This window comes from Paramormyrops kingsleyae, chromosome 14, assembly GCF_048594095.1.
Source record: "Paramormyrops kingsleyae isolate MSU_618 chromosome 14, PKINGS_0.4, whole genome shotgun sequence".
NCBI classification, from domain to species: Eukaryota; Metazoa; Chordata; class Actinopteri; order Osteoglossiformes; family Mormyridae; genus Paramormyrops; species Paramormyrops kingsleyae.
Window position 1 is genome coordinate 23929959 of NC_132810.1, and position 72089 is coordinate 24002047.

A 72089-nucleotide genomic window follows, 5' to 3' on the forward strand; every position below is an offset into this window, starting at 1 on the left:
GTAAGAGTTCGACCTACCATTATAGGAAAACGTGTTTTCGTGAAGAAATCATGACAAACTAACACAAAATGAAGATTTCATTATATCTTGACATTCTGAGTTCATTTCATGAAACCGGCGCTTCCCCTGTAAGAGTTCGACCTACCATTATTGGAAAACGTGTTTACGTGAAGAAATCATGACAAACTATCACAAAATGAAGATTTCATTATAACTTGACATTCTGAGTTCATTTCATGAAACCTGCGCTTCCCCTATAAGAGTTCGACCTACCATTATAGGAAAACGTGTTTTCGTGAAGAAATCATGACAAACTAACACAAAATGAAGATTTCATTATAACTTGACACTCTGAGTTCATTTCATAAAACCTGCGCTTCCCCTATAAGAGTTCAACCTACCATTATAGGAAAATGTGTTTTCGTGAAGAAATCATGACAAACTAACACAAAATGAAGATTTCATTATAACTTGACATTCTGAGTTCATTTCATGAAACCTGCGCTTCCCCTATAAGAGTTCGACGTAACATTGTAGGAAAACGTGTTTTCGTGAAGAAATCATGACAAACTAACACAAAATGAAGATTTCATTATAACTTGACATTCTGAGTTCATTTCATGAAACCTGCGCTTCCCGTATAAGAGTTCGACCTACCATTACAGGAAAACGAGTTTTCGTGAAGAAATCATGACAAACTAACACAAAATGAAGATTTCATTATAACTTGACATTCTGAGTTCATTTCATGAAACCTGCGCTTCCCCTATAAGAGTTCGACCTACCATTATAGGAAAACGTGTTTTCGTGAAGAAATCATGACAAACTAACACAAAATGAAGATTTCATTATAACTTGACATTCTGAGTTCATTTCATGAAACCTGCGCTTCCCCTATAAGACTTCGACCTACCATTATAGGAAAACGTGTTTTCGTGAAGAAATCATGACAAACTAACACAAAATGAAGATTTCATTATAACTTGACATTCTGAGTTCATTTCATGAAACCTGCGCTTCCCCTATAAGAGTTCGACCTACCATTATAGGAAAACGTGTTTTCGTGAAGAAATCATGACAAACTAACACAAAATGAAGATTTCATTATATCTTGACATTCTGAGTTCATTTCATGAAACCGGCGCTTCCCCTGTAAGAGTTCGACCTACCATTATTGGAAAACGTGTTTACGTGAAGAAATCATGACAAACTATCACAAAATGAAGATTTCATTATAACTTGACATTCTGAGTTCATTTCATGAAACCGGCGCTTCCCCTATAAGAGTTCGACCTACCATTATAGGAAAACGTGTTTTCGTGAAGAAATCATGACAAACTAACACAAAATGAAGATTTCATTATAACTTGACATTCTGAGTTCATTTCATGAAACCTGCGCTTCCCCTGTAAGAGTTCGACGTAACATTATAGGAAAACGTGTTTTCGTGAAGAAATCATGACAAACTAACACAAAATGAAGATTTCATTATAACTTGACATTCTGAGTTCATTTCATGAAACCTGCGCTTCCCCTATAAGAGTTCGACGTAACATTATAGGAAAATGTGTTTTCGTGAAGAAATCATGACAAACTAACACAAAATGAAGATTTCATTATAACTTGACATTCTGAGTTCATTTCATGAAACGGGCGCTTCCCCTGTAAGAGTTCGACCTACTATTATAGGAAAACGTGTTTTCGTGAAGAAATCATGACAAACTAACACAAAATGAAGATTTCATTATATCTTGACATTCTGAGTTCATTTCATGAAACCGGCACTTCCCCTGTAAGAGTTCGACCTACCATTATTGGAAAACGTGTTTACGTGAAGAAATCATGACAATCTATCACAAAATGAAGATTTCATTATAACTTGACATTCTGACTTCATTTCATGAAACCTGCGCTTCCCCTATAAGAGTTCGACCTACCATTATAGGAAAACGTGTTTTCTTGAAGAAATCATGACAAACTAACAAGAAATGAAGATTTCATTGTAACTTGACAATTCTGAGTTCATTTCATGAAACCTGCGCTTCCCCTATAAGAGTTCGACCTACCATTATAGGAAAACGTGTTGTCGTGAAGAAATCATGACAAAGTAACACAAAATGAAGATTTCATTATAACTTGACATTCTGAGTTCATTTCATGAAACCTGCGCTTCCCCTATAAGAGTTCGACCTACCATTATAGGAAAACGTGTTTTCGTGAAGAAATCATGACAAACTAACACAAAATGAAGATTTCATTTTAATGACATTCTGAGTTCATTTCATGAAACCTACGCTTCCCCTATAAGAGTTCAACCTACCATTATAGGAAAACGTGTTGTCGTGAAGAAATCATGACAAACTAACACAAAATGAAGATTTCATTATAACTTGACATTCTGAGTTCATTTCATGAAACCTGCGCTTCCCCTGTAAGAGTTCGACCTACCATTATAGGAAAACGTGTTTTCGTGAAGAAATCATGACAAACTAACACAAAATGAAGATTTCATTATATCTTGACATTCTGAGTTCATTTCATGAAACCGGCGCTTCCCCTGTAAGAGTTCGACCTACCATTATAGGAAAACGTGTTTTCGTGAAGAAATCATGACAAACTAACAAGAAATGAAGATTTCATTGTAACTTGACATTCTGAGTTCATTTCATGAAACCGGCGCTTCCCCTGTAAGAGTTCGACCTACCATTATAGGAAAACGTGTTTTCGTGAAGAAATCATGACAAACTAACACAAAATGAAGATTTCATTATAACTTGACATTCTGAGTTCATTTCATGAAACCTGCGCTTCCCCTATAAGAGTTCGACGTAACATTATAGGAAAACGTGTTTTCGTGAAGAAATCATGACAAACTAACACAAAATGAAGATTTCATTATAACTTGACATTCTGAGTTCATGTCATGAAACGGGCGCTTCCCCTGTAAGAGTTCGACCTACCATTATAGGAAAACGTGTTTTCGTGAAGAAATCATGACAAACTAACACAAAATGAAGATTTCATTATATCTTGACATTCTGAGTTCATTTCATGAAACCGGCGCTTCCCCTGTAAGAGTTCGACCTACCATTATTGGAAAACGTGTTTACGTGAAGAAATCATGACAAACTATCACAAAATGAAGATTTCATTATAACTTGACATTCTGAGTTCATTTCATGAAACCTGCGCTTCCCCTATAAGAGTTCGACCTACCATTATAGGAAAACGTGTTTTCGTGAAGAAATCATGACAAACTAACAAGAAATGAAGATTTCATTATAACTTGACATTCTGAGTTCACTTCATGAAACCTGCGCTTCCCCTATAAGAGTTCGACCTACCATTATAGGAAAACGTGATTTCGTGAAGAAATCATGACAAACTAACACAAAATGAAGATTTCATTATAACGACATTCTGAGTTCATTTCATGAAACCTACGCTTCCCCTATAAGAGTTCAACCTACCATTATAGGAAAACGTGTTGTCGTGAAGAAATCATGACAAACTAACACAAAATGAAGATTTCATTATAACTTGACATTCTGAGTTCATTTCATGAAACCTGCGCTTCCCCTATAAGAGTTCGACCTACCATTATAGGAAAACGTGTTTTCCTGAAGAAATCATGACAAACTAACACAAAATGAAGATTTCATTATAACTTGACATTCTGACTTCATTTCATGAAACCTGTGCTTCCCCTATAAGAGTTCGACCTACCATTATAGGAAAACGTGTTTTCGTGAAGAAATCATGACAAACTAACAAGAAATGAAGATTTCATTGTAACTTGACAATTCTGAGTTCATTTCATGAAACCTGCGCTTCCCCTATAAGAGTTCGACCTACCATTACAGGAAAACGTGTTGTCGTGAAGAAATCATGACAAAGTAACACAAAATGAAGATTTCATTATAACTTGACATTCTGAGTTCATTTCATGAAACCTGCGCTTCCCCTATAAGAGTTCGACCTACCATTATAGGAAAACGTGTTTTCGTGAAGAAATCATGACAAACTAACACAAAATGAAGATTTCATTATAACGACATTCTGAGTTCATTTCATGAAACCTACGCTTCCCCTATAAGAGTTCAACCTACCATTATAGGAAAACGTGTTGTCGTGAAGAAATCATGACAAACTAACACAAAATGAAGATTTCATTATAACTTGACATTCTGAGTTCATTTCATGAAACCTGCGCTTCCCCTGTAAGAGTTCGACCTACCATTATAGGAAAACGTGTTTTCGTGAAGAAATCATGACAAACTAACACAAAATGAAGATTTCATTATATCTTGACATTCTGAGTTCATTTCATGAAACCGGCGCTTCCCCTGTAAGAGTTCGACCTACCATTATTGGAAAACGTGTTTACGTGAAGAAATCATGACAAACTATCACAAAATGAAGATTTCATTATAACTTGACATTCTGAGTTCATTTCATGAAACCTGCGCTTCCCCTATAAGAGTTCGACCTACCATTATAGGAAAACGTGTTTTCGTGAAGAAATCATGACAAACTAACAAGAAATGAAGATTTCATTGTAACTTGACATTCTGAGTTCATTTCATGAAACCGGCGCTTCCCCTGTAAGAGTTCGACCTACCATTATAGGAAAACGTGTTTTCGTGAAGAAATCATGACAAACTAACACAAAATGAAGATTTCATTATAACTTGACATTCTGAGTTCATTTCATGAAACCTGCGCTTCCCCTATAAGAGTTCGACGTAACATTATAGGAAAATGTGTTTTCGTGAAGAAATCATGACAAACTAACACAAAATGAAGATTTCATTATAACTTGACATTCTGAGTTCATTTCATGAAACGGGCGCTTCCCCTGTAAGAGTTCGACCTACCATTATAGGAAAACGTGTTTTCGTGAAGAAATCATGACAAACTAACACAAAATGAAGATTTCATTATATCTTGACATTCTGAGTTCATTTCATGAAACCGGCGCTTCCCCTGTAAGAGTTCGACCTACCATTATTGGAAAACGTGTTTACGTGAAGAAATCATGACAAACTATCACAAAATGAAGATTTCATTATAACTTGACATTCTGAGTTCATTTCATGAAACCTGCGCTTCCCCTATAAGAGTTCGACCTACCATTATAGGAAAACGTGTTTTCGTGAAGAAATCATGACAAACTAACAAGAAATGAAGATTTCATTGTAACTTGACAATTCTGAGTTCATATCATGAAACCTGCGCTTCCCCTATAAGAGTTCGACCTACCATTATAGGAAAACGTGTTTTCGTGAAGAAATCATGACAAACTAACACAAAATGAAGATTTCATTATTACTTGACATTCTGAGTTCATTTCATGAAACCTACGCTTCCCCTATAAGAGTTCGACCTACCATTATAGGAAAACGTGTTTTCGTGAAGAAATCATGTCAAACTAACACAAAATGAAGATTTCATTATAACTTGACATTCTGAGTTCATTTCATGAAACCTGCGCTTCCCCTATAAGAGTTCGACGTAACATTATAGGAAAACGTGTTTTCGTGAAGAAATCATGACAGACTAACACAAAATGAAGATTTCATTATAACTTGACATTCTGAGTTCATTTCATGAAACCTGCGCTTCCCCTATAAGAGTTCAACCTACCATTATAGGAAAACGTGTTTTCGTGAAGAAATCATGACAAACTAACACAAAATGAAGATTTCATTATAACTTGACATTCTGATTTCATTTCATGAAACCTGCGCTTCCCCTATAAGAGTTCGACGTAACATTATAGGAAAACGTGTTTTCGTGAAGAAATCATGACAAACTAACACAAAATGAAGATTTCATTATAACTTGACATTCTGAGTTCATTTCATGAAACCTGCGCTTCCCCTATAAGAGTTCGACCTACCATTATAGGAAAATGTGTTTTTCGTGAAGAAATCATGACAAACTAACACAAAATGAAGATTTCATTATAACTTGACATTCTGAGTTCATTTCATGAAACCTGCGCTTCCCCTATAAGAGTTCGACCTACCATTATAGGAAAACGTGTTTTCGTGAAGAAATCATGACAAACTAACACAAAATGAAGATTTCATTATAACTTGACACTCTGAGTTCATTTCATAAAACCTGCGCTTCCCCTATAAGAGTTCAACCTACCATTATAGGAAAACGTGTTTTCGTGAAGAAATCATGACAAACTAACACAAAATGAAGATTTCATTATAACTTCACATTCTGAGTTCATTTCATGAAACCTGCGCTTCCCCTATAAGAGTTCGACGTAACATTATAGGAAAACGTGTTTTCGTGAAGCAATCATGACAAACTAACACAAAATGAAGATTTCATTATAACTTGACATTCTGAGTTCATTTCATAAAACTGGCGCTTCCCCTGTAAGAGTTCGACCTACCATTATAGGAAAACGTGTTTTCGTGAAGAAATCATGACAAACTAACACAAAATGAAGATTTCATTATATCTTGACATTCTGAGTTCATTTCATGAAACCGGCGCTTCCCCTGTAAGAGTTCGACCTACCATTATTGGAAAACGTGTTTACGTGAAGAAATCATGACAAACTATCACAAAATGAAGATTTCATTATAACTTGACATTCTGAGTTCATTTCATGAAACCTGCGCTTCCCCTATAAGAGTTCGACCTACCATTATAGGAAAACGTGTTTTCGTGAAGAAATCATGACAAACTAACAAGAAATGAAGATTTCATTGTAACTTGACAATTCTGAGTTCATTTCATGAAACCTGCGCTTCCCCTATAAGAGTTCGACCTACCATTATAGGAAAACGTGTTTTCGTGAAGAAATCATGACAAACTAACACAAAATGAAGATTTCATTATAACTTGACATTCTGAGTTCATTTCATGAAACCTACGCTTCCCCTATAAGAGTTCGACCTACCATTATAGGAAAACGTGTTTTCGTGAAGAAATCATGACAAACTAACACAAAATGAAGATTGCATTATAACTTGACATTCTGAGTTCATTTCATGAAACCTACGCTTCCCCTATAAGTGTTCGACCGAACATTATAGGAAAACGTGTTTTCGTGAAGAAATCATGACAAACTAACACAAAATGAAGATTTCATTATAACTTGACATTCTGAGTTCATTTCATGAAACCTGTGCTTCCCCTATAAGAGTTCGACCTACCATTATAGGAAAACGTGTTTTCGTGAAGAAATCATGACAAACTAACAAGAAATGAAGATTTCACTGTAACTTGACAATTCTGAGTTCATTTCATGAAACCTGCGCTTCCCCTATAAGAGTTCGACCTACCATTATAGGAAAACGTGTTGTCGTGAAGAAATCATGACAAACTAACACAAAATGAAGATTTCATTATAACGACATTCTGAGTTCATTTCATGAAACCTACGCTTCCCCTATAAGAGTTCGACCTACCATTATAGGAAAACGTGTTGTCGTGAAGAAATCATGACAAACTAACACAAAATGATGATTTCATTATAACTTGACACTCTGAGTTCATTTCATGAAACCTGCGCTTCCCCTATAAGAGTTCGACGTAACATTATAGGAAAATGTGTTTTCGTGAAGAAATCATGACAAACTAACACAAAATGAAGATTTCATTATAACTTGACATTCTGAGTTCATTTCATGAAACGGGCGCTTCCCCTGTAAGAGTTCGACCTACCATTATAGGAAAACGTGTTTTCGTGAAGAAATCATGACAAACTAACACAAAATGAAGATTTCATTATATCTTGACATTCTGAGTTCATTTCATGAAACCGGCACTTCCCCTGTAAGAGTTCGACCTACCATTATTGGAAAACGTGTTTACGTGAAGAAATCATGACAATCTATCACAAAATGAAGATTTCATTATAACTTGACATTCTGACTTCATTTCATGAAACCTGCGCTTCCCCTATAAGAGTTCGACCTACCATTATAGGAAAATGTGTTTTTCGTGAAGAAATCATGACAAACTAACACAAAATGAAGATTTCATTATAACTTGACATTCTGAGTTCATTTCATAAAACCTGCGCTTCCCCTATAAGAGTTCGACGTAACATTGTAGGAAAACGTGTTTTCGTGAAGAAATCATGACAAACTAACACAAAATGAAGATTTCATTATAACTTGACATTCTGAGTTCATTTCATGAAACCTGCGCTTCCCCTATAAGAGTTCGACCTACCATTATAGGAAAACGTGTTTTCGTGAAGAAATCATGACAAACTAACAAGAAATGAAGATTTCATTATAACTTGACATTCTGAGTTCACTTCATGAAACCTGCGCTTCCCCTATAAGAGTTCGACCTACCATTATAGGAAAACGTGATTTCGTGAAGAAATCGTGACAAACTAACAGAAAATGAAGATTTCATTATAACGACATTCTGAGTTCATTTCATGAAACCTACGCTTCCCCTATAAGAGTTCAACCTACCATTATAGGAAAACGTGTTGTCGTGAAGAAATCATGACAAACTAACACAAAATGAAGATTTCATTATAACTTGACATTCTGAGTTCATTTCATGAAACCTGCGCTTCCCCTATAAGAGTTCGACCTACCATTATAGGAAAACGTGTTGTCGTGAAGAAATCATGACAAACTAACACAAAATGAAGATTTCATTATAACGACATTCTGAGTTCATTTCATGAAACCTACGCTTCCCCTATAAGAGTTCGACCTACCATTATAGGAAAACGTGTTGTCGTGAAGAAATCATGACAAACTAACACAAAATGATGATTTCATTATAACTTGACACTCTGAGTTCATTTCATGAAACCTGCGCTTCCCCTATAAGAGTTCGACGTAACATTATAGGAAAATGTGTTTTCGTGAAGAAATCATGACAAACTAACACAAAATGAAGATTTCATTATAACTTGACATTCTGAGTTCATTTCATGAAACGGGCGCTTCCCCTGTAAGAGTTCGACCTACCATTATAGGAAAACGTGTTTTCGTGAAGAAATCATGACAAACTAACACAAAATGAAGATTTCATTATATCTTGACATTCTGAGTTCATTTCATGAAACCGGCACTTCCCCTGTAAGAGTTCGACCTACCATTATTGGAAAACGTGTTTACGTGAAGAAATCATGACAATCTATCACAAAATGAAGATTTCATTATAACTTGACATTCTGACTTCATTTCATGAAACCTGCGCTTCCCCTATAAGAGTTCGACCTACCATTATAGGAAAATGTGTTTTTCGTGAAGAAATCATGACAAACTAACACAAAATGAAGATTTCATTATAACTTGACATTCTGAGTTCATTGAGGAATCCTGACCCCCTGGTGACTGCTACGTCATTTCCGCTGTTTCCTGCGTGAGCGAAACTGGTTGCTACCGCGCGAACTTTAAAACTATAGATATCACCTAAATAATAATTAGAATTAAGTCATCGGAAAAAATAAAAATCCTTACAAGCTTAATAGTCTTCTGATAATTCTCCAAACCCCTACGGATTAATCACCTTCGCAAGCACCGACCCACGATCTCCATTCAATCAAAAAGGTGCTTCCAGCTTTAGAACTTACCGTTTCACGTAAGTACAACATCATGTCTCCTGTTCCGTGTTCTGAGTGCAATATGTTTAGTTATTCTTCTCCGGTTATTAGCGGTACGTTTACCTGTGAGAAGTGTCAGTTAGTAGCTAGGCTGACGGAGAAGATTGTAGTTTTAGAGGGACGTATCCGGACGTTACGGGACATTCAGGAAACGGAGAGTTTTATTGATTCAGTGTTAGCGGCTCCGGATACGTCCGCCATAGGTATTCAGTCTCCCCCCGCTCCGGCAGCAGAGCCTACGCAGCAAGGCGAGTGGGTGACGACCCGGCGGCATAGTCGTAAATCCAACCAAAATTCACACCGGCACCATTCGCCCATTCGCGTTTCCAACAGGTTCTCCCCACTCAGTGAAACTCCCGCTGAGACACCTGTTGAAAGTGCTCTAGTAATAGGCGACTCTATTCTAAGAAACGTGAGAGTAGCGACTCCAGCGACCATAGTTAATTGTCTCCCTGGTGCCAGAGCGACCGACATCTCGGCAAACTTAAAAGTGCTGGCTAAAAGTAAACGTAAATACTCTAACATTATTATCCACGTCGGCACTAATGATGTCCGATTGAGGCAATCGGAGATCACGAAATCAAATTTTATAGAGGTGTGCAACCTTGCGAAGAAGATGTGTGTGTCAGTAACGTGCTCTGGCCCTATCCCTGCTAGACGTGGCGATGAAATGTACAGCAGATTATCGTCGCTACATCGCTGGCTGTCGGAATGGTGCCCGATAAATGGTGTGGGTTATATTGACAACTGGCGGATGTTTTGGGGTAGGCCTGGGCTTTTGAAGAGGGACGGTATTCACCCCTCGCGGGCTGGTGCTGACCTCTTGTCTAAAAGCATAGCTCATAGTCTCCAGACAAATCGCTGACTAACTAGAGCCAAGCCCAGGCGGCAGGCAAACCGGCATAACCGACCGCCTGCTAGTCGCCTAGAGTCGTCACCTAGGGTTCATTTTATTGAGACTGTGTCTGTTCCCCGCGTTTTTAATCATGGAAGCCGATTCCACCGTAGTGTGTGCCATAATAACTTAATAAAAATTACAATGAATCCGTTACTAGAAAACAGCTGTGATGCAGGGCTTAAACTTAAACTTGGACTTATGAATGTAAGATCACTGGCTCCTAAGGCACTATTAATAAATGAAATAATTACTGATTTTAGTCTTGGTGCCATATGCCTCACGGAGACCTGGCTTAAACCAAATGAATTCATGGCACTGAATGAATCTACTCCAGCTGAATACAGTTACAAGCATAACCCTCGACCAAATCGCAAAGGTGGTGGTGTTGCTGCAATTTTTCAATCCAGCCTAGGAGTGACTGAGAAATGTGGTCTTAGTTTCAGCACATTTGAAACTCTTGTTCTTAGTCTTGCTGGCTCATCTCTTTCTTGCTCTTCACCCCAAATCACCATTGTTATTGTTTATAGACCACCTGGGCCGTACAGTAATTTTCTTAAGGAGTTCGCTGATTTTTTAACTAACCTGGTGGTCAGTACTGACAAAGCTGTTATTGTGGGTGATTTTAACATTCATATGGAGAAAGATAGTGATCCTTTAAAAATAGCGTTTACAGCTATTCTTGACTCTCTAGGTGTATGTCAGAATGTAGTTGGGCCTACTCATGCCTGTAACCATACCCTTGATTTGATTATTAGTCATGGCATCTTGGTGGAACATGTATCTATTATGCCTCAGAGTCCCCTTCTCTCTGATCATTACTTGTTAACGTTTGAAATCCAGTATAGCCTCCCGTTGACCGCAGCTCCAAAGTACAGAATCAGACGTTCCATTGCCTCACTAACTACAACAACATTTATGAAACAACTTCCACAGTCCTTCAGCCTTACATCTGAAGTATCGTGTATAAATGAACTTGAACAGGCGACTGCAAACATGGATAAATCCCTTCGTAGCACACTAGATCTTGTAGCTCCACTTAAGAAAATAAACCATAGAGATAAGAAACCTGCCCCCTGGTACTCTGATCATACACGTGAACTCAAACAGGCATCACGCAAGCTAGAGCGCAAATGGCGCTCAACTAAACTAGAAGTTTTCAAATCTGCATGGAAAGAGAGCCTGTCTAAATACAGACAAGCACTAGTGACTGCTAGGTCTGTGTATCTCTCCAGATTAATAGACGGGAACAAAAACAATTCAAAATTCCTATTTGAATCCGTGGCTAGGTTAACACAAAATTCTCCATTAAACTCGCAAGTCCCACAATCTCTTAAGAGTAATGACTTTATTACATTCTTTAATGGTAAAATAACTAAGATTAGACAGACCATCCAGTGCACATCCTTAGCTACCTATGACTGCCAGACTCCTGCTAGTCTTATGCCTATCAATAATGAGACTTTTGAATCTTTCATTCCTATAAAACACCCAGAACTCCTGAGCTTAATTTCCTCCTGTAAATCCTCTACAAGCCTCATAGACCCAATTCCTACAAAATTTTTCAAGGAAATCGCACCACAGATTAGCAATACCCTGTTAAATGTGTTAAACTCTTCTCTTAAGCTTGGATATGTTCCTAAACCTTTTAAATTGGCTGTTATTAGACCCGTTCTAAAGAAACCAAATCTTGACCCTAGTGTTTTAGGAAACTATAGACCAATCTCAAATCTTCCTTTCATTTCAAAGATCATGGAAAAGGTTGTAGTTCGTCAGTTGTATACTTTCCTACAAAAAAATAATACTAATGAATTATATCAGTCTGGCTTTAGACCAAACCATAGCACAGAAACTGCTCTAGTCAAAGTAATGAATGATTTACTTATGGCTTCTGACCGTGGCTTGATATCGCTGTTGGTATTACTAGATTTAACTGCAGCATTTGATACTGTGGACCATAATATCCTCTTGGACCGGTTAGAAGGTGTAGTTGGCATTACAGGGACAGCACTCTCTTGGTTCCGCTCATATTTAACTGATCGCTATCAGTATGCACATGTGAACAACGAATCATCCAAGGCCACCAAAGTCACATACGGTGTCCCACAGGGATCAGTACTGGGCCCACTACTGTTTACACTATACATGCTACCGCTTGGTAACATTATTAGAAAACATGGTGTTGGGTTTCATTGTTATGCAGATGATACACAGTTATATATATCTGTTAACCCTGATGATACATCACTCCTATCTCGGTTAGAAGATTGTCTGTTAGATATTCGGTGCTGGATGGCAAAAAATTTTCTAATGTTAAACACAGAAAAAACAGAAGTACTGGTGATTGGTCCCAAGGCTGCAAGAAATAAGTTTCACCACCTCAGCATTAGTGGCCTTCCTACACAACCTAACACAGTGGTTAGAAATCTTGGTCTTCTAGTAGATTCAGATCTATGTTTTGATGCTCACATAAGAAGTATAACTAGAACTGCGTTTTATCATCTACGAAACATAGCCAAGCTTCGTAAGATGCTCTCACTTCGTGATGCAGAAAAATTAATACATGCCTTCGTAACTACCAGACTAGACTACTGTAATGCCCTCCTTTCTGGTTGCCCGTCTGGTTCCTTAAATAAACTTCAGCTGGTACAAAATGCAGCAGCCAGGGTTCTCACAAACACTAAAAAATTTGATCACATCACACCAGTCTTATCCTCCCTTCATTGGTTACCAGTTAAGTCTCGGATTGACTATAAAATACTGCTGTTAACCTATAAAGCACTGAATGGCCTTGCACCAGACTACCTTAATAATCTGCTGACCACATACAATCCCCCACGCTTGCTTCGATCTCAAGGTGCGGGATATCTGTTAGTACCTAGGGTAGAAAGATCTACGGCAGGCTGCAGAGCTTTCTCCTATAGAGCTCCTCAGCTGTGGAACGGTCTTCCACCGGATGTGCGGGTTTCAGGCTCACTTTCAATGTTCAAGTCTAGACTAAAAACACACCTTTTTAGTTTAGCTTATAGGGACACTAGTTCTAGCTAGCTTCTCACTCCCAGTTAAACCTATAGTGTGAGGTGTAGAGCTGGGTGGGGATCGGTGCCATTGGCTTTGGATAAACTGAATTGACAGTGCTGTCACTCTAGCTTCACAATTGCTTGTGGGATTGGAGTGCTGACATTTCAGGGACTCCCCATGCCTGCATTCCCACCTGCCTCTCCCTCCTACTTATGCTGCCATAGCCATATCTGCCGGAGCATTGCACTTCATATTGCACTCATCTAACTTTTAGCACTGCCTATAGTCTCCCTTACTTTGACTAATTGCATTTATTTCCACCACCTTCTCCTGGGTGGTGCTACCTGGAGCCTTCAATCTATCAAGATGTCCAGCACACCCTGCAACATGTGACGTCGCCACTGCCAATGACGACCGTGTATCCAGCTCGCCGTTCTGCCAGTGTCATCTTCCTTGTACGACCCGCTCCCTGCCTTCTGGCTGCCTGGCGATTGGAGGAAGTGTTGGCACCGGCTTGTCATCTCCCCCCTACTCTGCGTTTGTGTTTCAGACTACACTGTATTTGACTCTCCCTGCCGGCCCCTGGAGGATGGGCTCCCCCTTTGAGTCTGGTCCCTCCCAAGGTTTCTTCCTTCTAGGGAGTTTTTCCTTGCCACTGTCGCCTATGGCTTACTCACTGGGGGCTTTGGGTGGGGATGCTGTAAAGCGCTTTGGGACAATGTAATGTTGTGATAATGCGCTATACAAAAATAAATTTGTTGTTGTTGTTGTATTTCATAAAACCTGCGCTTCCCCTATAAGAGTTCGACGTAACATTGTAGGAAAACGTGTTTTCGTGAAGAAATCATGACAAACTAACACAAAATGAAGATTTCATTATAACTTGACATTCTGAGTTCATTTCATGAAACCTGCGCTTCCCGTATAAGAGTTCGACCTACCATTACAGGAAAACGTGTTTTCGTGAAGAAATCATGACAAACTAACACAAAATGAAGATTTCATTATAACTTGACATTCTGAGTTCATTTCATGAAACCTGCGCTTCCCCTATAAGAGTTCGACCTACCATTATAGGAAAACGTGTTTTCGTGAAGAAATCATGACAAACTAACACAAAATGAAGATTTCATTATAACTTGACATTCTGAGTTCATTTCATGAAACCTGCGCTTCCCCTATAAGAGTTCGACCTACCATTATAGGAAAACGTGTTTTCGTGAAGAAATCATGACAAACTAACAAGAAATGAAGATTTCATTATAACTTGACATTCTGAGTTCACTTCATGAAACCTGCGCTTCCCCTATAAGAGTTCGACCTACCATTATAGGAAAACGTGATTTCGTGAAGAAATCGTGACAAACTAACAGAAAATGAAGATTTCATTATAACGACATTCTGAGTTCATTTCATGAAACCTACGCTTCCCCTATAAGAGTTCAACCTACCATTATAGGAAAACGTGTTGTCGTGAAGAAATCATGACAAACTAACACAAAATGAAGATTTCATTATAACTTGACATTCTGAGTTCATTTCATGAAACCTGCGCTTCCCCTATAAGAGTTCGACCTACCATTATAGGAAAACGTGTTTTCGTGAAGAAATCATGACAAACTAACACAAAATGAAGATTTCATTATAACATGACACTCTGAGTTCATTTCATGAAACGTGCGCTTCCCCTGTAAGAGTTCGACCTACCATTATAGGAAAACGTGTTTTCGTGAAGAAATCATGACAAACTAACACAAAATGAAGATTTCATTATATCTTGACATTCTGAGTTCATTTCATGAAACCTGCGCTTCCCCTATAAGAGTTCGACGTAACATTATAGGAAAATGTGTTTTCGTGAAGAAATCATGACAAACTAACACAAAATGAAGATTTCATTATAACTTGACATTCTGAGTTCATTTCATGAAACCGGCGCTTCCCCTGTAAGAGTTCGACCTACCATTATTGGAAAACGTGTTTACGTGAAGAAATCATGACAAACTATCACAAAATGAAGATTTCATTATAACTTGACATTCTGAGTTCATTTCATGAAACCTGCGCTTCCCCTATAAGAGTTCGACCTACCATTATAGGAAAACGTGTTTTCGTGAAGAAATCATGACAAACTAACAAGAAATGAAGATTTCATTGTAACTTGACAATTCTGAGTTCATATCATGAAACCTGCGCTTCCCCTATAAGAGTTCGACCTACCATTATAGGAAAACGTGTTTTCGTGAAGAAATCATGACAAACTAAGACAAAATGTTATTACTTGACATTCTGAGTTCATTTCATGAAACCTACGCTTCCCCTATAAGAGTTCAACCTACCATTATAGGAAAACGTGTTTTCGTGAAGAAATCATGACAAACTAACACAAAATGAAGATTTCATTATAACTTGACATTCTGAGTTCATTTCATGAAACCTGCGCTTCCCCTATAAGAGTTCGACCTACCATTATAGGAAAACGTGTTGTCGTGAAGAAATCATGACAAACTAACACAAAATGAAGATTTCATTATAACTTGACATTCTGAGTTCATTTCATGAAACCTGCGCTTCCCCTATAAGAGTTCGACCTACCATTATAGGAAAACGTGTTTTCGTGAAGAAATCATGACAAACTAACACAAAATGAAGATTTCATTATAACGACATTCTGAGTTCATTTCATGAAACCTACGCTTCCCGTATAAGAGTTCGACCTACCATTATAGGAAAACGTGTTGTCGTGAAGAAATCATGACAAACTAACACAAAATGAAGGTTTCATTATAACTTGACATTCTGAGTTCATTTCATGAAACGGGCGCTTCCCCTGTAAGAGTTCGACCTACCATTATAGGAAAACGTGTTTTCGTGAAGAAATCATGACAAACTAACACAAAATGAAGATTTCATTATATCTTGACATTCTGAGTTCATATCATGAAACCGGCGCTTCCCCTGTAAGAGTTCGACCTACCATTATTGGAAAACGTGTTTACGTGAAGAAATCATGACAAACTATCACAAAATGAAGATTTCATTATAACTTGACATTCTGAGTTCATTTCATGAAACCTGCGCTTCCCCTATAAGAGTTCGACCTACCATTATAGGAAAACGTGTTTTCGTGAAGAAATCATGACAAACTAACACAAAATGAAGATTTCATTATTACTTGACATTCTGAGTTCATTTCATGAAACCTACGCTTCCCCTATAAGAGTTCAACCTACCATTATAGGAAAACGTGTTTTCGTGAAGAAATCATGACAAACTAACACAAAATGAAGATTGCATTATAACTTGACATTCTGAGTTCATTTCATGAAACCTGCGCTTCCCCTATAAGTGTTCAACCTAACATTATAGGAAAACGTGTTTTCGTGAAGAAATCATGACAAACTAACACAAAATGAAGATTTCATTATAACTTGACATTCTGAGTTCATTTCATGAAACCTGCGCTTCCCCTATAAGAGTTCGACCTACCATTATAGGAAAACGTGTTGTCGTGAAGAAATCATGACAAACTAACACAAAATGAAGATTTCATTATAACTTGACATTCTGAGTTTATTTCATGAAACCTGCGCTTCCCCTATAAGAGTTCGACCTACCATTATAGGAAAACGTGTTTTCGTGAAGAAATCATGACAAACTAACACAAAATGAAGATTTCATTATAACGACATTCTGAGTTCATTTCATGAAACCTACGCTTCCCCTATAAGAGTTCGACCTACCATTATAGGAAAACGTGTTGTCGTGAAGAAATCATGACAAACTAACACAAAATGAAGATTTCATTATAACTTGACATTCTGAGTTCATTTCATGAAACCTGCGCTTCCCCTATAAGAGTTCAACCTACCATTATAGGAAAACGTGTTTTCGTGAAGAAATCATGACAAACTAACACAAAATGAAGATTTCATTATAACTTGACACTCTGAGTTCATTTCATGAAACCTGCGCTTCCCCTATAAGAGTTCAACCTACCATTATAGGAAAACGTGTTGTCGTGAAGAAATCATGACAAACTAACACAAAATGAAGATTTCATTATAACTTGACATTCTGAGTTCATTTCATGAAACGGGCGCTTCCCCTGTAAGAGTTCGACCTACCGTTATAGGAAAACGTGTTTTTTTGTGAAGAAATCATGACAAACTAACACAAAATGAAGATTTCATTATATCTTGACATTCTGAGTTCATTTCATGAAACCAGCACTTCCCCTGTAAGAGTTCGACCTACCATTATTGGAAAACGTGTTTACGTGAAGAAATCATGACAATCTATCACAAAATGAAGATTTCATTATAACTTGACATTCTGAGTTCATTTCATGAAACCTGCGCTTCCCCTATAAGAGTTCGACCTACCATTATAGGAAAATGTGTTTTTCGTGAAGAAATCATGACAAACTAACACAAAATGAAGATTTCATTATAACTTGACACTCTGAGTTCATTTCATGAAACCTGCGCTTCCCCTATAAGAGTTCAACCTACCATTATAGGAAAACGTGTTGTCGTGAAGAAATCATGACAAACTAACACAAAATGAAGATTTCATTATAACTTGACATTCTGAGTTCATTTCATGAAACGGGCGCTTCCCCTGTAAGAGTTCGACCTACCGTTATAGGAAAACGTGTTTTCGTGAAGAAATCATGACAAACTAACACAAAATGAAGATTTCATTATATCTTGACATTCTGAGTTCATTTCATGAAACCGGCACTTCCCCTGTAAGAGTTCGACCTACCATTATTGGAAAACGTGTTTACGTGAAGAAATCATGACAATCTATCACAAAATGAAGATTTCATTATAACTTGACATTCTGAGTTCATTTCATGAAACCTGCGCTTCCCCTATAAGAGTTCGACCTACCATTATAGGAAAATGTGTTTTTCGTGAAGAAATCATGACAAACTAACACAAAATGAAGATTTCATTATAACTTGACATTCTGAGTTCATTTCATAAAACCTGCGCTTCCCCTATAAGAGTTCAACCTACCATTATAGGAAAACGTGTTTTCGTGAAGAAATCATGACAAACTAACACAAAATGAAGATTTCATTATAACTTGACATTCTGAGTTCATTTCATGAAACCTGCGCTTCCCCTATAAGAGTTCGACGTAACATTATAGGAAAACGTGTTTTCGTGAAGAAATCATGACAAACTAACACAAAATGAAGATTTCATTATAACTTGACACTCTGAGTTCATTTCATGAAACCTGCGCTTCCCCTATAAGAGTTCAACCTACCATTATAGGAAAACGTGTTGTCGTGAAGAAATCATGACAGACTAACACAAAATGAAGATTTCATTATAACTTGACATTCTGAGTTCATTTCATGAAACCTGCGCTTCCCCTATAAGAGTTCAACCTACCATTATAGGAAAACGTGTTTTCGTGAAGAAATCATGACAAACTAACACAAAATGAAGATTTCATTATAACTTGACATTCTGAGTTCATTTCATGAAACCTGCGCTTCCCCTATAAGAGTTCGACGTAACATTATAGGAAAACGTGTTTTCGTGAAGAAATCATGACAAACTAACACAAAATGAAGATTTCATTATAACTTAACATTCTGAGTTCATTTCATGAAACCTGCGCTTCCCCTATAAGAGTTCGACCTACCATTATAGGAAAATGTGTTTTTCGTGAAGAAATCATGACAAACTAACACAAAATGAAGATTTCATTATAACTTGACATTCTGAGTTCATTTCATAAAACCTGCGCTTCCCCTATAAGAGTTCAACCTACCATTATAGGAAAACGTGTTTTCGTGAAGAAATCATGACAAACTAACACAAAATGAAGATTTCATTATAACTTGACATTCTGAGTTCATTTCATAAAACCTGCGCTTCCCCTATAAGAGTTCAACCTACCATTATAGGAAAACGTGTTTTCGTGAAGAAATCATGACAAACTAACACAAAATGAAGATTTCATTATAACTTGACATTCTGAGTTCATTTCATGAAACCTGCGCTTCCCCTATAAGAGTTCGACGTAACATTATAGGAAAACGTGTTTTCGTGAAGAAATCATGACAAACTAACACAAAATGAAGATTTCATTATATCTTGACATTCTGAGTTCATTTCATGAAACCGGCGCTTCCCCTGTAAGAGTTCGACCTACCATTATTGGAAAACGTGTTTACGTGAAGAAATCATGACAAACTATCACAAAATGAAGATTTCATTATAACTTGACATTCTGAGTTCATTTCATGAAACCTGCGCTTCCCCTATAAGAGTTCGACCTACCATTATAGGAAAACGTGTTTTCGTGAAGAAATCATGACAAACTAACACAAAATGAAGATTTCATTATAACTTGACACTCTGAGTTCATTTCATAAAACCTGCGCTTCCCCTATAAGAGTTCAACCTACCATTATAGGAAAACGTGTTTTCGTGAAGAAATCATGACAAACTAACACAAAATGAAGATTTCATTATAACTTGACATTCTGAGTTCATTTCATGAAACCTGCGCTTCCCCTATAAGAGTTCGACGTAACATTATAGGAAAACGTGTTTTCGTGAAGAAATCATGACAAACTAACACAAAATGAAGATTTCATTATAACTTGACATTCTGAGTTAATTTCATGAAACCTGCGCTTCCCGTATAAGAGTTCGACCTACCATTACAGGAAAACGTGTTTTCGTGAAGAAATCATGACAAACTAACACAAAATGAAGATTTCATTATATCTTGACATTCTGAGTTCATTTCATGAAACCGGCACTTCCCCTGTAAGAGTTCGACCTACCATTATTGGAAAACGTGTTTACGTGAAGAAATCATGACAATCTATCACAAAATGAAGATTTCATTATATCTTGACATTCTGACTTCATTTCATGAAACCTGCGCTTCCCCTATAAGAGTTCGACCTACCATTATAGGAAAACGTGTTTTCGTGAAGAAATCATGACAAACTAACAAGAAATGAAGATTTCATTGTAACTTGACAATTCTGAGTTCATTTCATGAAACCTGCGCTTCCCCTATAAGAGTTCGACCTACCATTACAAGAAAACGTGTTGTCGTGAAGAAATCATGACAAAGTAACACAAAATGAAGATTTCATTATAACTTGACATTCTGAGTTCATTTCATGAAACCTGCGCTTCCCCTATAAGAGTTCGACCTACCATTATAGGAAAACGTGTTTTCGTGAAGAAATCATGACAAACTAACACAAAATGAAGATTTCATTATAACGACATTCTGAGTTCATTTCATGAAACCTACGCTTCCCCTATAAGAGTTCAACCTACCATTATAAGAAAACGTGTTGTCGTGAAGAAATCATGACAAACTAACACAAAATGAAGATTTCATTATAACTTGACATTCTGAGTTCATTTCATGAAACCTGCGCTTCCCCTGTAAGAGTTCGACCTACCATTATAGGAAAACGTGTTTTCGTGAAGAAATCATGACAAACTAACACAAAATGAAGATTTCATTATATCTTGACATTCTGAGTTCATTTCATGAAACCGGCGCTTCCCCTGTAAGAGTTCGACCTACCATTATTGGAAAACGTGTTTACGTGAAGAAATCATGACAAACTATCACAAAATGAAGATTTCATTATAACTTGACATTCTGAGTTCATTTCATGAAACCTGCGCTTCCCCTGTAAGAGTTCGACCTACCATTATAGGAAAACGTGTTTTCGTGAAGAAATCATGACAAACTAACAAGAAATGAAGATTTCATTGTAACTTGACAATTCTGAGTTCATATCATGAAACCTGCGCTTCCCCTATAAGAGTTCGACCTACCATTATAGGAAAACGTGTTTTCGTGAAGAAATCATGACAAACTAACACAAAATGAAGATTTCATTATTACTTGACATTCTGAGTTCATTTCATGAAACCTACGCTTCCCCTATAAGAGTTCAACCTACCATTATAGGAAAACGTGTTTTCGTGAAGAAATCATGACAAACTAACACAAAATGAAGATTGCATTATAACTTGACATTCTGAGTTCATTTCATGAAACCTGCGCTTCCCCTATAAGTGTTCAACCTAACATTATAGGAAAACGTGTTTTCGTGAAGAAATCATGACAAACTAACACAAAATGAAGATTTCATTATAACTTGACATTCTGAGTTCATTTCATGAAACCTGCGCTTCCCCTATAAGAGTTCGACCTACCATTATAGGAAAACGTGTTGTCGTGAAGAAATCATGACAAACTAACACAAAATGAAGATTTCATTATAACTTGACATTCTGAGTTCATTTCATGAAACCTGCGCTTCCCCTATAAGAGTTCGACCTACCATTATAGGAAAACGTGTTTTCGTGAAGAAATCATGACAAACTAACACAAAATGAAGATTTCATTATAACGACATTCTGAGTTCATTTCATGAAACCTACGCTTCCCGTATAAGAGTTCGACCTACCATTATAGGAAAACGTGTTGTCGTGAAGAAATCATGACAAACTAACACAAAATGAAGATTTCATTATAACTTGACATTCTGAGTTCATTTCATGAAACGGGCGCTTCCCCTGTAAGAGTTCGACCTACCATTATAGGAAAACGTGTTTTCGTGAAGAAATCATGACAAACTAACACAAAATGAAGATTTCATTATAACTTGACATTCTGAGTTCATTTCATGAAACCTGCGCTTCCCCTATAAGAGTTCGACCTACCATTATAGGAAAACGTGTTTTCGTGAAGAAATCATGACAAACTAACAAGAAATGAAGATTTCATTGTAACTTGACAATTCTGAGTTCATATCATGAAACCTGCGCTTCCCCTATAAGAGTTCGACCTACCATTATAGGAAAACGTGTTTTCGTGAAGAAATCATGACAAACTAACACAAAATGAAGATTTCATTATTACTTGACATTCTGAGTTCATTTCATGAAACCTACGCTTCCCCTATAAGAGTTCAACCTACCATTATAGGAAAACGTGTTTTCGTGAAGAAATCATGACAAACTAACACAAAATGAAGATTGCATTATAACTTGACATTCTGAGTTCATTTCATGAAACCTGCGCTTCCCCTATAAGTGTTCAACCTAACATTATAGGAAAACGTGTTTTCGTGAAGAAATCATGACAAACTAACACAAAATGAAGATTTCATTATAACTTGACATTCTGAGTTCATTTCATGAAACCTGCGCTTCCCCTATAAGAGTTCGACCTACCATTATAGGAAAACGTGTTTTCGTGAAGAAATCATGACAAACTAACACAAAATGAAGATTTCATTATAACGACATTCTGAGTTCATTTCATGAAACCTACGCTTCCCCTATAAGAGTTCGACCTACCATTATAGGAAAACGTGTTGTCGTGAAGAAATCATGACAAACTAACACAAAATGAAGATTTCATTATAACTTGACATTCTGAGTTCATTTCATGAAACCTGCGCTTCCCCTATAAGAGTTCAACCTACCATTATAGGAAAACGTGTTTTCGTGAAGAAATCATGACAAACTAACACAAAATGAAGATTTCATTATAACTTGACACTCTGAGTTCATTTCATGAAACCTGCGCTTCCCCTATAAGAGTTCAACCTACCATTATAGGAAAACGTGTTGTCGTGAAGAAATCATGACAAACTAACACAAAATGAAGATTTCATTATAACTTGACATTCTGAGTTCATTTCATGAAACGGGCGCTTCCCCTGTAAGAGTTCGACCTACCGTTATAGGAAAACGTGTTTTTTTGTGAAGAAATCATGACAAACTAACACAAAATGAAGATTTCATTATATCTTGACATTCTGAGTTCATTTCATGAAACCGGCACTTCCCCTGTAAGAGTTCGACCTACCATTATTGGAAAACGTGTTTACGTGAAGAAATCATGACAATCTATCACAAAATGAAGATTTCATTATAACTTGACATTCTGAGTTCATTTCATGAAACCTGCGCTTCCCCTATAAGAGTTCGACCTACCATTATAGGAAAATGTGTTTTTCGTGAAGAAATCATGACAAACTAACACAAAATGAAGATTTCATTATAACTTGACACTCTGAGTTCATTTCATGAAACCTGCGCTTCCCCTATAAGAGTTCAACCTACCATTATAGGAAAACGTGTTGTCGTGAAGAAATCATGACAAACTAACACAAAATGAAGATTTCATTATAACTTGACATTCTGAGTTCATTTCATGAAACGGGCGCTTCCCCTGTAAGAGTTCGACGTTCCGTTATAGGAAAACGTGTTTTCGTGAAGAAATCATGACAAACTAACACAAAATGAAGATTTCATTATATCTTGACATTCTGAGTTCATTTCATGAAACCGGCACTTCCCCTGTAAGAGTTCGACCTACCATTATTGGAAAACGTGTTTACGTGAAGAAATCATGACAATCTATCACAAAATGAAGATTTCATTATAACTTGACATTCTGAGTTCATTTCATGAAACCTGCGCTTCCCCTATAAGAGTTCGACCTACCATTATAGGAAAATGTGTTTTTCGTGAAGAAATCATGACAAACTAACACAAAATGAAGATTTCATTATAACTTGACATTCTGAGTTCATTTCATAAAACCTGCGCTTCCCCTATAAGAGTTCAACCTACCATTATAGGAAAACGTGTTTTCGTGAAGAAATCATGACAAACTAACACAAAATGAAGATTTCATTATAACTTGACATTCTGAGTTCATTTCATGAAACCTGCGCTTCCCCTATAAGAGTTCGACGTAACATTATAGGAAAACGTGTTTTCGTGAAGAAATCATGACAAACTAACACAAAATGAAGATTTCATTATAACTTGACACTCTGAGTTCATTTCATGAAACCTGCGCTTCCCCTATAAGAGTTCAACCTACCATTATAGGAAAACGTGTTGTCGTGAAGAAATCATGACAGACTAACACAAAATGAAGATTTCATTATAACTTGACATTCTGAGTTCATTTCATGAAACCTGCGCTTCCCCTATAAGAGTTCAACCTACCATTATAGGAAAACGTGTTTTCGTGAAGAAATCATGACAAACTAACACAAAATGAAGATTTCATTATAACTTGACATTCTGAGTTCATTTCATGAAACCTGCGCTTCCCCTATAAGAGTTCGACGTAACATTATAGGAAAACGTGTTTTCGTGAAGAAATCATGACAAACTAACACAAAATGAAGATTTCATTATAACTTGACATTCTGAGTTCATTTCATGAAACCTGCGCTTCCCCTATAAGAGTTCAACCTACCATTATAGGAAAACGTGTTTTTCGTGAAGAAATCATGACAAACTAACACAAAATGAAGATTTCATTATAACTTGACATTCTGAGTTCATTTCATAAAACCTGCGCTTCCCCTATAAGAGTTCAACCTACCATTATAGGAAAACGTGTTTTCGTGAAGAAATCATGACAAACTAACACAAAATGAAGATTTCATTATAACTTGACATTCTGAGTTCATTTCATAAAACCTGCGCTTCCCCTATAAGAGTTCAACCTACCATTATAGGAAAACGTGTTTTCGTGAAGAAATCATGACAAACTAACACAAAATGAAGATTTCATTATAACTTGACATTCTGAGTTCATTTCATGAAACCTGCGCTTCCCCTATAAGAGTTCGACGTAACATTATAGGAAAACGTGTTTTCGTGAAGAAATCATGACAAACTAACACAAAATGAAGATTTCATTATATCTTGACATTCTGAGTTCATTTCATGAAACCGGCGCTTCCCCTGTAAGAGTTCGACCTACCATTATTGGAAAACGTGTTTACGTGAAGAAATCATGACAAACTATCACAAAATGAAGATTTCATTATAACTTGACATTCTGAGTTCATTTCATGAAACCTGCGCTTCCCCTATAAGAGTTCGACCTACCATTATAGGAAAACGTGTTTTCGTGAAGAAATCATGACAAACTAACACAAAATGAAGATTTCATTATAACTTGACACTCTGAGTTCATTTCATAAAACCTGCGCTTCCCCTATAAGAGTTCAACCTACCATTATAGGAAAACGTGTTTTCGTGAAGAAATCATGACAAACTAACACAAAATGAAGATTTCATTATAACTTGACATTCTGAGTTCATTTCATGAAACCTGCGCTTCCCCTATAAGAGTTCGACGTAACATTATAGGAAAACGTGTTTTCGTGAAGAAATCATGACAAACTAACACAAAATGAAGATTTCATTATAACTTGACATTCTGAGTTCATTTCATGAAACCTGCGCTTCCCGTATAAGAGTTCGACCTACCATTACAGGAAAACGTGTTTTCGTGAAGAAATCATGACAAACTAACACAAAATGAAGATTTCATTATAACTTGACATTCTGAGTTCATTTCATGAAACCTGCGCTTCCCCTATAAGAGTTCGACATACCATTATAGGAAAACGTGTTGTCGTGAAGAAATCATGACAGACTAACACAAAATGAAGATTTCATTATAACTTGAAATTCTGAGTTCATTTCATGAAACCTGCGCTTCCCCTATAAGAGTTCAACCTACCATTATAGGAAAACGTGTTTTCGTGAAGAAATCATGACAAACAAACACAAAATGAAGATTTCATTATAACTTGACATTCTGAGTTCATTTCATGAAATCTGCGCTTCCCCTATAAGAGTTCGACCTACCATTATAGGAAAATGTGTTTTTCGTGAAGAAATCATGACAAACTAACACAAAATGAAGATTTCATTATAACTTGACATTCTGAGTTCATTTCATGAAACCTGCGCTTCCCCTATAAGAGTTCGACCTACCATTATAGGAAAACGTGTTTTCGTGAAGAAATCATGACAAACTAACACAAAATGAAGATTTCATTATAACTTGACATTCTGAGTTCATTTCATGAAACCTACGCTTCCCCTATAAGAGTTCGACCTACCATTATAGGAAAACGTGTTTTCGTGAAGAAATCATGACAAACTAACACAAAATGAAGATTGCATTATAACTTGACATTCTGAGTTCATTTCATGAAACCTACGCTTCCCCTATAAGTGTTCAACCTAACATTATAGGAAAACGTGTTGTCGTGAAGAAATCATGACAAACTAACACAAAATGAAGATTTCATTATAACTTGACATTCTGAGTTCATTTCATGAAACCTACGCTTCCCCTATAAGAGTTCGACCTACCATTATAGGAAAACGTGTTTTCGTGAAGAAATCATGACAAACTAACACAAAATGAAGATTTCATTATAACTTGACACTCTGAGTTCATTTCATGAAACCTGCGCTTCCCCTATAAGAGTTCGACGTAACATTATAGGAAAATGTGTTTTCGTGAAGAAATCATGACAAACTAACACAAAATGAAGATTTCATTATAACTTGACATTCTGAGTTCATTTCATGAAACGGGCGCTTCCCCTGTAAGAGTTCGACCTACCATTATAGGAAAACGTGTTTTCGTGAAGAAATCATGACAAACTAACACAAAATGAAGATTTCATTATATCTTGACATTCTGAGTTCATTTCATGAAACCGGCACTTCCCCTGTAAGAGTTCGACCTACCATTATTGGAAAACGTGTTTACGTGAAGAAATCATGACAATCTATCACAAAATGAAGATTTCATTATAACTTGACATTCTGACTTCATTTCATGAAACGGGCGCTTCCCCTGTAAGAGTTCGACCTACTATTATAGGAAAACGTGTTTTCGTGAAGAAATCATGACAAACTAACACAAAATGAAGATTTCATTATATCTTGACATTCTGAGTTCATTTCATGAAACCGGCACTTCCCCTGTAAGAGTTCGACCTACCATTATTGGAAAACGTGTTTACGTGAAGAAATCATGACAATCTATCACAAAATGAAGATTTCATTATAACTTGACATTCTGACTTCATTTCATGAAACCTGCGCTTCCCCTATAAGAGTTCGACCTACCATTATAGGAAAACGTGTTTTCTTGAAGAAATCATGACAAACTAACAAGAAATGAAGATTTCATTGTAACTTGACAATTCTGAGTTCATTTCATGAAACCTGCGCTTCCCCTATAAGAGTTCGACCTACCATTATAGGAAAACGTGTTGTCGTGAAGAAATCATGACAAAGTAACACAAAATGAAGATTTCATTATAACTTGACATTCTGAGTTCATTTCATGAAACCTACGCTTCCCCTATAAGAGTTCAACCTACCATTGTAGGAAAACGTGTTGTCGTGAAGAAATCATGACAAACTAACACAAAATGAAGATTTCATTATAACTTGACATTCTGAGTTCATTTCATGAAACCTGCGCTTCCCCTGTAAGAGTTCGACCTACCATTATAGGAAAACGTGTTTTCGTGAAGAAATCATGACAAACTAACACAAAATGAAGATTTCATTATATCTTGACATTCTGAGTTCATTTCATGAAACCGGCGCTTCCCCTGTAAGAGTTCGACCTACCATTATTGGAAAACGTGTTTACGTGAAGAAATCATGACAAACTATCACAAAATGAAGATTTCATTATAACTTGACATTCTGAGTTCATTTCATGAAACCTGCGCTTCCCCTATAAGAGTTCGACCTACCATTATAGGAAAACGTGTTGTCGTGAAGAAATCATGACAAAGTAACACAAAATGAAGATTTCATTATAACTTGACATTCTGAGTTCATTTCATGAAACCTGCGCTTCCCCTATAAGAGTTCAACCTACCATTATAGGAAAACGTGTTTTCGTGAAGAAATCATGACAAACTAACACAAAATGAAGATTTCATTATAACTTGACATTCTGAGTTCATTTCATGAAACCTACGCTTCCCCTATAAGAGTTCAACCTACCATTGTAGGAAAACGTGTTGTCGTGAAGAAATCATGACAAACTAACACAAAATGAAGATTTCATTATAACTTGACATTCTGAGTTCATTTCATGAAACCTGCGCTTCCCCTGTAAGAGTTCGACCTACCATTATAGGAAAACGTGTTTTCGTGAAGAAATCATGACAAACTAACACAAAATGAAGATTTCATTATATCTTGACATTCTGAGTTCATTTCATGAAACCGGCGCTTCCCCTGTAAGAGTTCGACCTACCATTATTGGAAAACGTGTTTACGTGAAGAAATCATGACAAACTATCACAAAATGAAGATTTCATTATAACTTGACATTCTGAGTTCATTTCATGAAACCTGCGCTTCCCCTATAAGAGTTCGACCTACCATTATAGGAAAACGTGTTGTCGTGAAGAAATCATGACAAAGTAACACAAAATGAAGATTTCATTATAACTTGACATTCTGAGTTCATTTCATGAAACCTGCGCTTCCCCTATAAGAGTTCAACCTACCATTATAGGAAAACGTGTTTTCGTGAAGAAATCATGACAAACTAACACAAAATGAAGATTTCATTATAACTTGACATTCTGAGTTCATTTCATGAAACCTGCGCTTCCCCTATAAGAGTTCGACGTAACATTATAGGAAAACGTGTTTTCGTGAAGAAATCATGACAGACTAACACAAAATGAAGATTTCATTATAACTTGACATTCTGAGTTCATTTCATGAAACCTGCGCTTCCCCTATAAGAGTTCAACCTACCATTATAGGAAAACGTGTTTTCGTGAAGAAATCATGACAAACTAACACAAAATGAAGATTTCATTATAACTTGACATTCTGAGTTCATTTCATGAAACCTGCGCTTCCCCTATAAGAGTTCGACGTAACATTACAGGAAAACGTGTTTTCGTGAAGAAATCATGACAAACTAACACAAAATGAAGATTTCATTATAACTTGACATTCTGAGTTCATTTCATGAAACCTGCGCTTCCCCTATAAGAGTTCGACCTACCATTATAGGAAAATGTGTTTTTCGTGAAGAAATCATGACAAACTAACACAAAATGAAGATTTCATTATAACTTGACATTCTGAGTTCATTTCATGAAACCTGCGCTTCCCCTATAAGAGTTCGACCTACCATTATAGGAAAACGTGTTTTCGTGAAGAAATCATGACAAACTAACACAAAATGAAGATTTCATTATAACTTGACACTCTGAGTTCATTTCATAAAACCTGCGCTTCCCCTATAAGAGTTCCACCTACCATTATAGGAAAACGTGTTTTCGTGAAGAAATCATGACAAACTAACACAAAATGAAGATTTCATTATAACTTGACATTCTGAGTTCATTTCATGAAACCTGCGCTTCCCCTATAAGAGTTCGACGTAACATTATAGGAAAACGTGTTTTCGTGAAGAAATCATGACAAACTAACACAAAATGAAGATTTCATTATAACTTGACATTCTGAGTTCATTTCATGAAACCGGCGCTTCCCCTGTAAGAGTTCGACCTACCATTATAGGAAAACGTGTTTTCGTGAAGAAATCATGACAAACTAACACAAAATGAAGATTTCATTATATCTTGACATTCTGAGTTCATTTCATGAAACCGGCGCTTCCCCTGTAAGAGTTCGACCTACCATTATTGGAAAACGTGTTTACGTGAAGAAATCATGACAAACTATCACAAAATGAAGATTTCATTATAACTTGACATTCTGAGTTCAATTCATGAAACCTGCGCTTCCCCTATAAGAGTTCGACCTACCATTATAGGAAAACGTGTTTTCGTGAAGAAATCATGACAAACTAACAAGAAATGAAGATTTCATTGTAACTTGACAATTCTGAGTTCATTTCATGAAACCTGCGCTTCCCCTATAAGAGTTCGACCTACCATTATAGGAAAACGTGTTTTCGTGAAGAAATCATGACAAACTAACACAAAATGAAGATTTCATTATAACTTGACATTCTGAGTTCATTTCATGAAACCTACGCTTCCCCTATAAGAGTTCGACCTACCATTATAGGAAAACGTGTTTTCGTGAAGAAATCATGACAAACTAACACAAAATGAAGATTGCATTATAACTTGACATTCTGAGTTCATTTCATGAAACCTACGCTTCCCCTATAAGTGTTCAACCTAACATTATAGGAAAACGTGTTGTCGTGAAGAAATCATGACAAACTAACACAAAATGAAGATTTCATTATAACTTGACATTCTGAGTTCATTTCATGAAACCTACGCTTCCCCTATAAGAGTTCGACCTACCATTATAGGAAAACGTGTTTTCGTGAAGAAATCATGACAAACTAACACAAAATGAAGATTTCATTATAACTTGACACTCTGAGTTCATTTCATGAAACCTGCGCTTCCCCTATAAGAGTTCGACGTAACATTATAGGAAAATGTGTTTTCGTGAAGAAATCATGACAAACTAACACAAAATGAAGATTTCATTATAACTTGACATTCTGAGTTCATTTCATGAAACGGGCGCTTCCCCTGTAAGAGTTCGACCTACCATTATAGGAAAACGTGTTTTCGTGAAGAAATCATGACAAACTAACACAAAATGAAGATTTCATTATATCTTGACATTCTGAGTTCATTTCATGAAACCGGCGCTTCCCCTGTAAGAGTTCGACCTACCATTATTGGAAAACGTGTTTACGTGAAGAAATCATGACAAACTATCACAAAATGAAGATTTCATTATAACTTGACATTCTGAGTTCATTTCATGAAACCTGCGCTTCCCCTATAAGAGTTCGACCTACCATTATAGGAAAACGTGTTTTCGTGAAGAAATCATGACAAACTAACACAAAATGAAGATTTCATTATAACTTGACACTCTGAGTTCATTTCATAAAACCTGCGCTTCCCCTATAAGAGTTCAACCTACCATTATAGGAAAATGTGTTTTCGTGAAGAAATCATGACAAACTAACACAAAATGAAGATTTCATTATAACTTGACATTCTGAGTTCATTTCATGAAACCTGCGCTTCCCCTATAAGAGTTCGACGTAACATTATAGGAAAACGTGTTTTCGTGAAGAAATCATGACAGACTAACACAAAATGAAGATTTCATTATAACTTGACATTCTGAGTTCATTTCATGAAACCTGCGCTTCCCCTATAAGAGTTCAACCTACCATTATAGGAAAACGTGTTTTCGTGAAGAAATCATGACAAACTAACACAAAATGAAGATTTCATTATAACTTGACATTCTGAGTTCATTTCATGAAACCTGCGCTTCCCCTATAAGAGTTCGACGTAACATTACAGGAAAACGTGTTTTCGTGAAGAAATCATGACAAACTAACACAAAATGAAGATTTCATTATAACTTGACATTCTGAGTTCATTTCATGAAACCTGCGCTTCCCCTATAAGAGTTCGACCTACCATTATAGGAAAATGTGTTTTTCGTGAAGAAATCATGACAAACTAACACAAAATGAAGATTTCATTATAACTTGACATTCTGAGTTCATTTCATGAAACCTGCGCTTCCCCTATAAGAGTTCGACCTACCATTATAGGAAAACGTGTTTTCGTGAAGAAATCATGACAAACTAACACAAAATGAAGATTTCATTATAACTTGACACTCTGAGTTCATTTCATAAAACCTGCGCTTCCCCTATAAGAGTTCCACCTACCATTATAGGAAAACGTGTTTTCGTGAAGAAATCATGACAAACTAACACAAAATGAAGATTTCATTATAACTTGACATTCTGAGTTCATTTCATGAAACCTGCGCTTCCCCTATAAGAGTTCGACGTAACATTATAGGAAAACGTGTTTTCGTGAAGAAATCATGACAAACTAACACAAAATGAAGATTTCATTATAACTTGACATTCTGAGTTCATTTCATGAAACCGGCGCTTCCCCTGTAAGAGTTCGACCTACCATTATAGGAAAACGTGTTTTCGTGAAGAAATCATGACAAACTAACACAAAATGAAGATTTCATTATATCTTGACATTCTGAGTTCATTTCATGAAACCGGCGCTTCCCCTGTAAGAGTTCGACCTACCATTATTGGAAAACGTGTTTACGTGAAGAAATCATGACAAACTATCACAAAATGAAGATTTCATTATAACTTGACATTCTGAGTTCAATTCATGAAACCTGCGCTTCCCCTATAAGAGTTCGACCTACCATTATAGGAAAACGTGTTTTCGTGAAGAAATCATGACAAACTAACAAGAAATGAAGATTTCATTGTAACTTGACAATTCTGAGTTCATTTCATGAAACCTGCGCTTCCCCTATAAGAGTTCGACCTACCATTATAGGAAAACGTGTTTTCGTGAAGAAATCATGACAAACTAACACAAAATGAAGATTTCATTATAACTTGACATTCTGAGTTCATTTCATGAAACCTACGCTTCCCCTATAAGAGTTCGACCTACCATTATAGGAAAACGTGTTTTCGTGAAGAAATCATGACAAACTAACACAAAATGAAGATTGCATTATAACTTGACATTCTGAGTTCATTTCATGAAACCTACGCTTCCCCTATAAGTGTTCAACCTAACATTATAGGAAAACGTGTTGTCGTGAAGAAATCATGACAAACTAACACAAAATGAAGATTTCATTATAACTTGACATTCTGAGTTCATTTCATGAAACCTACGCTTCCCCTATAAGAGTTCGACCTACCATTATAGGAAAACGTGTTATGTGAAGAAATCATGACAAACTAACACAAAATGAAGATTTCATTATAACTTGACACTCTGAGTTCATTTCATGAAACCTGCGCTTCCCCTATAAGAGTTCGACGTAACATTATAGGAAAATGTGTTTTCGTGAAGAAATCATGACAAACTAACACAAAATGAAGATTTCATTATAACTTGACATTCTGAGTTCATTTCATGAAACGGGCGCTTCCCCTGTAAGAGTTCGACCTACCATTATAGGAAAACGTGTTTTCGTGAAGAAATCATGACAAACTAACACAAAATGAAGATTTCATTATATCTTGACATTCTGAGTTCATTTCATGAAACCGGCACTTCCCCTGTAAGAGTTCGACCTACCATTATTGGAAAACGTGTTTACGTGAAGAAATCATGACAATCTATCACAAAATGAAGATTTCATTATAACTTGACATTCTGACTTCATTTCATGAAACCTGCGCTTCCCCTATAAGAGTTCGACCTACCATTATAGGAAAATGTGTTTTTCGTGAAGAAATCATGACAAACTAACACAAAATGAAGATTTCATTATAACTTGACATTCTGAGTTCATTTCATAAAACCTGCGCTTCCCCTATAAGAGTTCAACCTACCATTATAGGAAAATGTGTTTTTCGTGAAGAAATCATGACAAACTAACACAAAATGAAGATTTCATTATAACTTGACATTCTGACTTCATTTCATGAAACCTGCGCTTCCCCTATAAGAGTTCAACCTACCATTATAGGAAAACGTGTTTTCGTGAAGAAATCATGACAAACTAACACAAAATGAAGATTTCATTATAACTTGACATTCTGAGTTCATTTCATGAAACCTGCGCTTCCCCTATAAGAGTTCGACGTAACATTATAGGAAAACGTGTTTTCGTGAAGAAATCATGACAAACTAACACAAAATGAAGATTTCATTATAACTTGACATTCTGAGTTCATTTCATGAAACCGGCGCTTCCCCTGTAAGAGTTCGACCTACCATTATAGGAAAACGTGTTTTCGTGAAGAAATCATGACAAACTAACACAAAATGAAGATTTCATTATATCTTGACATTCTGAGTTCATTTCATGAAACCGGCGCTTCCCCTGTAAGAGTTCGACCTACCATTATTGGAAAACGTGTTTACGTGAAGAAATCATGACAAACTATCACAAAATGAAGATTTCATTATAACTTGACATTCTGAGTTCATTTCATGAAACCTGCGCTTCCCCTATAAGAGTTCGACCTACCATTATAGGAAAACGTGTTTTCGTGAAGAAATCATGACAAACTAACACAAAATGAAGATTTCATTATAACTTGACACTCTGAGTTCATTTCATAAAACCTGCGCTTCCCCTATAAGAGTTCAACCTACCATTATAGGAAAATGTGTTTTCGTGAAGAAATCATGACAAACTAACACAAAATGAAGATTTCATTATAACTTGACATTCTGAGTTCATTTCATGAAACCTGCGCTTCCCCTATAAGAGTTCGACGTAACATTGTAGGAAAACGTGTTTTCGTGAAGAAATCATGACAAACTAACACAAAATGAAGATTTCATTATAACTTGACATTCTGAGTTCATTTCATGAAACCTGCGCTTCCCGTATAAGAGTTCGACCTACCATTACAGGAAAACGAGTTTTCGTGAAGAAATCATGACAAACTAACACAAAATGAAGATTTCATTATAACTTGACATTCTGAGTTCATTTCATGAAACCTGCGCTTCCCCTATAAGAGTTCGACCTACCATTATAGGAAAACGTGTTTTCGTGAAGAAATCATGACAAACTAACACAAAATGAAGATTTCATTATAACTTGACATTCTGAGTTCATTTCATGAAACCTGCGCTTCCCCTATAAGACTTCGACCTACCATTATAGGAAAACGTGTTTTCGTGAAGAAATCATGACAAACTAACACAAAATGAAGATTTCATTATAACTTGACATTCTGAGTTCATTTCATGAAACCTGCGCTTCCCCTATAAGAGTTCGACCTACCATTATAGGAAAACGTGTTTTCGTGAAGAAATCATGACAAACTAACACAAAATGAAGATTTCATTATATCTTGACATTCTGAGTTCATTTCATGAAACCGGCGCTTCCCCTGTAAGAGTTCGACCTACCATTATTGGAAAACGTGTTTACGTGAAGAAATCATGACAAACTATCACAAAATGAAGATTTCATTATAACTTGACATTCTGAGTTCATTTCATGAAACCGGCGCTTCCCCTATAAGAGTTCGACCTACCATTATAGGAAAACGTGTTTTCGTGAAGAAATCATGACAAACTAACACAAAATGAAGATTTCATTATAACTTGACATTCTGAGTTCATTTCATGAAACCTGCGCTTCCCCTGTAAGAGTTCGACGTAACATTATAGGAAAACGTGTTTTCGTGAAGAAATCATGACAAACTAACACAAAATGAAGATTTCATTATAACTTGACATTCTGAGTTCATTTCATGAAACCTGCGCTTCCCCTATAAGAGTTCGACGTAACATTATAGGAAAATGTGTTTTCGTGAAGAAATCATGACAAACTAACACAAAATGAAGATTTCATTATAACTTGACATTCTGAGTTCATTTCATGAAACGGGCGCTTCCCCTGTAAGAGTTCGACCTACTATTATAGGAAAACGTGTTTTCGTGAAGAAATCATGACAAACTAACACAAAATGAAGATTTCATTATATCTTGACATTCTGAGTTCATTTCATGAAACCGGCACTTCCCCTGTAAGAGTTCGACCTACCATTATTGGAAAACGTGTTTACGTGAAGAAATCATGACAATCTATCACAAAATGAAGATTTCATTATAACTTGACATTCTGACTTCATTTCATGAAACCTGCGCTTCCCCTATAAGAGTTCGACCTACCATTATAGGAAAACGTGTTTTCTTGAAGAAATCATGACAAACTAACAAGAAATGAAGATTTCATTGTAACTTGACAATTCTGAGTTCATTTCATGAAACCTGCGCTTCCCCTATAAGAGTTCGACCTACCATTATAGGAAAACGTGTTGTCGTGAAGAAATCATGACAAAGTAACACAAAATGAAGATTTCATTATAACTTGACATTCTGAGTTCATTTCATGAAACCTGCGCTTCCCCTATAAGAGTTCGACCTACCATTATAGGAAAACGTGTTTTCGTGAAGAAATCATGACAAACTAACACAAAATGAAGATTTCATTTTAATGACATTCTGAGTTCATTTCATGAAACCTACGCTTCCCCTATAAGAGTTCAACCTACCATTATAGGAAAACGTGTTGTCGTGAAGAAATCATGACAAACTAACACAAAATGAAGATTTCATTATAACTTGACATTCTGAGTTCATTTCATGAAACCTGCGCTTCCCCTGTAAGAGTTCGACCTACCATTATAGGAAAACGTGTTTTCGTGAAGAAATCATGACAAACTAACACAAAATGAAGATTTCATTATATCTTGACATTCTGAGTTCATTTCATGAAACCGGCGCTTCCCCTGTAAGAGTTCGACCTACCATTATAGGAAAACGTGTTTTCGTGAAGAAATCATGACAAACTAACAAGAAATGAAGATTTCATTGTAACTTGACATTCTGAGTTCATTTCATGAAACCGGCGCTTCCCCTGTAAGAGTTCGACCTACCATTATAGGAAAACGTGTTTTCGTGAAGAAATCATGACAAACTAACACAAAATGAAGATTTCATTATAACTTGACATTCTGAGTTCATTTCATGAAACCTGCGCTTCCCCTATAAGAGTTCGACGTAACATTATAGGAAAACGTGTTTTCGTGAAGAAATCATGACAAACTAACACAAAATGAAGATTTCATTATAACTTGACATTCTGAGTTCATGTCATGAAACGGGCGCTTCCCCTGTAAGAGTTCGACCTACCATTATAGGAAAACGTGTTTTCGTGAAGAAATCATGACAAACTAACACAAAATGAAGATTTCATTATATCTTGACATTCTGAGTTCATTTCATGAAACCGGCGCTTCCCCTGTAAGAGTTCGACCTACCATTATTGGAAAACGTGTTTACGTGAAGAAATCATGACAAACTATCACAAAATGAAGATTTCATTATAACTTGACATTCTGAGTTCATTTCATGAAACCTGCGCTTCCCCTATAAGAGTTCGACCTACCATTATAGGAAAACGTGTTTTCGTGAAGAAATCATGACAAACTAACAAGAAATGAAGATTTCATTATAACTTGACATTCTGAGTTCACTTCATGAAACCTGCGCTTCCCCTATAAGAGTTCGACCTACCATTATAGGAAAACGTGATTTCGTGAAGAAATCATGACAAACTAACACAAAATGAAGATTTCATTATAACGACATTCTGAGTTCATTTCATGAAACCTACGCTTCCCCTATAAGAGTTCAACCTACCATTATAGGAAAACGTGTTGTCGTGAAGAAATCATGACAAACTAACACAAAATGAAGATTTCATTATAACTTGACATTCTGAGTTCATTTCATGAAACCTGCGCTTCCCCTATAAGAGTTCGACCTACCATTATAGGAAAACGTGTTTTCCTGAAGAAATCATGACAAACTAACACAAAATGAAGATTTCATTATAACTTGACATTCTGACTTCATTTCATGAAACCTGTGCTTCCCCTATAAGAGTTCGACCTACCATTATAGGAAAACGTGTTTTCGTGAAGAAATCATGACAAACTAACAAGAAATGAAGATTTCATTGTAACTTGACAATTCTGAGTTCATTTCATGAAACCTGCGCTTCCCCTATAAGAGTTCGACCTACCATTACAGGAAAACGTGTTGTCGTGAAGAAATCATGACAAAGTAACACAAAATGAAGATTTCATTATAACTTGACATTCTGAGTTCATTTCATGAAACCTGCGCTTCCCCTATAAGAGTTCGACCTACCATTATAGGAAAACGTGTTTTCGTGAAGAAATCATGACAAACTAACACAAAATGAAGATTTCATTATAACGACATTCTGAGTTCATTTCATGAAACCTACGCTTCCCCTATAAGAGTTCAACCTACCATTATAGGAAAACGTGTTGTCGTGAAGAAATCATGACAAACTAACACAAAATGAAGATTTCATTATAACTTGACATTCTGAGTTCATTTCATGAAACCTGCGCTTCCCCTGTAAGAGTTCGACCTACCATTATAGGAAAACGTGTTTTCGTGAAGAAATCATGACAAACTAACACAAAATGAAGATTTCATTATATCTTGACATTCTGAGTTCATTTCATGAAACCGGCGCTTCCCCTGTAAGAGTTCGACCTACCATTATTGGAAAACGTGTTTACGTGAAGAAATCATGACAAACTATCACAAAATGAAGATTTCATTATAACTTGACATTCTGAGTTCATTTCATGAAACCTGCGCTTCCCCTATAAGAGTTCGACCTACCATTATAGGAAAACGTGTTTTCGTGAAGAAATCATGACAAACTAACAAGAAATGAAGATTTCATTGTAACTTGACATTCTGAGTTCATTTCATGAAACCGGCGCTTCCCCTGTAAGAGTTCGACCTACCATTATAGGAAAACGTGTTTTCGTGAAGAAATCATGACAAACTAACACAAAATGAAGATTTCATTATAACTTGACATTCTGAGTTCATTTCATGAAACCTGCGCTTCCCCTATAAGAGTTCGACGTAACATTATAGGAAAATGTGTTTTCGTGAAGAAATCATGACAAACTAACACAAAATGAAGATTTCATTATAACTTGACATTCTGAGTTCATTTCATGAAACGGGCGCTTCCCCTGTAAGAGTTCGACCTACCATTATAGGAAAACGTGTTTTCGTGAAGAAATCATGACAAACTAACACAAAATGAAGATTTCATTATATCTTGACATTCTGAGTTCATTTCATGAAACCGGCGCTTCCCCTGTAAGAGTTCGACCTACCATTATTGGAAAACGTGTTTACGTGAAGAAATCATGACAAACTATCACAAAATGAAGATTTCATTATAACTTGACATTCTGAGTTCATTTCATGAAACCTGCGCTTCCCCTATAAGAGTTCGACCTACCATTATAGGAAAACGTGTTTTCGTGAAGAAATCATGACAAACTAACAAGAAATGAAGATTTCATTGTAACTTGACAATTCTGAGTTCATATCATGAAACCTGCGCTTCCCCTATAAGAGTTCGACCTACCATTATAGGAAAACGTGTTTTCGTGAAGAAATCATGACAAACTAACACAAAATGAAGATTTCATTATTACTTGACATTCTGAGTTCATTTCATGAAACCTACGCTTCCCCTATAAGAGTTCGACCTACCATTATAGGAAAACGTGTTTTCGTGAAGAAATCATGTCAAACTAACACAAAATGAAGATTTCATTATAACTTGACATTCTGAGTTCATTTCATGAAACCTGCGCTTCCCCTATAAGAGTTCGACGTAACATTATAGGAAAACGTGTTTTCGTGAAGAAATCATGACAGACTAACACAAAATGAAGATTTCATTATAACTTGACATTCTGAGTTCATTTCATGAAACCTGCGCTTCCCCTATAAGAGTTCAACCTACCATTATAGGAAAACGTGTTTTCGTGAAGAAATCATGACAAACTAACACAAAATGAAGATTTCATTATAACTTGACATTCTGATTTCATTTCATGAAACCTGCGCTTCCCCTATAAGAGTTCGACGTAACATTATAGGAAAACGTGTTTTCGTGAAGAAATCATGACAAACTAACACAAAATGAAGATTTCATTATAACTTGACATTCTGAGTTCATTTCATGAAACCTGCGCTTCCCCTATAAGAGTTCGACCTACCATTATAGGAAAATGTGTTTTTCGTGAAGAAATCATGACAAACTAACACAAAATGAAGATTTCATTATAACTTGACATTCTGAGTTCATTTCATGAAACCTGCGCTTCCCCTATAAGAGTTCGACCTACCATTATAGGAAAACGTGTTTTCGTGAAGAAATCATGACAAACTAACACAAAATGAAGATTTCATTATAACTTGACACTCTGAGTTCATTTCATAAAACCTGCGCTTCCCCTATAAGAGTTCAACCTACCATTATAGGAAAACGTGTTTTCGTGAAGAAATCATGACAAACTAACACAAAATGAAGATTTCATTATAACTTCACATTCTGAGTTCATTTCATGAAACCTGCGCTTCCCCTATAAGAGTTCGACGTAACATTATAGGAAAACGTGTTTTCGTGAAGCAATCATGACAAACTAACACAAAATGAAGATTTCATTATAACTTGACATTCTGAGTTCATTTCATAAAACTGGCGCTTCCCCTGTAAGAGTTCGACCTACCATTATAGGAAAACGTGTTTTCGTGAAGAAATCATGACAAACTAACACAAAATGAAGATTTCATTATATCTTGACATTCTGAGTTCATTTCATGAAACCGGCGCTTCCCCTGTAAGAGTTCGACCTACCATTATTGGAAAACGTGTTTACGTGAAGAAATCATGACAAACTATCACAAAATGAAGATTTCATTATAACTTGACATTCTGAGTTCATTTCATGAAACCTGCGCTTCCCCTATAAGAGTTCGACCTACCATTATAGGAAAACGTGTTTTCGTGAAGAAATCATGACAAACTAACAAGAAATGAAGATTTCATTGTAACTTGACAATTCTGAGTTCATTTCATGAAACCTGCGCTTCCCCTATAAGAGTTCGACCTACCATTATAGGAAAACGTGTTTTCGTGAAGAAATCATGACAAACTAACACAAAATGAAGATTTCATTATAACTTGACATTCTGAGTTCATTTCATGAAACCTACGCTTCCCCTATAAGAGTTCGACCTACCATTATAGGAAAACGTGTTTTCGTGAAGAAATCATGACAAACTAACACAAAATGAAGATTGCATTATAACTTGACATTCTGAGTTCATTTCATGAAACCTACGCTTCCCCTATAAGTGTTCGACCGAACATTATAGGAAAACGTGTTTTCGTGAAGAAATCATGACAAACTAACACAAAATGAAGATTTCATTATAACTTGACATTCTGAGTTCATTTCATGAAACCTGTGCTTCCCCTATAAGAGTTCGACCTACCATTATAGGAAAACGTGTTTTCGTGAAGAAATCATGACAAACTAACAAGAAATGAAGATTTCACTGTAACTTGACAATTCTGAGTTCATTTCATGAAACCTGCGCTTCCCCTATAAGAGTTCGACCTACCATTATAGGAAAACGTGTTGTCGTGAAGAAATCATGACAAACTAACACAAAATGAAGATTTCATTATAACGACATTCTGAGTTCATTTCATGAAACCTACGCTTCCCCTATAAGAGTTCGACCTACCATTATAGGAAAACGTGTTGTCGTGAAGAAATCATGACAAACTAACACAAAATGATGATTTCATTATAACTTGACACTCTGAGTTCATTTCATGAAACCTGCGCTTCCCCTATAAGAGTTCGACGTAACATTATAGGAAAATGTGTTTTCGTGAAGAAATCATGACAAACTAACACAAAATGAAGATTTCATTATAACTTGACATTCTGAGTTCATTTCATGAAACGGGCGCTTCCCCTGTAAGAGTTCGACCTACCATTATAGGAAAACGTGTTTTCGTGAAGAAATCATGACAAACTAACACAAAATGAAGATTTCATTATATCTTGACATTCTGAGTTCATTTCATGAAACCGGCACTTCCCCTGTAAGAGTTCGACCTACCATTATTGGAAAACGTGTTTACGTGAAGAAATCATGACAATCTATCACAAAATGAAGATTTCATTATAACTTGACATTCTGACTTCATTTCATGAAACCTGCGCTTCCCCTATAAGAGTTCGACCTACCATTATAGGAAAATGTGTTTTTCGTGAAGAAATCATGACAAACTAACACAAAATGAAGATTTCATTATAACTTGACATTCTGAGTTCATTTCATAAAACCTGCGCTTCCCCTATAAGAGTTCGACGTAACATTGTAGGAAAACGTGTTTTCGTGAAGAAATCATGACAAACTAACACAAAATGAAGATTTCATTATAACTTGACATTCTGAGTTCATTTCATGAAACCTGCGCTTCCCCTATAAGAGTTCGACCTACCATTATAGGAAAACGTGTTTTCGTGAAGAAATCATGACAAACTAACAAGAAATGAAGATTTCATTATAACTTGACATTCTGAGTTCACTTCATGAAACCTGCGCTTCCCCTATAAGAGTTCGACCTACCATTATAGGAAAACGTGATTTCGTGAAGAAATCGTGACAAACTAACAGAAAATGAAGATTTCATTATAACGACATTCTGAGTTCATTTCATGAAACCTACGCTTCCCCTATAAGAGTTCAACCTACCATTATAGGAAAACGTGTTGTCGTGAAGAAATCATGACAAACTAACACAAAATGAAGATTTCATTATAACTTGACATTCTGAGTTCATTTCATGAAACCTGCGCTTCCCCTATAAGAGTTCGACCTACCATTATAGGAAAACGTGTTGTCGTGAAGAAATCATGACAAACTAACACAAAATGAAGATTTCATTATAACGACATTCTGAGTTCATTTCATGAAACCTACGCTTCCCCTATAAGAGTTCGACCTACCATTATAGGAAAACGTGTTGTCGTGAAGAAATCATGACAAACTAACACAAAATGATGATTTCATTATAACTTGACACTCTGAGTTCATTTCATGAAACCTGCGCTTCCCCTATAAGAGTTCGACGTAACATTATAGGAAAATGTGTTTTCGTGAAGAAATCATGACAAACTAACACAAAATGAAGATTTCATTATAACTTGACATTCTGAGTTCATTTCATGAAACGGGCGCTTCCCCTGTAAGAGTTCGACCTACCATTATAGGAAAACGTGTTTTCGTGAAGAAATCATGACAAACTAACACAAAATGAAGATTTCATTATATCTTGACATTCTGAGTTCATTTCATGAAACCGGCACTTCCCCTGTAAGAGTTCGACCTACCATTATTGGAAAACGTGTTTACGTGAAGAAATCATGACAATCTATCACAAAATGAAGATTTCATTATAACTTGACATTCTGACTTCATTTCATGAAACCTGCGCTTCCCCTATAAGAGTTCGACCTACCATTATAGGAAAATGTGTTTTTCGTGAAGAAATCATGACAAACTAACACAAAATGAAGATTTCATTATAACTTGACATTCTGAGTTCATTTCATAAAACCTGCGCTTCCCCTATAAGAGTTCGACGTAACATTGTAGGAAAACGTGTTTTCGTGAAGAAATCATGACAAACTAACACAAAATGAAGATTTCATTATAACTTGACATTCTGAGTTCATTTCATGAAACCTGCGCTTCCCGTATAAGAGTTCGACCTACCATTACAGGAAAACGTGTTTTCGTGAAGAAATCATGACAAACTAACACAAAATGAAGATTTCATTATAACTTGACATTCTGAGTTCATTTCATGAAACCTGCGCTTCCCCTATAAGAGTTCGACCTACCATTATAGGAAAACGTGTTTTCGTGAAGAAATCATGACAAACTAACACAAAATGAAGATTTCATTATAACTTGACATTCTGAGTTCATTTCATGAAACCTGCGCTTCCCCTATAAGAGTTCGACCTACCATTATAGGAAAACGTGTTTTCGTGAAGAAATCATGACAAACTAACAAGAAATGAAGATTTCATTATAACTTGACATTCTGAGTTCACTTCATGAAACCTGCGCTTCCCCTATAAGAGTTCGACCTACCATTATAGGAAAACGTGATTTCGTGAAGAAATCGTGACAAACTAACAGAAAATGAAGATTTCATTATAACGACATTCTGAGTTCATTTCATGAAACCTACGCTTCCCCTATAAGAGTTCAACCTACCATTATAGGAAAACGTGTTGTCGTGAAGAAATCATGACAAACTAACACAAAATGAAGATTTCATTATAACTTGACATTCTGAGTTCATTTCATGAAACCTGCGCTTCCCCTATAAGAGTTCGACCTACCATTATAGGAAAACGTGTTTTCGTGAAGAAATCATGACAAACTAACACAAAATGAAGATTTCATTATAACATGACACTCTGAGTTCATTTCATGAAACGTGCGCTTCCCCTGTAAGAGTTCGACCTACCATTATAGGAAAACGTGTTTTCGTGAAGAAATCATGACAAACTAACACAAAATGAAGATTTCATTATATCTTGACATTCTGAGTTCATTTCATGAAACCTGCGCTTCCCCTATAAGAGTTCGACGTAACATTATAGGAAAATGTGTTTTCGTGAAGAAATCATGACAAACTAACACAAAATGAAGATTTCATTATAACTTGACATTCTGAGTTCATTTCATGAAACGGGCGCTTCCCCTGTAAGAGTTCGACCTACCATTATAGGAAAACGTGTTTTCGTGAAGAAATCATGACAAACTAGCACAAAATGAAGATTTCATTATATCTTGACATTCTGAGTTCATTTCATGAAACCGGCGCTTCCCCTGTAAGAGTTCGACCTACCATTATTGGAAAACGTGTTTACGTGAAGAAATCATGACAAACTATCACAAAATGAAGATTTCATTATAACTTGACATTCTGAGTTCATTTCATGAAACCTGCGCTTTCCCTATAAGAGTTCGACCTACCATTATAGGAAAACGTGTTTTCGTGAAGAAATCATGACAAACTAACAAGAAATGAAGATTTCATTGTAACTTGACAATTCTGAGTTCATATCATGAAACCTGCGCTTCCCCTATAAGAGTTCGACCTACCATTATAGGAAAACGTGTTTTCGTGAAGAAATCATGACAAACTAAGACAAAATGTTATTACTTGACATTCTGAGTTCATTTCATGAAACCTACGCTTCCCCTATAAGAGTTCAACCTACCATTATAGGAAAACGTGTTTTCGTGAAGAAATCATGACAAACTAACACAAAATGAAGATTTCATTATAACTTGACATTCTGAGTTCATTTCATGAAACCTGCGCTTCCCCTATAAGAGTTCGACCTACCATTATAGGAAAACGTGTTGTCGTGAAGAAATCATGACAAACTAACACAAAATGAAGATTTCATTATAACTTGACATTCTGAGTTCATTTCATGAAACCTGCGCTTCCCCTATAAGAGTTCGACCTACCATTATAGGAAAACGTGTTTTCGTGAAGAAATCATGACAAACTAACACAAAATGAAGATTTCATTATAACGACATTCTGAGTTCATTTCATGAAACCTACGCTTCCCGTATAAGAGTTCGACCTACCATTATAGGAAAACGTGTTGTCGTGAAGAAATCATGACAAACTAACACAAAATGAAGGTTTCATTATAACTTGACATTCTGAGTTCATTTCATGAAACGGGCGCTTCCCCTGTAAGAGTTCGACCTACCATTATAGGAAAACGTGTTTTCGTGAAGAAATCATGACAAACTAACACAAAATGAAGATTTCATTATATCTTGACATTCTGAGTTCATATCATGAAACCGGCGCTTCCCCTGTAAGAGTTCGACCTACCATTATTGGAAAACGTGTTTACGTGAAGAAATCATGACAAACTATCACAAAATGAAGATTTCATTATAACTTGACATTCTGAGTTCATTTCATGAAACCTGCGCTTCCCCTATAAGAGTTCGACCTACCATTATAGGAAAACGTGTTTTCGTGAAGAAATCATGTCAAACTAACACAAAATGAAGATTTCATTATTACTTGACATTCTGAGTTCATTTCATGAAACCTACGCTTCCCCTATAAGAGTTCAACCTACCATTATAGGAAAACGTGTTTTCGTGAAGAAATCATGACAAACTAACACAAAATGAAGATTGCATTATAACTTGACATTCTGAGTTCATTTCATGAAACCTGCGCTTCCCCTATAAGTGTTCAACCTAACATTATAGGAAAACGTGTTTTCGTGAAGAAATCATGACAAACTAACACAAAATGAAGATTTCATTATAACTTGACATTCTGAGTTCATTTCATGAAACCTGCGCTTCCCCTATAAGAGTTCGACCTACCATTATAGGAAAACGTGTTGTCGTGAAGAAATCATGACAAACTAACACAAAATGAAGATTTCATTATAACTTGACATTCTGAGTTTATTTCATGAAACCTGCGCTTCCCCTATAAGAGTTCGACCTACCATTATAGGAAAACGTGTTTTCGTGAAGAAATCATGACAAACTAACACAAAATGAAGATTTCATTATAACGACATTCTGAGTTCATTTCATGAAACCTACGCTTCCCCTATAAGAGTTCGACCTACCATTATAGGAAAACGTGTTGTCGTGAAGAAATCATGACAAACTAACACAAAATGAAGATTTCATTATAACTTGACATTCTGAGTTCATTTCATGAAACCTGCGCTTCCCCTATAAGAGTTCAACCTACCATTATAGGAAAACGTGTTTTCGTGAAGAAATCATGACAAACTAACACAAAATGAAGATTTCATTATAACTTGACACTCTGAGTTCATTTCATGAAACCTGCGCTTCCCCTATAAGAGTTCAACCTACCATTATAGGAAAACGTGTTGTCGTGAAGAAATCATGACAAACTAACACAAAATGAAGATTTCATTATAACTTGACATTCTGAGTTCATTTCATGAAACGGGCGCTTCCCCTGTAAGAGTTCGACCTACCGTTATAGGAAAACGTGTTTTTTTGTGAAGAAATCATGACAAACTAACACAAAATGAAGATTTCATTATATCTTGACATTCTGAGTTCATTTCATGAAACCAGCACTTCCCCTGTAAGAGTTCGACCTACCATTATTGGAAAACGTGTTTACGTGAAGAAATCATGACAATCTATCACAAAATGAAGATTTCATTATAACTTGACATTCTGAGTTCATTTCATGAAACCTGCGCTTCCCCTATAAGAGTTCGACCTACCATTATAGGAAAATGTGTTTTTCGTGAAGAAATCATGACAAACTAACACAAAATGAAGATTTCATTATAACTTGACACTCTGAGTTCATTTCATGAAACCTGCGCTTCCCCTATAAGAGTTCAACCTACCATTATAGGAAAACGTGTTGTCGTGAAGAAATCATGACAAACTAACACAAAATGAAGATTTCATTATAACTTGACATTCTGAGTTCATTTCATGAAACGGGCGCTTCCCCTGTAAGAGTTCGACCTACCGTTATAGGAAAACGTGTTTTCGTGAAGAAATCATGACAAACTAACACAAAATGAAGATTTCATTATATCTTGACATTCTGAGTTCATTTCATGAAACCGGCACTTCCCCTGTAAGAGTTCGACCTACCATTATTGGAAAACGTGTTTACGTGAAGAAATCATGACAATCTATCACAAAATGAAGATTTCATTATAACTTGACATTCTGAGTTCATTTCATGAAACCTGCGCTTCCCCTATAAGAGTTCGACCTACCATTATAGGAAAATGTGTTTTTCGTGAAGAAATCATGACAAACTAACACAAAATGAAGATTTCATTATAACTTGACATTCTGAGTTCATTTCATAAAACCTGCGCTTCCCCTATAAGAGTTCAACCTACCATTATAGGAAAACGTGTTTTCGTGAAGAAATCATGACAAACTAACACAAAATGAAGATTTCATTATAACTTGACATTCTGAGTTCATTTCATGAAACCTGCGCTTCCCCTATAAGAGTTCGACGTAACATTATAGGAAAACGTGTTTTCGTGAAGAAATCATGACAAACTAACACAAAATGAAGATTTCATTATAACTTGACACTCTGAGTTCATTTCATGAAACCTGCGCTTCCCCTATAAGAGTTCAACCTACCATTATAGGAAAACGTGTTGTCGTGAAGAAATCATGACAGACTAACACAAAATGAAGATTTCATTATAACTTGACATTCTGAGTTCATTTCATGAAACCTGCGCTTCCCCTATAAGAGTTCAACCTACCATTATAGGAAAACGTGTTTTCGTGAAGAAATCATGACAAACTAACACAAAATGAAGATTTCATTATAACTTGACATTCTGAGTTCATTTCATGAAACCTGCGCTTCCCCTATAAGAGTTCGACGTAACATTATAGGAAAACGTGTTTTCGTGAAGAAATCATGACAAACTAACACAAAATGAAGATTTCATTATAACTTAACATTCTGAGTTCATTTCATGAAACCTGCGCTTCCCCTATAAGAGTTCGACCTACCATTATAGGAAAATGTGTTTTTCGTGAAGAAATCATGACAAACTAACACAAAATGAAGATTTCATTATAACTTGACATTCTGAGTTCATTTCATAAAACCTGCGCTTCCCCTATAAGAGTTCAACCTACCATTATAGGAAAACGTGTTTTCGTGAAGAAATCATGACAAACTAACACAAAATGAAGATTTCATTATAACTTGACATTCTGAGTTCATTTCATAAAACCTGCGCTTCCCCTATAAGAGTTCAACCTACCATTATAGGAAAACGTGTTTTCGTGAAGAAATCATGACAAACTAACACAAAATGAAGATTTCATTATAACTTGACATTCTGAGTTCATTTCATGAAACCTGCGCTTCCCCTATAAGAGTTCGACGTAACATTATAGGAAAACGTGTTTTCGTGAAGAAATCATGACAAACTAACACAAAATGAAGATTTCATTATATCTTGACATTCTGAGTTCATTTCATGAAACCGGCGCTTCCCCTGTAAGAGTTCGACCTACCATTATTGGAAAACGTGTTTACGTGAAGAAATCATGACAAACTATCACAAAATGAAGATTTCATTATAACTTGACATTCTGAGTTCATTTCATGAAACCTGCGCTTCCCCTATAAGAGTTCGACCTACCATTATAGGAAAACGTGTTTTCGTGAAGAAATCATGACAAACTAACACAAAATGAAGATTTCATTATAACTTGACACTCTGAGTTCATTTCATAAAACCTGCGCTTCCCCTATAAGAGTTCAACCTACCATTATAGGAAAACGTGTTTTCGTGAAGAAATCATGACAAACTAACACAAAATGAAGATTTCATTATAACTTGACATTCTGAGTTCATTTCATGAAACCTGCGCTTCCCCTATAAGAGTTCGACGTAACATTATAGGAAAACGTGTTTTCGTGAAGAAATCATGACAAACTAACACAAAATGAAGATTTCATTATAACTTGACATTCTGAGTTAATTTCATGAAACCTGCGCTTCCCGTATAAGAGTTCGACCTACCATTACAGGAAAACGTGTTTTCGTGAAGAAATCATGACAAACTAACACAAAATGAAGATTTCATTATATCTTGACATTCTGAGTTCATTTCATGAAACCGGCACTTCCCCTGTAAGAGTTCGACCTACCATTATTGGAAAACGTGTTTACGTGAAGAAATCATGACAATCTATCACAAAATGAAGATTTCATTATATCTTGACATTCTGACTTCATTTCATGAAACCTGCGCTTCCCCTATAAGAGTTCGACCTACCATTATAGGAAAACGTGTTTTCGTGAAGAAATCATGACAAACTAACAAGAAATGAAGATTTCATTGTAACTTGACAATTCTGAGTTCATTTCATGAAACCTGCGCTTCCCCTATAAGAGTTCGACCTACCATTACAAGAAAACGTGTTGTCGTGAAGAAATCATGACAAAGTAACACAAAATGAAGATTTCATTATAACTTGACATTCTGAGTTCATTTCATGAAACCTGCGCTTCCCCTATAAGAGTTCGACCTACCATTATAGGAAAACGTGTTTTCGTGAAGAAATCATGACAAACTAACACAAAATGAAGATTTCATTATAACGACATTCTGAGTTCATTTCATGAAACCTACGCTTCCCCTATAAGAGTTCAACCTACCATTATAAGAAAACGTGTTGTCGTGAAGAAATCATGACAAACTAACACAAAATGAAGATTTCATTATAACTTGACATTCTGAGTTCATTTCATGAAACCTGCGCTTCCCCTGTAAGAGTTCGACCTACCATTATAGGAAAACGTGTTTTCGTGAAGAAATCATGACAAACTAACACAAAATGAAGATTTCATTATATCTTGACATTCTGAGTTCATTTCATGAAACCGGCGCTTCCCCTGTAAGAGTTCGACCTACCATTATTGGAAAACGTGTTTACGTGAAGAAATCATGACAAACTATCACAAAATGAAGATTTCATTATAACTTGACATTCTGAGTTCATTTCATGAAACCTGCGCTTCCCCTGTAAGAGTTCGACCTACCATTATAGGAAAACGTGTTTTCGTGAAGAAATCATGACAAACTAACAAGAAATGAAGATTTCATTGTAACTTGACAATTCTGAGTTCATATCATGAAACCTGCGCTTCCCCTATAAGAGTTCGACCTACCATTATAGGAAAACGTGTTTTCGTGAAGAAATCATGACAAACTAACACAAAATGAAGATTTCATTATTACTTGACATTCTGAGTTCATTTCATGAAACCTACGCTTCCCCTATAAGAGTTCAACCTACCATTATAGGAAAACGTGTTTTCGTGAAGAAATCATGACAAACTAACACAAAATGAAGATTGCATTATAACTTGACATTCTGAGTTCATTTCATGAAACCTGCGCTTCCCCTATAAGTGTTCAACCTAACATTATAGGAAAACGTGTTTTCGTGAAGAAATCATGACAAACTAACACAAAATGAAGATTTCATTATAACTTGACATTCTGAGTTCATTTCATGAAACCTGCGCTTCCCCTATAAGAGTTCGACCTACCATTATAGGAAAACGTGTTGTCGTGAAGAAATCATGACAAACAAACACAAAATGAAGATTTCATTATAACTTGACATTCTGAGTTCATTTCATGAAACCTGCGCTTCCCCTATAAGAGTTCGACCTACCATTATAGGAAAACGTGTTTTCGTGAAGAAATCATGACAAACTAACACAAAATGAAGATTTCATTATAACGACATTCTGAGTTCATTTCATGAAACCTACGCTTCCCGTATAAGAGTTCGACCTACCATTATAGGAAAACGTGTTGTCGTGAAGAAATCATGACAAACTAACACAAAATGAAGATTTCATTATAACTTGACATTCTGAGTTCATTTCATGAAACGGGCGCTTCCCCTGTAAGAGTTCGACCTACCATTATAGGAAAACGTGTTTTCGTGAAGAAATCATGACAAACTAACACAAAATGAAGATTTCATTATAACTTGACATTCTGAGTTCATTTCATGAAACCTGCGCTTCCCCTATAAGAGTTCGACCTACCATTATAGGAAAACGTGTTTTCGTGAAGAAATCATGACAAACTAACAAGAAATGAAGATTTCATTGTAACTTGACAATTCTGAGTTCATATCATGAAACCTGCGCTTCCCCTATAAGAGTTCGACCTACCATTATAGGAAAACGTGTTTTCGTGAAGAAATCATGACAAACTAACACAAAATGAAGATTTCATTATTACTTGACATTCTGAGTTCATTTCATGAAACCTACGCTTCCCCTATAAGAGTTCAACCTACCATTATAGGAAAACGTGTTTTCGTGAAGAAATCATGACAAACTAACACAAAATGAAGATTGCATTATAACTTGACATTCTGAGTTCATTTCATGAAACCTGCGCTTCCCCTATAAGTGTTCAACCTAACATTATAGGAAAACGTGTTTTCGTGAAGAAATCATGACAAACTAACACAAAATGAAGATTTCATTATAACTTGACATTCTGAGTTCATTTCATGAAACCTGCGCTTCCCCTATAAGAGTTCGACCTACCATTATAGGAAAACGTGTTTTCGTGAAGAAATCATGACAAACTAACACAAAATGAAGATTTCATTATAACGACATTCTGAGTTCATTTCATGAAACCTACGCTTCCCCTATAAGAGTTCGACCTACCATTATAGGAAAACGTGTTGTCGTGAAGAAATCATGACAAACTAACACAAAATGAAGATTTCATTATAACTTGACATTCTGAGTTCATTTCATGAAACCTGCGCTTCCCCTATAAGAGTTCAACCTACCATTATAGGAAAACGTGTTTTCGTGAAGAAATCATGACAAACTAACACAAAATGAAGATTTCATTATAACTTGACACTCTGAGTTCATTTCATGAAACCTGCGCTTCCCCTATAAGAGTTCAACCTACCATTATAGGAAAACGTGTTGTCGTGAAGAAATCATGACAAACTAACACAAAATGAAGATTTCATTATAACTTGACATTCTGAGTTCATTTCATGAAACGGGCGCTTCCCCTGTAAGAGTTCGACCTACCGTTATAGGAAAACGTGTTTTTTTGTGAAGAAATCATGACAAACTAACACAAAATGAAGATTTCATTATATCTTGACATTCTGAGTTCATTTCATGAAACCGGCACTTCCCCTGTAAGAGTTCGACCTACCATTATTGGAAAACGTGTTTACGTGAAGAAATCATGACAATCTATCACAAAATGAAGATTTCATTATAACTTGACATTCTGAGTTCATTTCATGAAACCTGCGCTTCCCCTATAAGAGTTCGACCTACCATTATAGGAAAATGTGTTTTTCGTGAAGAAATCATGACAAACTAACACAAAATGAAGATTTCATTATAACTTGACACTCTGAGTTCATTTCATGAAACCTGCGCTTCCCCTATAAGAGTTCAACCTACCATTATAGGAAAACGTGTTGTCGTGAAGAAATCATGACAAACTAACACAAAATGAAGATTTCATTATAACTTGACATTCTGAGTTCATTTCATGAAACGGGCGCTTCCCCTGTAAGAGTTCGACGTTCCGTTATAGGAAAACGTGTTTTCGTGAAGAAATCATGACAAACTAACACAAAATGAAGATTTCATTATATCTTGACATTCTGAGTTCATTTCATGAAACCGGCACTTCCCCTGTAAGAGTTCGACCTACCATTATTGGAAAACGTGTTTACGTGAAGAAATCATGACAATCTATCACAAAATGAAGATTTCATTATAACTTGACATTCTGAGTTCATTTCATGAAACCTGCGCTTCCCCTATAAGAGTTCGACCTACCATTATAGGAAAATGTGTTTTTCGTGAAGAAATCATGACAAACTAACACAAAATGAAGATTTCATTATAACTTGACATTCTGAGTTCATTTCATAAAACCTGCGCTTCCCCTATAAGAGTTCAACCTACCATTATAGGAAAACGTGTTTTCGTGAAGAAATCATGACAAACTAACACAAAATGAAGATTTCATTATAACTTGACATTCTGAGTTCATTTCATGAAACCTGCGCTTCCCCTATAAGAGTTCGACGTAACATTATAGGAAAACGTGTTTTCGTGAAGAAATCATGACAAACTAACACAAAATGAAGATTTCATTATAACTTGACACTCTGAGTTCATTTCATGAAACCTGCGCTTCCCCTATAAGAGTTCAACCTACCATTATAGGAAAACGTGTTGTCGTGAAGAAATCATGACAGACTAACACAAAATGAAGATTTCATTATAACTTGACATTCTGAGTTCATTTCATGAAACCTGCGCTTCCCCTATAAGAGTTCAACCTACCATTATAGGAAAACGTGTTTTCGTGAAGAAATCATGACAAACTAACACAAAATGAAGATTTCATTATAACTTGACATTCTGAGTTCATTTCATGAAACCTGCGCTTCCCCTATAAGAGTTCGACGTAACATTATAGGAAAACGTGTTTTCGTGAAGAAATCATGACAAACTAACACAAAATGAAGATTTCATTATAACTTGACATTCTGAGTTCATTTCATGAAACCTGCGCTTCCCCTATAAGAGTTCAACCTACCATTATAGGAAAACGTGTTTTTCGTGAAGAAATCATGACAAACTAACACAAAATGAAGATTTCATTATAACTTGACATTCTGAGTTCATTTCATAAAACCTGCGCTTCCCCTATAAGAGTTCAACCTACCATTATAGGAAAACGTGTTTTCGTGAAGAAATCATGACAAACTAACACAAAATGAAGATTTCATTATAACTTGACATTCTGAGTTCATTTCATAAAACCTGCGCTTCCCCTATAAGAGTTCAACCTACCATTATAGGAAAACGTGTTTTCGTGAAGAAATCATGACAAACTAACACAAAATGAAGATTTCATTATAACTTGACATTCTGAGTTCATTTCATGAAACCTGCGCTTCCCCTATAAGAGTTCGACGTAACATTATAGGAAAACGTGTTTTCGTGAAGAAATCATGACAAACTAACACAAAATGAAGATTTCATTATATCTTGACATTCTGAGTTCATTTCATGAAACCGGCGCTTCCCCTGTAAGAGTTCGACCTACCATTATTGGAAAACGTGTTTACGTGAAGAAATCATGACAAACTATCACAAAATGAAGATTTCATTATAACTTGACATTCTGAGTTCATTTCATGAAACCTGCGCTTCCCCTATAAGAGTTCGACCTACCATTATAGGAAAACGTGTTTTCGTGAAGAAATCATGACAAACTAACACAAAATGAAGATTTCATTATAACTTGACACTCTGAGTTCATTTCATAAAACCTGCGCTTCCCCTATAAGAGTTCAACCTACCATTATAGGAAAACGTGTTTTCGTGAAGAAATCATGACAAACTAACACAAAATGAAGATTTCATTATAACTTGACATTCTGAGTTCATTTCATGAAACCTGCGCTTCCCCTATAAGAGTTCGACGTAACATTATAGGAAAACGTGTTTTCGTGAAGAAATCATGACAAACTAACACAAAATGAAGATTTCATTATAACTTGACATTCTGAGTTCATTTCATGAAACCTGCGCTTCCCGTATAAGAGTTCGACCTACCATTACAGGAAAACGTGTTTTCGTGAAGAAATCATGACAAACTAACACAAAATGAAGATTTCATTATAACTTGACATTCTGAGTTCATTTCATGAAACCTGCGCTTCCCCTATAAGAGTTCGACATACCATTATAGGAAAACGTGTTGTCGTGAAGAAATCATGACAGACTAACACAAAATGAAGATTTCATTATAACTTGAAATTCTGAGTTCATTTCATGAAACCTGCGCTTCCCCTATAAGAGTTCAACCTACCATTATAGGAAAACGTGTTTTCGTGAAGAAATCATGACAAACAAACACAAAATGAAGATTTCATTATAACTTGACATTCTGAGTTCATTTCATGAAATCTGCGCTTCCCCTATAAGAGTTCGACCTACCATTATAGGAAAATGTGTTTTTCGTGAAGAAATCATGACAAACTAACACAAAATGAAGATTTCATTATAACTTGACATTCTGAGTTCATTTCATGAAACCTGCGCTTCCCCTATAAGAGTTCGACCTACCATTATAGGAAAACGTGTTTTCGTGAAGAAATCATGACAAACTAACACAAAATGAAGATTTCATTATAACTTGACATTCTGAGTTCATTTCATGAAACGGGCGCTTCCCCTGTAAGAGTTCGACCTACCATTATAGGAAAACGTGTTTTCGTGAAGAAATCATGACAAACTAACACAAAATGAAGATTTCATTATAACTTGACATTCTGAGTTCATTTCATGAAACGGGCGCTTCCCCTGTAAGAGTTCGACCTACCATTATAGGAAAACGTGTTTTCGTGAAGAAATCATGACAAACTAACACAAAATGAAGATTTCATTATATCTTGACATTCTGAGTTCATTTCATGAAACCGGCGCTTCCCCTGTAAGAGTTCGACCTACCATTATAGGAAAACGTGTTTTCGTGAAGAAATCATGACAAACTAACACAAAATGAAGATTTCATTATAACTTGACACTCTGAGTTCATTTCATAAAACCTGCGCTTCCCCTATAAGAGTTCAACCTACCATTATAGGAAAACGTGTTTTCGTGAAGAAACCATGACAAACTAACACAAAATGAAGATTTCATTATAACTTGACATTCTGAGTTCATTTCATGAAACCTGCGCTTCCCCTATAAGAGTTCGACGTAACATTATAGGAAAACGTGTTTTCGTGAAGAAATCATGACAAACTAACACAAAATGAAGATTTCATTATAACTTGACATTCTGAGTTCATTTCATGAAACCTGCGCTTCCCCTATAAGAGTTCGACGTAACATTATAGGAAAACGTGTTTTCGTGAAGAAATCATGACAAACTAACACAAAATGAAGATTTCATTATATCTTGACATTCTGAGTTCATTTCATGAAACCGGCGCTTCCCCTGTAAGAGTTCGACCTACCATTATTGGAAAACGTGTTTACGTGAAGAAATCATGACAAACTATCACAAAATGAAGATTTCATTATAACTTGACATTCTGAGTTCATTTCATGAAACCTGCGCTTCCCCTATAAGAGTTCGACCTACCATTATAGGAAAACGTGTTTTCGTGAAGAAATCATGACAAACTAACACAAAATGAAGATTTCATTATAACTTGACACTCTGAGTTCATTTCATAAAACCTGCGCTTCCCCTATAAGAGTTCAACCTACCATTATAGGAAAACGTGTTTTCGTGAAGAAATCATGACAAACTAACACAAAATGAAGATTTCATTATAACTTGACATTCTGAGTTCATTTCATGAAACCTGCGCTTCCCCTATAAGAGTTCGACGTAACATTATAGGAAAACGTGTTTTCGTGAAGAAATCATGACAAACTAACACAAAATGAAGATTTCATTATAACTTGACATTCTGAGTTCATTTCATGAAACCTGCGCTTCCCGTATAAGAGTTCGACCTACCATTACAGGAAAACGTGTTTTCGTGAAGAAATCATGACAAACTAACACAAAATGAAGATTTCATTATAACTTGACATTCTGAGTTCATTTCATGAAACCTGCGCTTCCCCTATAAGAGTTCGACATACCATTATAGGAAAACGTGTTGTCGTGAAGAAATCATGACAGACTAACACAAAATGAAGATTTCATTATAACTTGAAATTCTGAGTTCATTTCATGAAACCTGCGCTTCCCCTATAAGAGTTCAACCTACCATTATAGGAAAACGTGTTTTCGTGAAGAAATCATGACAAACAAACACAAAATGAAGATTTCATTATAACTTGACATTCTGAGTTCATTTCATGAAACCTGCGCTTCCCCTATAAGAGTTCGACCTACCATTATAGGAAAACGTGTTTTCGTGAAGAAATCATGACAAACTAACACAAAATGAAGATTTCATTATAACTTGACACTCTGAGGTCATTTCATAAAACCTGCGCTTCCCCTATAAGAGTTCAACCTACCATTATAGGAAAACGTGTTTTCGTGAAGAAACCATGACAAACTAACACAAAATGAAGATTTCATTATAACTTGACATTCTGAGTTCATTTCATGAAACCTGCGCTTCCCCTATAAGAGTTCGACGTAACATTATAGGAAAACGTGTTTTCGTGAAGAAATCATGACAAACTAACACAAAATGAAGATTTCATTATAACTTGACATTCTGAGTTCATTTCATGAAACCGGCGCTTCCCCTGTAAGAGTTCGACCTACCATTATAGGAAAACGTGTTTTCGTGAAGAAATCATGACAAACTAACAAGAAATGAAGATTTCATTGTAACTTGACAATTCTGAGTTCATTTCATGAAACCTGCGCTTCCCCTATAAGAGTTCGACCTACCATTATAGGAAAACGTGTTTTCGTGAAGAAATCATGACAAACTAACACAAAATGAAGATTTCATTATTACTTGACATTCTGAGTTCATTTCATGAAACCTACGCTTCCCCTATAAGAGTTCAACCTACCATTATAGGAAAACGTGTTTTCGTGAAGAAATCATGACAAACTAACACAAAATGAAGATTGCATTATAACTTGACATTCTGAGTTCATTTCATGAAACCTGCGCTTCCCCTATAAGTGTTCAACCTAACATTATAGGAAAACGTGTTTTCGTGAAGAAATCATGACAAACTAACACAAAATGAAGATTTCATTATAACTTGACATTCTGAGTTCATTTCATGAAACCTGCGCTTCCCCTATAAGAGTTCGACCTACCATTATAGGAAAACGTGTTGTCGTGAAGAAATCATGACAAACTAACACAAAATGAAGATTTCATTATAACTTGACATTCTGAGTTCATTTCATGAAACCTGCGCTTCCCCTATAAGAGTTCGACCTACCATTATAGGAAAACGTGTTTTCGTGAAGAAATCATGACAAACTAACACAAAATGAAGATTTCATTATAACTTGACACTCTGAGTTCATTTCATGAAACCTGCGCTTCCCCTATAAGAGTTCAACCTACCATTATAGGAAAACGTGTTGTCGTGAAGAAATCATGACAAACTAACACAAAATGAAGATTTCATTATAACTTGACATTCTGAGTTCATTTCATGAAACGGGCGCTTCCCCTGTAAGAGTTCGACCTACCGTTATAGGAAAACGTGTTTTCGTGAAGAAATCATGACAAACTAACACAAAATGAAGATTTCATTATAACTTGACACTCTGAGTTCATTTCATGAAACCTGCGCTTCCCCTATAAGAGTTCAACCTACCATTATAGGAAAACGTGTTGTCGTGAAGAAATCATGACAAACTAACACAAAATGAAGATTTCATTATAACTTGAAATTCTGAGTTCATTTCATGAAACCTGCGCTTCCCCTATAAGAGTTCGACGTAACATTATAGGAAAACGTGTTTTCGTGAAGAAATCATGACAGACTAACACAAAATGAAGATTTCATTATAACTTGAAATTCTGAGTTCATTTCATGAAACCTGCGCTTCCCCTATAAGAGTTCAACCTACCATTATAGGAAAACGTGTTTTCGTGAAGAAATCATGACAAACAAACACAAAATGAAGATTTCATTATAACTTGACATTCTGAGTTCATTTCATGAAATCTGCGCTTCCCCTATAAGAGTTCGACCTACCATTATAGGAAAATGTGTTTTTCGTGAAGAAATCATGACAAACTAACACAAAATGAAGATTTCATTATAACTTGACATTCTGAGTTCATTTCATGAAACCTGCGCTTCCCCTATAAGAGTTCGACCTACCATTATAGGAAAACGTGTTTTCGTGAAGAAATCATGACAAACTAACACAAAATGAAGATTTCATTATAACTTGACACTCTGAGTTCATTTCATAAAACCTGCGCTTCCCCTATAAGAGTTCAACCTACCATTATAGGAAAACGTGTTTTCGTGAAGAAATCATGACAAACTAACAAGAAATGAAGATTTCATTGTAACTTGACATTCTGAGTTCATTTCATGAAACCGGCGCTTCCCCTGTAAGAGTTCGACCTACCATTATAGGAAAACGTGTTTTCGTGAAGAAATCATGACAAACTAACACAAAATGAAGATTTCATTATAACTTGACATTCTGATTTCATTTCATGAAACCTGCGCTTCCCCTATAAGAGTTCGACGTAACATTATAGGAAAATGTGTATTCGTGAAGAAATCATGACAAACTAACACAAAATGAAGATTTCATTATAACTTGACATTCTGAGTTCATTTCATGAAACAGGCGCTTCCCCTGTAAGAGTTCGACCTACCATTATAGGAAAACGTGTTTTCGTGAAGAAATCATGACAAACTAACACAAAATGAAGATTTCATTATATCGACATTCTGAGTTCATTTCATGAAACCGGCGCTTCCCCTGTAAGAGTTCGACCTACCATTATTGGAAAACGTGTTTACGTGAAGAAATCATGACAAACTAACACAAAATGAAGATTTCATTATATCGACATTCTGAGTTCATTTCATGAAACCGGCGCTTCCCCTGTAAGAGTTCGACCTACCATTATTGGAAAACGTGTTTACGTGAAGAAATCATGACAGTCTATCACAAAATGAAGATTTCATTATAACTTGACATTCTGACTTCATTTCATGAAACCTGTGCTTCCCCTATAAGAGTTCGACCTACCATTATAGGAAAACGTGTTTTCGTGAAGAAATCATGACAAACTAACAAGAAATGAAGATTTCATTGTAACTTGACAATTCTGAGTTCATTTCATGAAACCTACGCTTCCCCTATAAGAGTTCGACCTACCATTATAGGAAAACGTGTTGTCGTGAAGAAATCATGACAAACTAACACAAAATGAAGATTTCATTATAACTTGACATTCTGAGTTCATTTCATGAAACCTGCGCTTCCCCTATAAGAGTTCGACCTACCATTATAGGAAAACGTGTTTTCGTGAAGAAATCATGACAAACTAACACAAAATGAAGATTTCATTATAACTTGACACTCTGAGTTCATTTCATAAAACCTGCGCTTCCCCTATAAGAGTTCAACCTACCATTATAGGAAAACGTGTTTTCGTGAAGAAACCATGACAAACTAACACAAAATGAAGATTTCATTATAACTTGACATTCTGAGTTCATTTCATGAAACCTGCGCTTCACCAATAAGAGTTCGACGTAACATTATAGGAAAACGTGTTTTCGTGAAGAAATCATGACAAACTAACACAAAATGAAGATTTCATTATAACTTGACATTCTGAGTTCATTTCATGAAACCGGCGCTTCCCCTGTAAGAGTTCGACCTACCATTATAGGAAAACGTGTTTTCGTGAAGAAATCATGACAAACTAACAAGAAATGAAGATTTCATTGTAACTTGACAATTCTGAGTTCATTTCATGAAACCTGCGCTTCCCCTATAAGAGTTCGACCTACCATTATAGGAAAACGTGTTTTCGTGAAGAAATCATGACAAACTAACACAAAATGAAGATTTCATTATTACTTGACATTCTGAGTTCATTTCATGAAACCTACGCTTCCCCTATAAGAGTTCAACCTACCATTATAGGAAAACGTGTTTTCGTGAAGAAATCATGACAAACTAACACAAAATGAAGATTGCATTATAACTTGACATTCTGAGTTCATTTCATGAAACCTGCGCTTCCCCTATAAGTGTTCAACCTAACATTATAGGAAAACGTGTTTTCGTGAAGAAATCATGACAAACTAACACAAAATGAAGATTTCATTATAACTTGACATTCTGAGTTCATTTCATGAAACCTGCGCTTCCCCTATAAGAGTTCGACCTACCATTATAGGAAAACGTGTTGTCGTGAAGAAATCATGACAAACTAACACAAAATGAAGATTTCATTATAACTTGACATTCTGAGTTCATTTCATGAAACCTGCGCTTCCCCTATAAGAGTTCGACCTACCATTATAGGAAAACGTGTTTTCGTGAAGAAATCATGACAAACTAACACAAAATGAAGATTTCATTATAACGACATTTTGAGTTCATTTCATGAAACCTACGCTTCCCCAATAAGAGTTCGACCTACCATTATAGGAAAACGTGTTGTCGTGAAGAAATCATGACAAACTAACACAAAATGAAGATTTCATTATAACTTGACATTCTGAGTTCATTTCATGAAACCTACGCTTCCCCTATAAGAGTTCAACCTACCATTATAGGAAAACGTGTTTTCGTGAAGAAATCATGACAAACTAACACAAAATGAAGATTTCATTATAACTTGACACTCTGAGTTCATTTCATGAAACCTGCGCTTCCCCTATAAGAGTTCAACCTACCATTATAGGAAAACGTGTTTTCGTGAAGAAATCATGACAAACTAACACAAAATGAAGATTGCATTATAACTTGACATTCTGAGTTCATTTCATGAAACCTGCGCTTCCCCTATAAGTGTTCAACCTAACATTATAGGAAAACGTGTTTTCGTGAAGAAATCATGACAAACTAACACAAAATGAAGATTTCATTATAACTTGACATTCTGAGTTCATTTCATGAAACCTGCGCTTCCCCTATAAGAGTTCGACCTACCATTATAGGAAAACGTGTTGTCGTGAAGAAATCATGACAAACTAACACAAAATGAAGATTTCATTATAACTTGACATTCTGAGTTCATTTCATGAAACCTGCGCTTCCCCTATAAGAGTTCGACCTACCATTATAGGAAAACGTGTTTTCGTGAAGAAATCATGACAAACTAACACAAAATGAAGATTTCATTATAACGACATTTTGAGTTCATTTCATGAAACCTACGCTTCCCCAATAAGAGTTCGACCTACCATTATAGGAAAACGTGTTGTCGTGAAGAAATCATGACAAACTAACACAAAATGAAGATTTCATTATAACTTGACATTCTGAGTTCATTTCATGAAACCTGCGCTTCCCCTATAAGAGTTCAACCTACCATTATAGGAAAACGTGTTTTCGTGAAGAAATCATGACAAACTAACACAAAATGAAGATTTCATTATAACTTGACACTCTGAGTTCATTTCATGAAACCTGCGCTTCCCCTATAAGAGTTCAACCTACCATTATAGGAAAACGTGTTGTCGTGAAGAAATCATGACAAACTAACACAAAATGAAGATTTCATTATAACTTGACATTCTGAGTTCATTTCATGAAACGGGCGCTTCCCCTGTAAGAGTTCGACCTACCGTTATAGGAAAACGTGTTTTCGTGAAGAAATCATGACAAACTAACACAAAATGAAGATTTCATTATATCTTGACATTCTGAGTTCATTTCATGAAACCGGCACTTCCCCTGTAAGAGTTCGACCTACCATTATTGGAAAACGTGTTTACGTGAAGAAATCATGACAATCTATCACAAAATGAAGATTTCATTATAACTTGACATTCTGACTTCATTTCATGAAACCTGCGCTTCCCCTATAAGAGTTCGACCTACCATTATAGGAAAACGTGTTTTCGTGAAGAAATCATGACAAACTAACAAGAAATGAAGATTTCATTGTAACTTGACAATTCTGAGTTCATTTCATGAAACCTGCGCTTCCCCTATAAGAGTTCGACCTACCATTATAGGAAAACGTGTTGTCGTGAAGAAATCATGACAAACTAACACAAAATGAAGATTTCATTATAACTTGACATTCTGACTTCATTTCATGAAACCTGCGCTTCCCCTATAAGAGTTCGACCTACCATTATAGGAAAACGTGTTTTCGTGAAGAAATCATTACAAACTAACACAAAATGAAGATTTCATTATAACTTGACATTCTGAGTTCATTTCATGAAACCTGCGCTTCCCCTATAAGAGTTCGACCTACCATTATAGGAAAACGTGTTTTCGTGAAGAAATCATGACAAACTAACACAAAATGAAGATTTCATTATAACGACATTCTGAGTTCATTTCATGAAACCTACGCTTGCCCTATAAGAGTTCAACCTACTATTATAGGAAAACGTGTTGTCGTGAAGAAATCATGACAAACTAACACAAAATGAAGATTTCATTAGAACTTGACATTCTGAGTTCATTTCATGAAACCTGCGCTTCCCCTATAAGAGTTCGACGTAACATTATAGGAAAACGTGTTTTCGTGAAGAAATCATGACAGACTAACACAAAATGAAGATTTCATTATAACTTGAAATTCTGAGTTCATTTCATGAAACCTGCGCTTCCCCTATAAGAGTTCAACCTACCATTATAGGAAAACGTGTTTTCGTGAAGAAATCATGACAAACAAACACAAAATGAAGATTTCATTATAACTTGACATTCTGAGTTCATTTCATGAAACCTGCGCTTCCCCTATAAGAGTTCGACGTAACATTATAGGAAAACGTGTTTTCGTGAAGAAATCATGAAAAACTAACACAAAATGAAGATTTCATTATAACTTGACATTCTGAGTTCATTTCATGAAATCTGCGCTTCCCCTATAAGAGTTCGACCTACCATTATAGGAAAACGTGTTTTTCGTGAAGAAATCATGACAAACTAACACAAAATGAAGATTTCATTATAACTTGACATTCTGAGTTCATTTCATGAAACCTGCGCTTCCCCTATAAGAGTTCGACCTACCATTATAGGAAAACGTGTTTTCGTGAAGAAATCATGACAAACTAACACAAAATGAAGATTTCATTATAACTTGACACTCTGAGTTCATTTCATGAAACCTGCGCTTCCCCTATAAGAGTTCGACGTAACATTATAGGAAAACGTGTTTTCGTGAAGAAATCATGACAAACTAACACAAAATGAAGATTTCATTATAACTTGACATTCTGAGTTCATTTTATGAAACCGGCGCTTCCCCTGTAAGAGTTCGACCTACCATTATAGGAAAACGTGTTTTCGTGAAGAAATCATGACAAACTAACACAAAATGAAGATTTCATTATAACTTGACATTCTGACTTCATTTCATGAAACCTGCGCTTCCCCTATAAGAGTTCGACCTACCATTATAGGAAAACGTGTTTTCGTGAAGAAATCATTACAAACTAACACAAAATGAAGATTTCATTATAACTTGACATTCTGAGTTCATTTCATGAAACCTGCGCTTCCCCTATAAGAGTTCGACCTACCATTATAGGAAAACGTGTTTTCGTGAAGAAATCATGACAAACTAACACAAAATGAAGATTTCATTATAACGACATTCTGAGTTCATTTCATGAAACCTACGCTTCCCCTATAAGAGTTCAACCTACCATTATAGGAAAACGTGTTGTCGTGAAGAAATCATGACAAACTAACACAAAATGAAGATTTCATTAGAACTTGACATTCTGAGTTCATTTCATGAAACCTGCGCTTCCCCTATAAGAGTTCGACGTAACATTATAGGAAAACGTGTTTTCGTGAAGAAATCATGACAGACTAACACAAAATGAAGATTTCATTATATCTTGACATTCTGAGTTCATTTCATGAAACCGGCGCTTCCCCTGTAAGAGTTCGACCTACCATTATTGGAAAACGTGTTTACGTGAAGAAATCATGACAAACTATCACAAAATGAAGATTTCATTATAACTTGACATTCTGAGTTCATTTCATGAAACCTGCGCTTCCCCTATAAGAGTTCGACCTACCATTATAGGAAAACGTGTTTTCGTGAAGAAATCATGACAAACTAACAAGAAATGAAGATTTCATTGTAACTTGACATTCTGAGTTCATTTCATGAAACCGGCGCTTCCCCTGTAAGAGTTCGACCTACCATTATAGGAAAACGTGTTTTCGTGAAGAAATCATGACAAACTAACACAAAATGAAGATTTCATTATAACTTGACATTCTGATTTCATTTCATGAAACCTGCGCTTCCCCTATAAGAGTTCGACGTAACATTATAGGAAAATGTGTATTCGTGAAGAAATCATGACAAACTAACACAAAATGAAGATTTCATTATAACTTGACATTCTGAGTTCATTTCATGAAACGGGCGCTTCCCCTGTAAGAGTTCGACCTACCATTATAGGAAAACGTGTTTTCGTGAAGAAATCATGACAAACTAACACAAAATGAAGATTTCATTATATCTTGACATTCTGAGTTCATTTCATGAAACCGGCGCTTCCCCTGTAAGAGTTCGACCTACCATTATTGGAAAACGTCTTTACGTGAAGAAATCATGACAAACTATCACAAAATGAAGATTTCATTATATTTTTTTTTTTTTTTTTTTTTTTTCTCCCTCCTCCACCCCCCCTCTGCGGAGGACTACTTTGTTTGTATTTTTTTTATTTATTTATTTATTTATTTTTTTTTTATTTTATTTTTTTTTATTATTTATTATTTTTTTTAATTTATTTTATATTTTTATTTGGTTCCTCAAAAGAAGGAGAGGGAGGGGGGGAGGGAACAAAGGAGAAGAAGGGGGGAAGAGAGAGAGAGGGAGAGAGAGGAAAAGAAAAAAGAAAGAAAAAAGGAGAGAAAAGGAAAAAAAAAAAAAACAAAACAAAACATATAATCTGTTTCCATGTCTGCTGAAAAGAGAAAGTCAACATACAACACCTGTACTAATCACAACAACCATCAAACGTTAAATGTTATTGAACAGTACACACAACCCGCATTACAACACATGCCCAGAAGCAACAGCCGGTCAAGACAGTGTGTGTCCGTGAGCACGTGTCTGTGAGCACCTGTGTGCACACCTGTGTGTGTCAGCGCGCTGGTGTTCCTAAGGTTTCTCCATGTAACTGTCTAGTAGTGTGTGTGGGGAGCCACAGCCCCGCCCACCCAGGACATGAAGCCGACACGGAGGAGACCCGGGCCCCAGACATCCAGAGGCCCCTCAGGGCACGGGAACCCCAGGAGGACCACCGCAGGGACGATTGCAGCCCCCACCCAGAAAAAGGCAGAGGAGCGCTCCGGAGGGGGGCCATCCGGCAGCCACATCGCAGGAGCCCCAGGGGGCCGTGGCGGCGAGCACGCAGGCTCCGTCGGCGGCCGGCCACACCAGGGCAGACCGGACCCCGGGCCCAGAGGACCAAGGGCCCCCCCACCCCCCAGCCGGGCCCCGACAGAGCCGGAAGGGCCAGGCCCCGACAGGCAACCGCCGAGAGTGAGTCAGCACACACCAGAGCATCCAGCCCCGGACATCGAGAACCACCAACGCATCGGCAGCCGGGGGCCCCATCCACCAGCAGGGAGTGTGGTGGGGGGCAATAGAGCCTGAGATGTTATTTCAGGTGGAGTCTAAGACCCAACCTGACACCTGCGTAAAGACAAACAGGCGTACACATACACAAGCATACGTTCCCACCCTCATGCACACATAATCAAATATTCACCCATTCGCCCAACATAAAGACACACAGAAATGAACGCCGTACACACACTCACACTCCCCATATATACTCTATACTCCGAGATCCAGGCACCACGGCCCCAGAGGGGCAATCTGTCGCCAGACCTCGGAGATGGATCCCTTTTTTCCTCTGGCATGGGGACAAGAAGACCACCCCGGACTCCACCGCAGCCGAGAAGCCCACCAGCCCAGACCCCGACCGGACGGCCAGCCCCCCCCAGCCCCCGGCTCCAGATGGCGAACAGAGAACGGGGGTGTGAAAAGACCCCATGCTTCCCTCCGCCCGCTCATATGTGGTGTTGGTGCGTGTTGTTCTAAAGTGTTTTAAAACAGGGGAAGGGCATGGTGCTAACCACCCTCTGCCAATCAGCAGCTGGTGTCAGCTCAGCCCCTCCCCAGAACCCTCAATGTCTATGTGCAACTTAAAATTGAGAAGTGGGCACTGGCACCAGAGGTAAGGCTGAATGAACAGACCGACCTCTGGACGCCATTCCGTGTGCCCACCCCCAAGGCCCTAAATGTATGTGTCATGAGAGAGTAAGTAATGAGAGTGTCTAAGTTGTGATGTGTGATTGAGATACAGGTGGTCACGGGGGGACAGAGGAGGAATACCTCCCCTGCATCCCAGCGACGCACCTGCACCTCAGAGCCCTACGTGTGTGTTGGGGTGACAGAGCGGGAGGAGGGAAGCATTTAGGGATGGGGAGGAAAGGATCGGGGGGGGCAGAGGACCCCCCCTCTGGAGCCAGCTCCCCCGCTGACCCCCATAAGCACCTCCGTTCTCCTGAAATTCACCCAGGGCGGGAGGGCCCAGGCCTATCCAATCCGGGGCCCAGAGCAGCGGCACCGCCGGGCACCATAGAGCCCGGGGCAGCCAACCAGACCCCACCACAGAGGAAAAACTACACCCACCCCACCATTCAGTCAACTCCCAAACTACATAAGACAATAGACACCCAGGTTGGGTCCATTCTCCTACTCTATTGGATTCCCCCCCACCCCCGCAGAGAGGATACCCCTAAGGCAGGGACCACCTGCGGACAGATGGTAACAACCTCCCCGCCAGCTAAAGAGGCCCCCAGCCCCTCCGACGCGCCGAAGGCCCCCGCGCCGGGGCTGGGCCCCAGTGCATGCGCCAACCCACACCCCGGCGATACACCCACCAGGACCCAAGCCCCCCAGCCCAGCCGGAACCCCAGCCCGGAGGCAGAGCGCCCCCAGAACCCCAAGCCCGCCCCGGACCCACCCAGGAGCAGCACGGCCGCCAGCCGGCAACCTACGTCTGCCGGCACAGGCTACCCCAGCAGCGCTGCATGCAGCCGCCAGAAAGACGCCACCCAAGAGCCACCAAAGCCCCATCCAGGCCATGACCGCAGTCCCAGCGCCGAACCCCCCCAGAAACCCCCCCCCCCAAGGGAACCCCCAGACGCCCCAAGCCCACATGCCCCCCCCCACACCAACCACAAAAACCGAAGCGGGACAAACCTGCGACCCCCCACCGCCACTAGGTAATGGAGCTGATCAAAGGAGCCCAGAGAGATTGGTCTAATGTGGCGGCAGAAGCTGTATCAAGACTAATATGGTCCAGCAAACTCTCTCTATATTGGTTGATATTAAGGTTATTTTTATTTTTCCAGTTCATGAGGACAGTCTTCTTAGCAATGCATAAAGCGGTGAAAGCCATGTGGGTTGTGTTAATCTCTGTAGTGACACCATCTAGGTCGCCCAACAAGCAGACTGAAGGAGAGGCTGGAATGGTACATTTCAGACACTTTGATAAGTCCTCACAAATCCTGCGCCAGAACATCTGAGCAGGTGGACAAAACCAAAGAGCGTGGATGTAATTGTCAGGTGTATCCCCTTGACAGTGTGAGCAGTTGTTAGAAGACGTAAAACCCATCCTGAACATCCGATGCCCTGTGTAGTGCACTCTATGCAGGATTTTATATTGTATTAATTGTAAATTGGGACTTCTAATCAGTTCAAAGGTTTTTAAACATGTCTTAGACCAGAAATTGTGGTCCCAGCTGATTGATAGATCTGCCTCCCATTTTGCTATAGGAAGGGATATAGATCCATCCATTTTGGATAGTGTCCTGTATATTTTAGACAATAATTTGGGGGTTTTGAGATTAAGGAATTCTGCCACACTTGGTGGTATTTGTAATTTGATTTGATTAGACTTGAATTTCCTTTTTACTATAGATTTAACTTGTTGATATTCTAAAAATCTATTCTTGTTAATCCCATGTCTTTTAACTAATAAGTCAAAGGGGATAAAGTCTATTTCTTCGAATATATGTTCCAAGTATTTAATACCTTTACAATTCCAATCCGGGAAATTTATCATATTGTTGTTTAGTAGTATGTCAGGGTTGTTCCAGATGGGAGTACGTTTGCATGGGATTAATGAAGACTCAGTCGTTTTTAGAAACTCCCACCATGCTGTCAGAGAAGAGCTGATACTGATGCTTTTGAAGCATTCGTGTCGTTTAATGTTTGAGCTAATGAATGGTAGATCCGATATCTCTATGTTATTGCATAGTGCCTGTTCTACGTCTAGCCAAGGTTCATTTAAGAGGGTATGTTTTAGCCACCCTGAGATGTTTTGAAGCCTGTTAGCTAAGAAGTAGTGGTGAAAGTTAGGCAGATCTAGTCCTCCTTTGTCCTTGGTCCTTTGCAGCGTTTTTAAGCTAATACGCGGTGGTTTATCTTTCCAAAGGAATTTAGAGATGGCGGAGTCCAGAGATCTAAACCAGTCAGGTGATGGTTTGCTCGGGATCATTGCAAATAAATAATTAATTCTTGGCAGCACCATCATTTTTATAGAGGCGACCCGTCCCATGAGTGATATGGGTAGGGACTTCCATCTAGCCAGATCATCCTCTACCTTTTTTAAAAGTGGGATGTGGTTTAATTTAGTTAAATCTGCCAGCCTAGGTGAAACATTAATACCTAAATATTTGATATCTCCAGATTGCAGTGGAGTGGAGGAAGAATTCTGAAAGGAGCAGTTAATTGGAAGAGCTGTGGATTTTAACCAGTTTATCGAATAATCTGAGACTCTTGAGAAAGAGTTAATTAATGTAATTACCTCAGAGAGAGATGTTTGTGAATGTTGGAGAAAGAGTAACACATCATCCGCATAAAGACTGACCTTATGTTCCACATTCTTGCATTTGATGCCTTTAATCACTATAGCCTGTCTAATTGCTGCTGCTAGTGGTTCAATAAAAATTGCAAACAGTGAGGGGGAGAGAGGGCATCCCTGCCTGGTGCCCCTCTTGAGACAGAAGCTAGAGGATGTTTGGTCATTTGTCCTAACACATGCTGTTGGGGAACTATATAATATTTTTAACCAGTTTATGAAAGAGGTTCCAAAACCAAATTTGTGTAATGTTGCAAATAAAAAACTCCAACTGACTCTATCGAATGCTTTTTCTGCATCTAGAGACAATATTGTGATTTGAAGGTTTTTATTGCACGAATAGTCTATTAGATTGAGTAATCTACGTGTGTTTGTTGATGAGTGCCTCCCTTTTATGAAACCAGTTTGGTCAGGATGAATTATGTGAGGGGTTATCTTCTCTATTCTTTTTGAGAGAGCTTTGCAGATTATTTTAAGGTCAACATTAATAAGGGATATTGGACGATAGCTGGTAGGCAAAATAGGGTCTTTGCCTGGTTTTAGCAAGAGACTAATGTTGGCAGAATTCATATTTGGTGGTAGTCTACCATTTACCTTGGTTTCCTGCAACATTCTGTAGAATGTTGGTGACAGAATTGTCCAGAATTCTTTATAGAATTCTACTGGAAATCCATCTGGACCTGGAGCCTTATTATTGGGCATACTGTTCATAGCTTCCTGGAGTTCACCTGGTGTCAGCGTGGAATCCAGTGTCATCGTTTGATTATCTGATAATTTCGGAAGGGTTATACTATCAAGAAACTGATCAATTTCGTCTTTTGATGGGTTTATCTGTGGTGAGTATAAAGATTTGTAAAAGTCCCTGAAAGTGTTGTTTATTTTTTCAGGGTCATATACTGTATCCCCAGTTAAGTCTTTAACAGCACATATAGTTGTTTTTTCTTTATTTATTTTTAACTGGTTAGCTAAAAATTTACCTGATTTATTACCATATTCATAATTTTGCCAGCGAAGTCTTTGTGCTAAGAATTGTGTTTTTTTATGAATAATTTTATTTAATTCTAATTTTGCTTTACGTATTTTGTTCAGTATTTCCTGTTCCTGGGATGATACATAAGCTTCTTCTAAGGATTTGATGGTTTCTTCTAATTCCTGAATATACTTGTTTTCTCTTTTCTTTTTATGTGATGAGAATGAGATTATTTTACCTCTCATCACAGCTTTGCCTGCTTCCCAGAGAACAGATGCTGATGTTCCAGGCAGGTCATTATAGTCTAAATATAAGGCCCACTCTTTTTTGAAATAGTTAATAAAATCTCCATCTTTAAGCAATGATGTATTAAATCTCCAGTTTCTAATTGGTGGAATGGCTTTCTTATTTATTAGGGTTAAAGATACAGGAGCATGATCGCTGACAGCTATAGGGTGTATCTCAGTGTCTGAAATGTCACTCAGCAGTGAGCTACTGACTAGGAAATAATCCAGACGGGAATACGAGTGATGGACTTGTGAGAAGAAAGTATATTCCCTACGGTTGGGGTGAAGAGAACGCCATGCATCGCAAAGTCCGTGGTCGCTCATGTACTGCTTAACTATATTTATGGATTCCCAATTGCGCTGAACAGCTGTACTGAGCCTGTCCATTTCTTTATTTAGTGCGAAGTTGAGGTCGCCCCCAAGAACGAGTGAGCTATCTAGGTGTTCGGAGAGTGCGGTAAAGAAAACGTGGAAGAATGAAGGGTTATCAACATTTGGACCATATATACTAACAATACATAACTTTTTGTTAAGTATAGATAATTTAATGATTATAAATCTACCTTCTGGATCTATAATTGTGTTGAGTAATGTGAAATTAACATTTTTATGTATTAAAATTGCTACTCCCCTTTGCCTAGAGTTATAACAGGCTGAGAACACATTAGGAAACTCAGGTGTTTTAAATTC